Genomic DNA, 72,089 nt, shown 5'->3' on the forward strand with positions numbered 1-72,089 from the left:
CAGATCTGGATTCAACCCTAAATTATCTTCTCCCTAACACAGACTCATGGTCACATTTTACCTCTTGAGCAGTTTGTTTTGTTTCCATAATTTTTTTTCAGAATGCTTTGCCATAATAGTGGTAAAAATGAATTATCAATGTTGCACTTCCATCATCTGATCTTAATACCTGATATATTCATGGAATAAAATGTTTTTCAAAAAGAAAAATCATTAGCTATAAATGGCTATGATAATCACAAAGCTGGAATAATATATGTAGGATAGAAAAGACTGTCAGGGCTTTTTATTTTCAAAAGCTACTGAAACTTAGATCTGTATCTCATGCCTAGGTTTAATCTTTATAGGCAGGCTTTGCATATCGGAGATGAAAGAATTGCCTGTAAATATCCAACTGGGAAAACAGTGGACCCAGACACAGGAATACAAAAGTGAACCATATTTCAAAGCAGCGGTGGGAGGAAGGGATGGGTGAGAGGAAGAACAGGTTAGCGGGGCAGAGACAGGTTGGACCTCCATCCCCTACCTACTAACCTCATCCCACCTCCTTGACCTGTCCGTCTTCCCTGGACTGACCTATCCCCTCCCTCCCTCCCCACCTATACTCTCCTCTCCACCTGTCTTCTTTTCTCTCCATCTTCGGTCCGCCCCCCCCCCCCCTCTCCCTATTTATTCCAGAACCCTCACCCCATCCCCCTCTCTGATGAAGGGTCTAGGCCCGAAATGTCAGCTTTTGTGCTCCTGAGATGCTGCTGGGCCTCCTGTGTTCATCCAGCCTCACATTTTATTACCATATTTCAAAGCAGCTGCTTTGGCAGTCCAGAAGAGAGAAACATGAATTTGTCACTGGAAATGGCACAGGTGCCTTTTTCTCTCTTCCTTTCACTCTCTCTCTTTCTGCTTTCTCTCAGTCCCCCTCAAAATACATAACAGGTAATAAATTTGAGAAACACCTGTTCAATAAGAATTCAGAAATATTTACAGTATATGCTACTGCTGAGGATTTAAACATCAATTTAAAAAAAACGTAGTTTCAGGTTAAAATCTTAATACTTCAGGAGTACCTTAAGGAGTTTTAAATTGCTTATTATTTTACCTTCTATCTTGTACTGGGCACTGTCCCCTTTTTAAATTCTATGCCAATCATTCTGTGTGTTTGATGTTATGTTTTGGGTGTTAGCTGGTAATAAAATTACACCTTTTGTTCAAAAACTGACTCTCATGAACTATTAATTTATATTTTTATTGAGTGAGGTGTAGCTGCATACAAAAATAATGTAAAATCTTTGTTGCAGCCAACCAAAGGGTTTAAAAGAATGGTGCTGATTCATCCTTCCTCACCGGCTTGTAACACAGTGAATCTAACTGTGCATCCCTGTTATCATTGATCATTGAGAAAGTGGAGTATGGAAGGTGACAGCTTAGGTTGGGAGATTCCATGATTAAGTCTCCCATGGGGAACTCCTTATCACTTTCCTGGTTATAGTTTCATTTGTTTTTACATAGCATTTGAATAGAGATGAATGACAGTCAGGGTGTGATGTGCCTCAAGATTGTTGAAGACGTCCGTGATAAAGCAATATATCATACTAACACTTGTAGCAACCCCAAATTGTGTGGCAAAGTGAAAGAAAGAATACCAAACAACATGTACAGCACAGGCATAAGTGGTTTTGTCAGTCTAAATACCTTATTCAATACACAGATAACAAGTATTCTGTTCGTATATCTGTATAATGTCAAATACAGTTTCACAATAACACTTTATAAAGTTTAAGCCAAAGTATTTTTAAAAATCTGTTTTTTTTGAGAGAGAGATAAATGCTGAAGCCAGAAGACGAATTTATGAGATGATCTCACAGTGACCTTGGACAAATATTCGACTATATATCAACTACATTCCTGGGATAGTACGTCGTCTGTCAGGAAAAGGGATCAAGAATTCTGGTGCAGAAGTGACTTGCCTCAACAGATTTCAGGTCAAAATGATCAGAAGTGGCTCAACAATGATGCATTTGGACATATTTGTTTTTATCAGACCATGACTTCATAAAAGAAGTTGAATTTTCCAAACACTTTTTCTTCAATGCTCCTCATCTAAGTGGCCTATCATTTAAATTGAGTCTATATCCCCTGATTTGAGACACAGCAGCCCAGAGTATTATTCTGCCTACATCTGCACTGCCTGGACATGTAAAAATGTTTACTTTCCATAAGATCACCTCACTCTCATCAAAACTCTACTAGCTCTCTTCTTTAATCTCTCCTAATAAGACCATCTTGCTGTCAAAGGGATTGTTCTGATAAGCCTTCATTGCAGTCTCCCAATAACAAGTGTTTATCCTTACTTAGATGAAGAGATAACATTTCTTGAAAAAGCAACATATAAACTATGATTGGGTAAAGACAAGAAGCAGCAAAGGTAAGAGGTCACTTGTGGGAGTAGTTTATTGATCTCAAACAATAGTCACACAGTGGGCAGAGTGTACAGGAATAAGCAAATGGTTCATGTGAGAAAGATTGATTTTCATGATATCAGATTGGCAAAAGTAGTTGAGTAATCAAATTCATTGAGTGTATTGGAACCAATGTCTTAGAGCAGTATGTTCTTGAGTCAACAAGGAGGAGGAGGCTATTCAAGGCCTGATGATGTGCAATGAGACAGGAATTATCAATAAACTCATGGTACAGGAGTCTATAATGATATGATTATAACATGATAGAATTTCAAGTTCAGTTTGAAAGGCAGAAGTGTTTAATACTCATATTTTAAACATAAATGACTGTAACTATAAATTATGAAGTCAGAGCTGACAAACTAAATTGGGAAACATGGTTTAAAGGTTAGACTGTAAAGATGCAGTGGCAGACTTTAAAGGAAATATTTAATAATTCTTAGCAAAGCTTTATCCCAGTGAGAATCAAAAACTTTTTGATAAGGATATAGCATCTGTTGCTAAATAAGAAGGTCGAGGATGGTATCAATTTAAAAAAAAACCTTACAATTGTGCAAAGATTAGTAGGAAGTCAGAAGACTGGACAGATTTTAAGTAAGCAAAGACTGATGAAACAAAGTGAGGAGGAAGAAAGTGAAGTATGAGAGTATGTTAATTTGTACCAGATAAAAAGATTACAAGAATCTCTACAAGGATTTTAAAAGGAAAGAGAGTAGCAGCAGGCGGGGTTAGTTCTTTAGATGGTGAGTCTGGGGAATTGATGATGGAAAATAAGGAAACGGCAGAAGCACTGAGCATATATTTTGTTTCTGTCTTTATTGAAGAAGACCTAGAAAACAGTTATAGTCACTTGAAAATTGAACGGGATAGTTGAACTTAGAAGAATCAGCATGACCCAGGAAAAAGTTCTGGAAAAAACCATTAGAGCTTAAGGCTGACAAACCCAGTGAATAGAATATAATAGAACCCCTACAGTGTGGAAACAGCCTATTCGAACCAACAAGTCCACCACTCCCTCCCTCCAAAGAGTATCCCACCCAGACCCATTCTGCTACCCTATCCCTGTAACCATGCATTTCGCATGGCCAGTCCACCTAACCTGCACATCTTTGGACTTTGGGAGGAAACTGGAGCATCTGGCAGAAGCCCACATAGTTGCAGAGACAATGTGCAAAACCCAAACAGACTCCACGCAGTGAACTTATTAATCTGATTCCTCGGATGTTAAAAGAAATGACTGCAGGCATAGTAAAGCCATTGGTTATAATCTTCAAAAATTTGTTAGATTCTTGTAACATTCCAGTGGATAATGAAGTAGTAAATATAACACCCTTATTAAAGGAAGGAAGGGGGAAACTATAGGCCAGTTAACCTAACATTTCGTCGCAGAAATGGATAAAATATTTTATTAAGAAGATTAAAGCAGGATACTTCAAAGAGCATAGAATGGAAACTCAATGGAGGAGAAGGGTCCACAGCTATTGCCATCCAAGTCAATGTGAAAATCTGATCATCGGTGAAAAGGGCAAGGCTAAAGCAGTTCCAAACATCTTTAACCAGAAATGCCAAGTGAGTGAATAACAGTTGGTCCTTTCCTTGGTACCCCAGTATCCTAGATGCTAGTCTTCAGCCAAGTTAATGCCTTCCACAAAATATCAAGAGAAGCTGAAGGCACTGGATACTGCAAAGGCTAAGGACCTGACAGCATTCTGGCAACAGTACTGAAAATGTATGACCCAGAACTGTCTGCTCCCCTCGTAAGATCTTCCGGTATATTTACAATATTTTTATCTACTTAGCATTGTGAAGTTGCCCTGTATGTCCTCTTCTCAGAAAATAGGAAAACTCCAACTGGCCAATTTCAGTCCCATCAGTGAACTTTCAATCATCAGCAAAGTAATAGAAGGTATCATCTACAGTGTTATCGAGGGGTATTTACACAATAATAACCTGACACTCATTTTGGGTCCGTTTAGATCCATTGAGTTCCTGACCTCATTGCAGCTTTGGTTGAAGTATGGGGGAAAAGCTAAATTCCGGGGTGGAGGTCAGAGTGTCTCAAGGCGCCAATGTCTGGTATGACATCAAGAAGTTCTAACAAAACCAGAGTTAATGGTTATCAGGGAGAAACTCTCGGTTGGTTGGAGTTCTGCAGTTAAGTAATTTACTTCCTATCCACCAACTACAAGGCTCAAATCAGGAGTGTGATTGAATATATTCCATTCTCCTAGATGAGCCCAGCTCCAACAATACTCAAAAAGTTTGACACCATCCTGGAAAAAAACAGCCTGCTTGTTTGGCACCACATCCACAAACATCCATTCCCTCCACTACTTATGATCTGTAGCAACAGTGTGTACCATCTACACGATGTACTGCAGAAATCACCAAGCCCCCTTAATTAGCATTCTCCAAACCCACAACTACTTCCATCTCAAAGACTAGTGCAGCCGATACATGGGAACACCATCTTATGTGAGATCTGCTCCAAGCCACTCATCATCCTGACTTAGAAATATATCACTATTTCTTTAGTGTTGCTGGCTCAAAATCCTAGAATTCTCCACCAATGACATTGTGGGCCTAACGACAGCAACAGACTGCAACAATTGAAGATGGCAGCTCAACACCACCTTCTGAGGACAACTAGGGTCAGGCAATAAAAGCTGGCCCAGCCAGCGCTGCGCATATACCATGATTTTTGTTTTAATGGTAGAGTGTCTGTAAAGGGATTTAGCCAGGTTAAGGTTGAAGTATAATGTGGCCATTCATTAGCCTTTTCACTTACACAAGAAGGTTGAAAAAATGGTATAGTAATTGAATGGCACGAGATTGCTAAACTCAGTAGTGGTGAAGTATCTGGCTCCCCAGTACATGGGTTACAAAAGGTGCATGTAGAGCAAGTGATTATAAGATCAAATGGAATATTGTTGTTTGTTGTAAGGGAAATTAAATACAAGAATAGTGAAGCTTTCCTGAAATAGTACTAGTCCTTGTGTGAGACCATAACTGAATACTGCATATGTTTTGGTCTCTTCATTTGAGGAAGTATGTAACTGTCTTTGAAGTAATTCAAAGGACGTTCCTTTACCTCATTCGTGGGATGTGGGGCTTATTTTATGAAGAAACATTTAACAGGCTGGGTCTCTACATTCACTGTAGTTTCAAACAATGAGAGATGATATTATTGAAACACAAGATCCTTAGGGGAGAAGACAGCCTGGATACAGGTTTACACTCTTGTGGAGACTGGAAGCAAGAAACACATTTTAAGTGTAATAGATTACCCTTTTAAAATAGAGATGAGGATTTTTGTTTAAATAATCATTATATTGTGGAGTTGTGATCTGCATGAAATAATAGAGACTGGCTAATTGAATTTATCTATGGCTGAGATAGATTGATTTACATTAAACAAGGGACTCCAGAGTCCTGGGCAGCAGACAAGAACTTGCAGTTCAGACTAAAACCAGACCAGCCATTACCTTATTGAATGGTCTGACAGCTAAAAGGGTCCAAATGGCCTACTCCTACTCTTAAGTTTGATGTTTCCAAATTACATTTCTGGATAGCTTTGTGGCCCTTGACACGGAAAGGAGCAACATTGTCCATATTATATCTATCATTGTTTTTTGTTTGAGCTCTTCATTGATGTGGATAAATGCAGGAACAAAAACCAAAAACTGGGCTTTTGGGGCATAACGGTAGTGCCTCTAGCTCTGAGCCAGGAGATTTAGGTTCAACTCCCACCTGCTTTGGAAATCTGTAACAACACATCTGAAAATGTTAATTAATCACATCAAAAAGCTATGAAATTGCTATTGTTTAATGCACTTATATGCAATTCCTTGGTTTGCTATTATATTGTCAGCCTTAACCCATTCATTGCATATATTTTTGACCGCTATTAAATTAATGGACAAGGGAACATCATAATATCATTTCTATGTCCAAATGTTTGTGCTCTAATATTACCCACAGTAAAATAGAAACTGAGAACATCAGAGTAGAAGTAGGTCATTCAGTCGTACACGTCTGCTTTCCCATTCAATGTGATCATGGCGTTCCGTCAACTCAACACCCTGCTCCTACTTTCTCCTCATACCCTTTGCTCATTTATCTATAATAACTATATCTAAGTCTTTCTTGATAACATTCAATATTTTGGCTTCAACCACTTTCTACAGCAGAGAATTCTGTAGGCTCACATTCTAGGCTTTCTTCTCCTATATTTCTCCTCATCTCAGTCCAAAATGGTCTACCATGCATCTTTAGCCTGTGATCTCTAGTTCGCAACTGCATGATCATTGGGATCATCCTTCTTGCATTTAACATGTCTAATCCTTTTAGAATGCTTTCATTTTCTATGAAATCCCCCCTCATTCTGCTAAACTCCAGAGGTCACAGTCTTAACTAATTCAGTGTCTCTTCATATGTAAGTCATGCCAACCCAGGAATCAGTCTAGTAAACATTTGTTTTATTCTCCTCATAGCCAGAACATCCTTTCTCTGATAAAGATTTCAAAACTACATACAATATTCCAGGGGTGATCTCCCCAAGGCTCTGTATAATTGCGGCAAGACATCACTGCTCCTACGCTCAAATCCCCTTGCAATGAGGGCCAACATACCATATGCCATCTTGACCACCTCCTGCACCTCTTGCAACTGCTTAACAAGGGCACCCCATACTTTTTGCACCTCTATCTTTCTCAATCTATCCTCATTAAGGTAATAATCCGCCTCTCTGATCTTGTTCCTGAAGACGATAATCACATCTGTCGTTCATTTGCCCATAAGCTCAATTTGTCCAAAATATGCTGAAACATCTTTACATCCTTTTCACAATTCACCCCTCCATCCAGCTTTGTAAAATTATAGAGGTATTACAATTACAGTAAACATTTTATTATCTGGCACCTATGGGACCAGGATTTTGCCAATTGATCAGATATTTCAGATAATCAAGAGATCCACATTATCAAGGGAAAAACACGCACTAAATAATAAAAATGTAATGCAGGGTTATACACATCACCGTTATACTTGATTTACAGCGTGTATCACTTTAATAATAATGCAACTTTTATTTAAATAAAACTTACCTGCAGAGAGCCTTCTCGCTCTCATACTCAGTTGATGGTTCTGACATCGCATTGATCGCGGCATGAGGGGAAATTGGCTTGATATTGAATCAACCATTGATGTTTCATGTGACCATTCAATTAAACAAGTATTTCAATGAGATTAATAAATGTTTTAAAAAATCGAACAACTGAATAGAATATTACAGTAAATTGTGAGGTATTTGAGGCGTATAGATTTTCCAGGTTTGTCAGGAGTGCCAGTTCATAAGATGTCAGTTAAAAAAAGTTTGCTGTAGTTCCCTCAACTAAATCAACAATATCAATTGTGATTAGCTGGGGTCCAAGCATTTATCCTTGTGATAGTCCACCTGTCACTGATTGCTCCTCAGAAAAAAGACCCATTATTCCATTCTCACTGTTCGAGACTTTGTGAACACACTTGCAAGTGAAATACTAATTTAGTTCAAGATAACAAAGTGGGAAGCTGGATGAACACAGCAGGCCAAGCAAAATCTCAGGAGCACAAAAGCTGACGTTTCGGGCCTAGGCTTTTGTGCTCCTGAGATGCTGCTTGGCCTGCTGTGTTCATCCAGCTTTGCACTTTGCTATCTTGGATTCTCCAGCATCTGCAGTTCCCATTATCTCTGATACTAATTTAGTTCTCACAGTTCTGAGGAGGGATCACTTGACCCAAAACGTTAACTCTGTTTTTTTCCTTCACAGATGTTGCCAGACCTGATGAGCTTTTCCAGCAATTTCTCTTTTATTTCCTGATTTGCAACATCCACACTTGTTTCATTTTTCACTAATTTAGTTGTACTTTTTCAACTTAACTACAACATTTGCCACGCTTGCAATGTAGCCTTCTCAACACTGGGCACACCAAATGTAGATTGGCTGATTTTCTTGATGTATACCTCCATCATCATCCCAGTATTTAAGAAAACACAATGACTGACCTCCATATTTATGAAGTGCTTCATGGCCAACATCAACTCTCGTCTCCCAGCCTGCCTCAGTACCCAGCAATTTACCGGAAACAGGTTGACAGCAGACACCATATCCCTAGCCCTACACTTATCCCCAAGGCCCTGTATAATTTCAGCAAGCACACATCCTGTGCAACATAACCTGTATGCCTTTGTCGAAGTTTATTTTTCACCCCATGAACAGAACATCCTTGCTTGCCCTGATCTGCCTGGACTGATTGTGAACTAAGCTTTTCACTGTATGTAGGTGCACATGATAATAAATAAATAAATAAAATCATTCAATGTGAAATCATGACACTGAGATTCTATACATTTGCAATTTTAATTGACAATTCCATTCAGACAACTCTACTCTGTATTCAGTGAAGTGCAATAACAACTTAAGGAATAGCACTTCAATTTTGATAACGCATTTACATTACTCCAGGCTCCACATCAAGTTCAACAATTTCAGATCATAACTGCTGTCTACATTTTTTTTTCAGACAGCATGTGCTTACCACAAGTCAAATATCATCAATTTCAGCTTCAGATGGATCTTTGAATTTACAACAAAAATATTAGAGGTATAGCAAACACTTTCTTTTCATGCAGTCCGAAAATAAGAAGCTGCATGTGGGATATGGAAAGAGATATAACTCTGATTGAAGCATTCCAAAGGCTGCATGATTCTGCTTGAATTATTATGTAAAATATCCAGGTACATCCTTGATCAAAAACTTAGAATGTGTGATAACAAAGAAGAATAGATGGAAACATTTCCATAAAACATGGAATGGACTGGTGGGAATTAATAGAATCATACAGTACAGGAGAGGCTCTTTAGCCCATCTAATCTGTGCCACCAAAAATGTACCACGATCCACACAAGTCCCACTTTCCCATATTAGGCCCACAGCTTTGAATGTTATGACAATTCAAGTGCTCATCCAAGTATTTCTTAAAGTTTTAGACATTTCCCACCTCAAGTACCCTCCCAAACATCACATTGCAGACACCCACAACTCTTTGGGTGAAAATTCTTTTCCTTAAATCCGTTCTAAACCACTTGCCTTACACTTTAAAATTATGACCCTCGTTATTCAACTAAATCTTCAAGTAAAGGGAGCCACTGCTTTCTTTTCACTTTCTCCATACCCTTCAGAATCTTTTACAGCTTTACCAGGTCTCCCCTGACAACCTACTCTGTTCCAAGGAGATCAACCCCACCATGTCCAGTTTCTCTTCATTGGTGAAATGCTCTATTCCAGGCAATATCTTGGTGAATTTCTTTTGCACACCCTTTAGTGCAATTGCGTCCTTCATATGGTGCAATGACCAGAACTGCATAGAGTACTCCTGCTGTGGCTTAACCAAAGTTCTGCATGGTTCCCACATAACCTCCCTACTCTTCTAATCTATATCATGATTGATAAAGGCAAACATCCCGTATTTCTTCCTAACTACATTATTAACCTGTTCTGCAACTTTCAGGAGCTTATGGGCAAGAACTCCAAGATCCCCTGGCTCCTCTGAGATTCCTATGTCTTCCATTCACTGAGTACTCCTTGTGTTGTTATTTTTTCCACGGTGCATTACTTCACATTTATCAGAGTTAAATTCCATCTTCCACTGATCTAACAATTTGGCCAATCTATTTATATCCTCCTGTAATCCAACACCTTCCTCCTCACTGTCCACTGCCTGGCCAATCTTTGTGTTTACCATAAACTTACTTGTCATCCCTCTCACATTCTCATTTACATTGATTATCACAAACAATAAGAGACCCAGCACTGATCTGTTTGGTACGCCACTGCACACCAGGCTGCAGTCACACAAACTGCAATCTCTGTATCCTCTTACTCAATCAATTTTGAATCCAACTTGCCAAGCTCCATGATCTCATGAGCTTTTACCTTCTTTAACAGTATCCCATGTGGGGCTTTGTCGCAGGTCTTGCTGAAATCTGTATAAACCATATCACCTTCCCTAAGCTTATTCCAAACACTTAGCTATCTCCTCAAAGGATTCCACCAGATTTGTTAGGCATGACCTCCTTTGACAAAACCATGTTGACTGTCTCTGATCCACTCATGCCTGTCCAATTCAGATTAATTTTCTCTTTCACCGTGTTTCCCAATAGGTTCCTGACCATTGATGTTAGACTCCCTGGTCTATATTTCCCGAGCCTATCTCTACCATACTTCTTGTAAAGTGGCGCCAAATTAACTGTTCTCCAGTTCTCAGGCAACTTCCTTATGGCCAGAGGTAATTTAAAATTTTTTGTAAGGCCCCGTGTAATTTCCTCCCTCATCCGCTACAGAAGCCTGGACTGCAACTCATCTAGTCCTGGGAATTTATCCACTTTTAAATCAGCCAAAACCTCCAATATCTCCTCATTTTGTGTGTCAATTGGTTTAAGACTTCACACTTCAGCTTCACAAACTCTATAACTGCATCCTCCTCTGTCCAAGTAAAGACAGATATGACATGCTCATTTTACATCTATCATTGCCCTCCCTTTCACACATATTCTTTAATATTAGAATTTTATTTATCAGTATCCAAAATACAGAATAAAGTCAGCAACAGATGAGAATTTTGGACCACCTTCTTGTTTAAATGCACCAATGAGCTTTATGTAGTCTTGAGTAAGCCAACAGTTTTCCTAGTTCAGCTCTCTCTATGGCACAAGAGAGGGAGATGGAGAATGAAGATTGAAGGGAGGTTCAGGGCAGACGAGTGCAAATCAGTGAGGGCGTGAGTGCAATTGGGATTGTGGGCATGGAAGATTTGATGAGGGATGCAAGGAAGGGAAGAGAGTGGGGTAGGGACCATGCATGAGTGGGTGAGGGATCCAAGGAAAGATAAGCATCCACCCGCAAACTGGATAATCTTACCATTTACAGTTGATCACTTGTTCTGTTAATATCTACCTGGTTATTCAGAGCATCCAAAGCTTTTCTGTGCTTTACCTTAACTGTCAATACATTGGCACTTCAGCCAGAGTCTAAAGGCTATCAATAGGGTCAGTGTTGATGTGCTGATGCACTCTTTTGAGCAGACAGGCTACTTGTCATGTTTGCTAATAGAGATTTGTCAGGCTGAGACAATATTGAGTGTGAAATCAGTGTCAGTTTGATGGAGGAAAATGCACGGTTCACTGTGTGCTGGACACGATGACTTTGCAGAGACAAAGCCATGAATTACAGTTCACATCTTGTGACCAGAGTTATGATGAGCAGCAATAGTGCTGCTGAAAATGTGGTGCCACTACTTGGACCAGTATGGTGTGGAGATGCTCGGGGAGGGGACTGGGATAGATGTAATAGATGCCATCAAACTGGGAGAATGGGAGCAATCTCCAAGGAAGGCATGTGGACATTCAGGAGAAAGAAACTCGTTTCTGCAAGTCAGATCAGCAGCATCGGACAGTGCAAGGCAGACAGGACCAGTTTGGCACTTGGTTCCAGAGAAGAGTGCAGCAGGCATTTGTAGAATAATTGTTGATCATGAGACAAACTGCAGGCTCTGTTCAATTTTGTTACAGGCTGCTTACCTGTATTGTATGTGATGTTCCCGACTGGACAACGACAAGCTACAGGTCTTCAGTGCATATTGAGCACAGATTAGCTGCCATTAGAAAAGGTGTTTAACTGGGATACAGATGAGGATAAGTAAATTGTATAGCCTGGTGTGGCTAGAGTGAGTGAATGGGGTTGAACGTGCAAGGGAGTGTCAGCCACGCCTGTTATGTGCCATGAGTTGTATGGCTTAGTGGCTGCTATGTCATTATGTTACTAGTGAAGGGTAATTCTGGATTACCAAGGCTTGTCTGGGCGCACAGCAGCATTTTAAAGATGGTGCAGTTGCAAGGGATGCTGGTCTTTTACAGATATCAATTAAACGGTTAGTTGTTCAGGTTACTCGTGGTGAGGTACAGTTGGAATCGGACAGTGGTGACACTGTAGGGATCAGGTAGATAGTACATGATAAGATTCAGTGAGAGATCTTGCAAACCTTGTGGTGAAAAACCCTCCAAAAAACTTGATGAAATTTGTACCTAGCCGAAAGAATTATAAGATTTAGCCTAGAGTTGTCCAGCTCAGAAAGAGACCTTTTATCCCATTCTGCCTGTGCTACTCTCCAGGCTTATTTTCCAGCACTTGACTTGTAGCCCTGCACATTATGCCATTTCAACTTTTCATTTAATTACTTCTAAATTGTTGTGAGGTGTCCTGCATCTACAACCCTTTTGAGCAGTGAGTTTCACTCTGGGTGAAAACACTTTTCCTTAAAATCCGCACTTAAACCTTCAGTCCCTTACTTTAAATCTATGCCATCTGCTTCTTGGCCCCTCCACTAAAGGGTAACATGTTTTTCTATCGATACCCCACATTAATTTGTATAGCTCTCAGGCTTTCATCTCTAAGGAAACCAACCCACTTTATCTACTCTCTCTTAATATTTGAAATTGTTCCAGCCCAGATGAAATAAAACTAGAAATTTCTGGAAAGATTCAGCAGGTCTGGCAGCATATGTGAAAAAAATATCAGAATTAACATTTCAGAATTGTGGCCCTTCTTCAGAGCATTGTTTTTTTGATTCTGAAGAAGAGTCGCTGGATTTTTACTTCCAAAACATCTTTGTTCTTTTCCATGATTACCTTAAATATTACTGGCTTATAGTCACTGTTAGCAAAATACTTCCCCAACTATCACATCTACAACTTGCCTGGCTTCATTTCTTAAAATTAGGCCCAACACTGCTCCTTTCTTTAGGATATCCTAAATGTTGGCTTAAAATGTTGTCCTAGATACATTTTTAAAATTCTTTCCTCTTTAAGCCTTTCAAGAGCATGTGGCATTGGTTACAACTTATGAGGTCCTGCTTTTCAATCTGCTAGCTAGTTCCCTAAATTCTTGTTATAAGACCTCAGCCCCTTCTACAAATATTGTTAGCATATACATGAACCACGATCTCTGATTATAAACCAAAAGAATTGTGGATGATGTAAATCAGGAACAAAAGCAAAGTTTCTGGAAAAGCTCAGCAGGTCTGATAGTACCTGTGGAGGTGAAAACAGAGTTAACGTTTCAGGTCTGATGACCCTTCCTCAAGAAGTTCTCAGGGTTGACTTTAAAGCATTAGTGATATTCTTCACCTCATTCGTGATCTTTGAGGAAATTAATGCAACACAAGAACTTGGAATACAGGAGAGAGGCACATTACGCTGTGAAATGAAAAGAATGGGGAACAGAATGGCACTCATTTTTTCTGCATTGTGAAGGAGTTTAAACTTCAGATTTCAGTACAGCTCTGTACAAAGAATTCAAATAATTAAATTAGTAGCCTCGGTTTGAGAACTCCATATGTTATGACTGTATTGTCTGTTTTGTTCTGCATGTTTGACATCTTGCACTACTTCTTAAATCGCACTTTGTCACTTCAGCTTATTGATTCTGTCTAAAAAGAGCAAGCCCGTTCATTTGCCTGCCGACAGTTCTATAAGGGCTGGATTCCACTGAAAGTATCACTTAGTGCAGCAAGTGGTCTCTCATCACTCAGCTTCTCCACAACAATCACATTTGTTTTGTCCCTCGACTCTCTTTTGGTTTCACACAGTGACAAGTTCCATGCTGACCCTGCTGCCTCAACACATAGTTTATCAGCCAGTGGGAAATACTATGTCAGGCATTATGTACCATACAAAATGACACATGGTTACACTAACAAGAAATCAAATGGCACAGCCACCAGCAGCTGGACTGTCTTGTTGGGTGCCAGAACATCAGGGGGCCATGTTCAAAACAGATACGTACAGTCTGTATAAAGATGCATAATATAGATAGAAATTTTGACAACATTTTACTTTCAAGATTTTCTACTTTTTTGCAGTAAAGCTGGTTTAGCCAACTTTTTGATAGGGATTTCACTTTATTTAGCATTGGTATCAGTCTCTGTATAATTAACCTAACAACATTGCCCCTCTGCTATTGACTCTCCTTAAATCTGAAATCAAGACAATTTTGATGGCTTGTCCAGCAAGTACATGACACAAATGTTTTAAGCACTAGCCACCTCTGTCAACAGAGCAACATTATTCTACTTAACACACAGTAAACAGAATAGTATGCATTCTAAATTTCCAGACATTCCTTTCAAGCCATTCTTTCTAAGTTTACCTTCATTGTTCAGACCTTTGAGTGTCGGAGTTAGGACATCAAGTTGAGGCAGTACAGGACAATAGTGAGGACTCTTCTGGAGTACCATGTGCCACTTCTGGTTGCCCAGTTATAGGAAAGAAATTAGTAAAATAGAGAGGGTTTGGAAAAGATTTACCAAGATGTTGCCAGGAATCGAGGGTTTGAGTTGCAAAAATAGGCTGGAAAGGCTGGTACTTTTTTCACTGAAGCGTGGGATGTTGAGGGGTAACCTTACTGAGGTTGATAAAATCATGAGGGACAAAAATAAGGTGAATAGCAAAGGTCTATTTACTGGGGTGGGGGAGTTCAAAACTATGGGGTATAATTTGAAAGTGAAAGAAAGAAGATTTAAAAAGGACATGAGGGACAACCTTCTTTCACAGAGAGTGGTTGGTGTATGGAATGAACTGCCAGAGAATCTGGTAGATGCAGGAACAGTTACATTTATGAGACATTCAGATAAGTACATGAAAACCGAAAGGACCATGGACCCTGTAAATCGGGAACAAAAACAGAAGTTGCTGGAAAAGCGTCATTAGAACAGGGTCATTGGACCTGAAAAGTTAACTCTGTTTTGCTCTTCACAGATGCTGCCAGACTGCTGAGCTTTTCCAGCAACTTCTGATTTGGTTCCTGAATAAGTACATGAATTAGAAAGGCTTGAAGGAACACAGGACAAACACAGGCAAGTGGGACTAATTTAATTTGTAATTATGGCTGTCGTGGACTAATTGGACTGAAAGGTCTGTTTCTATGCTGTATGACTCTATGACTCGATAACTTTTCAAATTCTGATTCATAATGTAAAAGAAACTGATGGTGGAGATTTTGGTATCTGAATAAATGACAGTAATTGTGGGGATTCCGGTGATGAGCTGATCCAATGCAGAGTTGGAGTAGTGTAAGTACTTACTGAAACACTTATCAAGCAGTTGAAATGGATGTTTTAGTTGAATAAAAAGAAACAACTCTCCAGGAGACAAAACTTTATCAATTCGAAATTTAGGAAGAAACCATTTTCTAAAAAATCACAATCTGTTGCCACATGTTGAGCTGTCAATAGAAGAGTTGGCAAGAGAGTGTTAAAACTGGCTTCACCAAGCTGTGCACGAGTAAATGACTCATTTATTGGCTTCTCTGCCTGCTGGATAAATAAGAACACCATATGCTTAGCACAGCAAATGGCATGACCATCCTTTCTGAAGAAATAGTATTATTTTCAACAACTATCACTTTCATTCCCACTTCTCAACAATTTTGAAAGATGCTTTGTGCCTGCTGTGGACATTAATTTTATTTTGCTAAAGAATTTGTTAAAAGTATGAATGTATTTAACATTTTTAATCACTGTGCTTTACCTGAGAGATAAGAAATGCTGTGAAATTCTGCTTAGAGGCTTTAAGTCTGAGATAGTTACATTTTTGTTAAACAAAGGTAACAAAGGGCTATGAGCCAAAGGCAGCAATATGCCATTAGGCCACAGATCAGCCATGATCTTATTGAATGACAGAACAGACTCGGAGGCTGAATGGCCTACTCCTGTTCCTATGTTCCTATGTTCCTATTTTATATTGGCAAACATGTGCATGTGTGGCCTTCATATGTGTTTGTGTGTGTGTACAGCTTTAATGTTGCATGCCTGGTCTCCATGCGAACAGGAGATTTTCACTTGTTGGCATTAAGCCAATGTATGACATTCCTAATTTGTATGAGGTTTGTGTGCACACATGTGAGTGGGATCCATGTGTTCATGCAAATGTTTCAGTTTGCATGTAGGTTCCACATATGCATTTATTAGTGGGCCCTATGTGTATTCATGCACTCTGTGTGTTAATATTTCTGAAGTATAAAACTTCTTATATTAGCCTCTAAGTATTGGTATGTATATTGGTAATTCCTCTTTCCCTCAACATATTAAAGAGTGAACAGCACTTTGAGAGGAATGATCGGGACAGGTCAATCTGCATCTGTCTATATGAACATACCATTGTTCAAGTTACCAGCCTCCAGATCTCACTAGTCACTTTGCTAGGGCAGAGATTTTTCTTCACAGTCAACACTTCGTAAGGAAATCAACTCCTAAAATACATTAACTTCTGCAGCCTTTGTCAATGCTCGAGATGGGATTGCTGTGGGTAAGAGAAGCACAAGAGCCTCAGGTATTTATCCAAACTGCTCACTTCAAGGTATCTCAAACAGTACTTGAAATCAAACGGTCAGCAGATACTTGCCACTGCTGGCTTACTTATTAGAGCAACTGATTGTAGAACCTTTCCAAAGCAAAGCTGCTCATAGCAAGAACTGGCCTCTATGCTTCTCAATTTAGGCAGTACTTATTTATAGTTGAGCTACTGTTTGGAGACCACTAGCAAGAATCTGCTGTGAGCTGTAATATTTTTTCACCCTGTCTCTGAACTAATCCATAGGATGAGAAGACAACGTTCCACATTTGTTTCTGAATGCATTTTTAGTCATCCACCACCATCTGATAAATATAAAATAGTTTCAGGGCACCAAAAGCATTTCTACATTCTCAAAATGGATAAAAATATTATGCAGTTGTAAAATACACTTTGGCATTCATGGAATCTCATAACTTTTGGAATCAAGTTTGATATTGACTGAAATTATATTCCATATGGTAATGACACAGCTTTCAAAGATCTCATACTGCTCCACTTTAATGTCAAATCAAGACTCCAGTCCAGCTCTTGTAGCAGAAACTGCTTGTTGATATACAAACTGGCAATGTAATTTTATCCTCAATGACAACATAGAATTGTAGGCATTATATAGTATGGACTTTGGCTATAGGATCTAGGCTGAGACATGGCTGCCTGATAGAAACAGAGACTTCCATTCCATTCATGCGACCTAAATTTGAACTCAGGTTCCTGTGAAAAATGAACTGTGCGCTAAGATACAAGTGAAATATTTTAAAACTAATTTTAATGTTACAGGGAAGAGGGTATTTATTACATACATTGCTCAGTATGTTGATTTGTGCCTTTAGAATGGGTTAGGTTTGAGCCAATCTGTCCCCTGATAACACACACACACAGTGTGCTTGTCAAAATCATCATGGAACAAGTTGCTGTGATGAAAACTTCAAACTGTGCTGGAACAGGCACCTATGATTGACATCTGCACACTTTGGAGACAGGAATTGAAAGCCAGAAGCTGTGGATAACAATATTATTTAATAAGACATTCTGACACTGCCATTTTTATCATAATTCTAACAACGTTGTTTTCCTTTTTATTTATTTTACTTGCATTGCTTTTCTAGATAAAGTGATTTTCTACTCTGCTGTTCATACATTTCTTGTATGTACTTACTTGTGAAATTGTTCCACGACCATTTTCCCATAAGGCTCCACTGTGTGTGAAATCTACAAATTAACTTGAGAAAAGTTTTATAATTTAAACAATTCATCAAAGCTAGGATTTTTGGAATGGTCTGATTTCTCTTCCTGCCAAACAAAGAATTGGTGGCAAATGTAAGGTTTCCAGTATTGGCTCCGCTGCAAGAAGTGTTAATTGGATGGAGATGGAAATTACACATCAGTTGGGAGGAAGTCCTGCGTAAGGGAATGACCAGTTGATAAGATTAGCTGCAGGCTCACTAGTCCCTACAGTGGGTAGGACAAGCCATCCTCAGGTCTGAGTCCCAGGAATCCAGTATAGACATCTCAGGGTGGAAAAGAGAGGAGAGATGTAGAGAGGATGGAATAGGCAGAGGTGGGTACGAGCCCATTGGTGAAGATGTCTCCTGGGGGATTGTGGAGAGATTTACCACAGACTGACGTTGTTGATTGAGAGGGGCGGTGGTGATGGGAAGGAAGTGGTAGGGTTGGACATGTTGAAAAGACTATTGCTGGGGACAACCCAAATTTCATTGAAGGCCTCAGAAGGGCCACTTTCTACACATTCTAACAGCCCCAAATTCCTCCTGCCAGCCTGAACATTGATACTGCTTGTGGGGTGGCACCTTAAGTGGGAATTTATTGACATTCAAGGGCCTCAATTTGGATACAAGCTGGAATACCATCCTGGGCTTCACCTTCCCCACTGCAGAACTGGGGAAAGTTCCCTGCAGAGTAGATCTGGGTGGAAAGGCTATCTAGGGAACATTATTGCTCCCACCGCACACCTGCAAACTTGCGAGAGAACTTCTGTAGCACTTGAATGTTTTTATGTTTGGAACTGTTTTCACAAAAACCTCGGATAGATATTTATTAATATTGACTGAACATGCAAACAATTCCTAATGCAAGTGGAGATATTCAAAGCTGCACACAGCAGGTAAGCTTTCCTACTTAGGTCAGCAAAATTCTAGATTTGCTCCTACTGATCTGTTACTTTGTCGAATTAAAGTCATTTCATTTTATTGATCATAGTTTTAAACAGTTTTGGTTAGGTTTTGATTTCCAGTGGGAAACAGTTATTTAACAAAAAATCTGCTTGCTTCAGGTGCAGGATACATGTCCAGGGCTAAAGGTCCCGTTTCATCAGGAATTTCTAATTTTGCAACATGAGAGGCTGCTGACACCAATTGTTATTAGTCAGTTACAATACAGCCCTTTTACAGATATTTGCTTTAAAACATCCTTGGTAGTTTTCTTTATGGCTGAGCCCAGTTACACTTATAGAACGTGCTGCGTTTTTGTTTACGTTATCGATTACTTCACCACACAATTCTTCTCAGAAAGAAAACACCAATTTGAGCTTTGTGTAGCATCAGTTTATATGATGTTTTTCAGTTAATAGTTCTACACTGTATCACAATAGGCTTTACTTTCACTGCGTGCCTCTTTCACCGCTGGGAATTAAGGCATCAATTAACCACTACTTGATTCATTTAATTTGTTTTCCTGCAATGAGATGTTGCAAAATGAAACCTGTATAGGTGTTACAAGAATGGCGTTTCCACATCTAGAGCTGATTGTGATTTTGCTTGTTAGTTGTATTGACTGTATTTATTCTGCTGCCCTTCTGTTCACTTGCTAGATTGAGTTTAAATGAAGCAAAGAAGATTTCACTTGAGGTGGGATGTTGGGAGGGTTGGCATCAATGGCTCTCAATCAACCCCATCCCACCCGTAGCTGGGTCCCTCAGTTAGACACTTGAACAAAATAGAATCCTCCTCCTGCCCACACTGAACTGGAACCCTCTCCCCATGTGGTGTCCGCTCCTCATCCACTGCTCAGCCAATGCCAGTGGTAAGACAGGGGAGGAAATCTATACAAATTATCATGGGCTTAATTGGCGTGGGTGCCCATCCATCCAAGATCCCATCTGATTAAATGTCCTCTCCTGAGTCACCAAACATCCCTGGGGGGAGCATTAATTTCCATGCACTGTTTTTGATTGTTATCAGGAAACATTTATTGGAGGACAACAACTTTGAGGTATAAAATGGGTGAAGTGGGGATTTTTCACAATTATTCCATTTATGACAGTGTTCCCCACCCTTGCCAGTGGCATGTGTATGGACTGCTGGTGGCTGCTTGAGGAATACTGATTTTTAAAAAAGGTTTTGTCTTTGCAAATCTTTTTAGTGCATCTCTATGGTATTTAAGAAAAAAAACTCTAACCTCCGACTAATATGGTCAGTTTTTCCCTGATATCGAGCTTTTCCCGCCAGGTTAATCCTGTTTTCACTAATTTCTAATTTGGGAGGGAGCTACAGCTGCGTACTACCAATGCCTTACTTTAAAATTGCTCAAGCCTCTGAATGGTTATCAACAGCTAGAGGTTGCCTATTTTAAAGCTGCTGACCACCCAGTGTGCATTTTATATATTGGTCACCCTGGTGGATAGAGTTACCTGGTTACAGATACAGAGACTGGGACACTAAAACTGACCGCTGGGGCAATGAAAAAAAATCCAGGGCTCATTCACACGAATACCATCCAGGGACCTCACTGCAATGTGTGCATGTGTGGAGTTTCAATGTGGAAGATTGAAAACCCAACATTGCTATCTATGTAGCAACATCCAATGGAAGTGAGCTATGTGATCGGCACAGGGAGTGACAAACAGGAAAAAATACAGATGGGAGTCAGTTACGACTTCAAACACAAAGGCCTAGTTGGATTAAAGAGGCCCAAGAAGGTGTCTTTTTGAAAAAAAAACGTTAATTCAGTTATGGCAGCAATAGCACATTTAGGACTTGCACTGTGAGGAAATCATTCAATCCAGAATCAAATAATTCCCAATCTTAGTTGCTGGGCCTATCAGAAGCAATTTAATCAGGGTTTCTGAGAAAACCTGAGAACACTTCTAGAGAATAAAATGTGAGGCTGGATGAACACAGCAGGCCCAGCAGCATCTCAGGAGCACAAAAGCTGACATTTCGGGCCTAAACCCTTCATCAGAGCTCTCTGATGAAGGGTCTAGGCCCGAAACGTCAGCTTTTGTGCTCCTGAGATGCTGCTGGGCCTGCTGTGTTCATCCAGCCTCACATTTTGTTATCTTGGATTCTCCAGCATCTGCAGTTCCCATTATCACTAACACTTCTAGAGATCTGCTTTCAGGATATAATGAAGGCAAAGTCACGGCATTTTACGTAAAGAGAGGCTAAAGAAGCTGTAGCTTTAGTGAATTTTCGTCTGACTCTACTTTCCAAACTTTGTTAACAAACTTCCATCTAATGCATGACTCTAACCAGTGGAGATCTTTTCCCCTTGATTCTCATAAAATCCAGTCTTGGTCAAATGCCTTGATAGTACATTTGGTGAATTGTTGTCCTGGTGGCAAGGGTAATCACTTTCCACCTCTCTTCCTGAATTTCTCTTTTCAGTCTGCTTATTGTTTACCTCATTTGGCCAAACCAATTAGTGTGAAGAACAGAGCACTGTCAGTGGAACAAGGTTTGATCCTTTTTCTGGCTGAGGTAGAATTGGGATCTGAGCCAATAATCAGCCCCTGAGGGCAGAACACCTTAAGCTGTTGTTAAACATTCAGAGGCTTGAGCAATTTTGAAGTAGGACACTGGTTGTATGCAGCTGGAGCTCTCTCCTGAGTTAGAAATTGGTTGGCCCCATAGATAGCTGCCAACAACTCTGGACACAATGAAGCGTCAACAAGCAATGAGTTTAGGCCACATATCAATGAATGTGCAAAAAGACATTTCTAAGCTATGGATATTTTCCATGTAAAAGATCACTGTTAATTAACTCATCAAATGACTCGTGCTTGTGTAACAAAAGAATTATAAACTTATTTCATGACAGCAACAATTTCTAAGAAGTGAGTTTTAAACAATTATATGTCTCATCATAACTTAATTATTTAATTGTCTTCTACTTCTTTGAGAGCCTTCAGCAAAGTCTTTCCTTCAAGACATCAGTTTATCTCAAAAGTCTGAGCTTCAGCTGAGTGTTTTGCACCACAACATTTGGGAGGAATTTTCAATAAGATCTTTGCTGAACATTTGCAATTTGTACAAGTTTCTAGCCTGTCCTTTGTTTATCTGCAGAAGTTAATGGCCTTGCATCCTGTCCAAATTTCAGAGTCTTTTTACTTAAGAAAAAAATCTTTCACTAAAATGAAGGTTATATTCTCAAAGCTTTAATTGAACAAAGTGAAACTTATTTTAGACTGGCAACAATGGTGCTCTTTTTTTCTGTTACAGGTTCTTCTGAACAGGCAGCAATTGTGGTTGTCAGCACCAACAATTGTGGTTTGTCTTTTGGAAATTTGGCCAAGATTTTATTGGGGCTGTGTTGGCAGGCAGAGCGGCATACGATTGGGAAACATGCTATGGGAATCATGCTTGGTGCCTTTTCTCCTGTCCCCACGCTCCACACCACACTTGTACCCTCATCGAAGAATGCATTGGTTATCCTAACCGCTCATGGGCCAACAGGCAGCATTCAGAGACTCAGAGATAGCAAGAACTGCAGATGCTATAGTTACCATCAACACAGTGTGGAGCTGGAGGAACACAACAGGTCAGACAGCATCAGAGGAGCAGGAAAGTCAATGTTTCAGGTTTACACCCTTCATCAAATTCCTGCTCCTTTGATGTTGCCTGACCTGCTCCACACTGCATCGACAACATTCAGGGACTGATTGTTTGAGGTGATGGAGTCGGAAATCAACCTAAATAGTATCTCACCCTATATGGAGCAAATAATATTTTAGGTAGGTTTCCTGCCATAAACACTAAGCAGACTGAAAAGAGAAATTCAGGAAGAGAGGTGGAAAGTGATTACCCTTGCCACTGGGACGACGATTCACCAAATGTACTATCAAGGAAACTGAGCAAAACTGGAGTTTATGGGAATTAAGGGGAAAAGGCCTCCACTGGCTCAATTCATACTCAGCTTGAAAGAAGATGATTGTAGTTTTTGGACATCAGTCATCTCAGCTCCAAAGTATCATTGCAGGAGTTCCTCAGGATAGTAACCTAGTTCTAACAACCTTCAGATAGTTCATCAATGATGTTCTCTCCATCATAAGATCAGAAGGAGAATCCTTGCTGATGATTAGACATTGTCCAGCACCACACATGATTCTTTAGATACAGAAGCAGTCCATGACCATATGTAGCAATGCCTGGTCAACATAAATGGTAAATAACATTCACACTACAGAAAAGGCAGGCAATAGCCAACTCATATAAGAAAGAATCTAGCCATTCTGTCTTGACATTCACTAAATATTGCACTATCAACATCCTGGGAGTTTCTATGAACGAGAAACTGAACTGGACTCAACCACATAGATGTTATGGCTCTAAGAGTAGGTCAGAAGTTTGTAATTGTGCAGGAAGCAAATCACTTCCTGTCTCCCCAAAACCAGTTCACTACCTGCAAGGCATATGTCAAGAATATGTTGAGTACTTCCCACCTGCCTGAATAAATGCAGTTCTTATTACATTCAAGAAGCTCAGCACAATCCAGGAAAAAGCAGGCTGCTTGATGGGTAACCCATTCTCCAATTTAAATATGGACACGTCCTCCCTCTACCAGTTACGCACAATGTATTAGTGTGAAATCTACATGATGTACTGCGGCAATTCAGGTAAGTTTATTCATCACAAGGTTCTATCTTCCAACCATTGCCTATACCAACTCAAAGGACAATGGCAGCAGAACATGTGGAAATAACCATATCTACCTTAGAGGAGGAATTTCTGAAGTGCATATTAAATGGTTTTCTGGATCAAGACGTTGAGGAACAAACTAGAAAACAGGCCATCCCGGATTGGATTTAATGTAGTGAGAAAGGAATAATTGGCAATCCAGTCGTGAAAGGCCCTTTGGGGATGAGCAAGTATAATATGGTAGAATTCCTCAACAAGGTGAAGAGTGATGCAGTTGATTTTGAGACTAGGTTCCTGAATATAAATTGAGGAAATTACAATGATATGAAGTACGAGTTAACTAAGGTAGAATGGGGACATTGCTAAAAAGGATGATGGTGGAAAGGCAAAAGCAAACATTCAAAAAGTGTACGGGTGAACTGGAATAAATGTTCATTCCTGTCTGGTTCAAAAGTAAAACGGGAAAGACGATCAAACCAAAGCTTTCAATGGAAATTTGAAGTTAGTTTTAGATACAAGGAAGAGGCACGCAAATTAGCCAGAAAAGTAACAACAGACCTAAGGGGTGGGAATAGTATAGAATTCAGCAAAATAGTTAATTAAGAAAAGAAAAGTAGTGTACAAATATATGCTTGCAGGGAACATAAAAATTGCCTGTAAAAGTGTCTATGGATATGTGGGGAGAAAATTGGTGAAGTCTCTTACAGTCAGAAACAGGGAAGTTTATCATGGGAGCCGAAGAAATGGCTGACCAACTAAATACATATTTTCGCCCTCAGTTCATAAGGAAAACATAAATAAAATACCAGAAATGTTGAGGAACACAGGGTTTAGTGATTGGGAGGAACTGAGGGAAATCAATATTAATAGGGAAATGGTTCTGGAAAAGTTAATCAGATTGAAGGACAATAAATCCCCAAGTCCTGATCATTTATATCCCAAAGTTCTTCAGTCGCTCTTGGGATAACGGATGCGTTGGTGGTCATCTTCCAATATTCTGTATACTTTAGAATGAATTCAACAAATTGCAGGTTTGCAAATGTAACCCCTCCATTTAAAAAGAGAGTCAGAGGGAAAACTGGAAATTATCGACCAGTCGGCCTGACGTTGAGAATGGGGACAACTCTAGAGTCCTTGATAAAACATTTAGTAGCTGAGAATTTGGAAAAGGGTGGCAGGATTAGACAGAGTCGGCATGGAGTTATGAAGGGGAACTCATTCCTGATAAAGCTACTGGAATTCTTCAAGAATGTAATGAGTGGGAGTCAGTGAATGTGGGTTTTCAGAAGGCTTTTGACAAAGTCCCACATAAGAGATTAACATGTAAAATTAAAGGGCGTGGGATTGGAGATGGTGTATTGAAATGGATAGAAAACTGGTTGACAGGCACGAAACAAAGAATAGGGATAAACGTGATTTTGAGTTATTCACAACCCATTTTAATGATTTAGCTAAAGGAGCGAAATATATTTCCAAATTTACAGATGACAAGCCGGGTGGGAGGGTAAACTGTAAGGAGAATGCAGAGATGCTTCAATGTGATTTGAGCAAGCTGAATGAGTGGGCAAATGCAGTATAATGTGAATAAATGTGAGGTTATCCACCGTGGGAACAAAAACAGGAAGGTGGATTGTTGTTTAAATGGCTATACATTGAAAGAGGGGGAATTGCAACAAAGCTGAGCATTATCATACACCAGTCACTGATGGTAAGGTACAGCAGGCAGTAAAGAAGGTAAATGATATGTCGGTCTTCATTGTGAGAAGGATTCAAGTACAGGAGCAGGGATGTCTTGCTGCAGTTGTACAAGGTCTTGGTGAGAGCACACCTGGAGTCTTGTGTAGTTTTGATCTCCTCACCTGAGGAAGGATGTTCTTGCCATGGAGAGAGTGCAGCAAATGTTTACCACACTGATTCCTGCAGTAGCAGGAGAGATGTATGAGGATCGGTTGAATTTATTAGCATATATTCGCTGCAGCTCAGAAGAGTGAGGGGTCATTTCACAGAAACCAATAAAATTCTGACAAGACTAGACAGGGTAGATGCAATGACGATGTTCTCAACTGCGGGGAGGCCAGAACCAGTCTGAGAGTATGGGGATGACCAATTTAGGATAAATTTCTTCACCCAGACAGTGGTGAGCCTGTAGAATTCACTACCACAGCAAGCAATCAAGGCCAAAACATTGTACGACTTCAAGAAGGGATTGGATGTAGCACTTGGGGTGATAAGGGATCTAAGGATATGTGGGGAAAAGCAGGAACAGGCTTTTAAGTTAGGTAATTAACCATGATCATAATGTAAGAGAGAACAGGTTCAAAGGGCCAACTCCTGCTCTTATCTACTATATTTCTATGTGCCTACCCTCCAAGCCACATTATTCCTGACTTGTCAGGAATGATTTCTTAGAGTGTTCTTTTTTTCCTTCTGCACAGACCTCTGAGATCTGTGCACAGCAGTAACTTCCAAAACCAGACGAGAATTCCTTAAACTGTCAATTGGTTGGCACGGCCCTCACCACGGCTTAGTGGGGACACTCCTTCAAATGGTATCATCGTTTCTGCTTCAGCACTGGGGCAGCATCCCAGAAATTGCTCCCAAACAGGATTGTGAGTGTACCTATACTAAATTCACTGTAGCAGTTCAAGAAGGCAGTTCACTATCACCAACTTTCCAAAGGGCAATTAGAGATGGGCAATAAATTCTATTCTTGCCAGTAATGCCCAAATCCCTTAAAATAATTTAAAACACTCAATTTCATTTCAGAGAACTTGCAGGTCATATTCCGACAAATGATGACATCTTGTCTGCCAGGCTGCCATCCTCTGGGTCCCTTGTTCAGCTGTCTCTGCCAGATGCTTATGTGTGAGACATTCTTGAAAGGTTGTATAGAAGCACTCCTGAGACATGCGATCAACAAAATTGACAGTCAAGTCAATGAATCAAACATTGTACCTTACTTAAAGGCTGCTCTTCTAGCCTGTCACTGCTAACTCTTAGCCAGATCCGAAATGTTAAAGATTGAATTCTAATTTCCATGCATTAGAGCAGATTTTGTCTCATTTTATGTGGGTGCGAGGTCAATCACTAGATGGAATGGAAATGAGTTGACCGAGCATGTTCTGGGGTTGAAAACCTCTCCATCACCAGTATCATCCTTTTTAATTGGTATAGTTGTCAAGCCATTTACTGTGCAGAAATTTGGAACATTAGTTTGTTCAGTAATTATCATTTCAGCACTTTGGCAAACATTGTTGTTGAAAACCTTTGCCCTCATAAAGGACTGGTCTTGGATTTATCAATTTTACCCAGAATGGTGATTCAGCCTGACAAGTGCAAATTCTGTTTGTGTACATATGTGCTCTGTGTAGGTTCCCAATGTGCTTCAAACATTTCAGCCAGACAAAATTAAATAGCTTCAATCTAGATCTACAGACATTCTCTAGTGGGTGTGACTAAGCCCTCCACAGCTTGAAGACTTGGGGGAGGTGGGGATTTTAATTTGCTTTCATCTTGAAGGTGCCATTAACTTTTTCCACTCAAATCTTAAAAGAATCAGAGAACAGATGTGGAATTGGACTGCCTTGAGACTACTACCAGATGGAACCCTTCCCTAACTCAGGTAAATGATTGGAATGCTGTTTGGGGAGTGATACACATGGATAGAGGATTCAGTATACCAATCCTATGGAATATCTATTGAGCATAAGCTTAAGGAGCTTTGACTTGGTTGTGTCAGATCACATAGGACTAAGAGTTGACAGATGGAGCTGCTGGCAAAACCTTGTTCTACCGTGCTTGTGCATATAATGTATCGACAATAAATAATATTGGATTCCTTGAGACTGTGTGTCTAGCACTCTTGTGTCTCAAGCAGCTGGAAAGTTTAAAGTATCCTGCTGAACTCCTGAAAAGCATTTCTACTTCTCCTAGCTCATAAGAAAATCCCCCAAAAATCTCTCAGAGGCAGAATCTTCCAAGCTGCTCAACAATGTGGGCATTGGCCAGGCAGTTGGGAAAAGAAAGTAAAATCAGCAGAAATGAGATTCTGGATGTCGAGAGGAACATGTCTGATTCTGCAATAAAGTTTTGAACAGGGAGGAAGGAATCTTATTTCAATGATATGCTGTTTCACATTCTCCTGTGTGTCAGATAGAAACTAGATGATGAAAATTCCCAACATAAAAGAGCAATTAGCTGGCCACTCCAGGTCATCACTGTCAGTCATATGCTGGAATCTCTATCAGCACTGTCCATAGTTGCAGGTTTCAATATGCTTGCAAAGGTTTACATTTGCGTTGTAACTTGGACTCTTTGAGTGCATTCTAAGACACCACCACAACAGTGTTGGATTTCACTTCAAGAGTAAGCTCTTGGTGTCAGGATCATAAAAGCTGAAAGCATGCACTTAATTTTAAAAAAATAGACAACACCAGAAAAATCTGATCCAAGCAGTTTTCTTAGTTTTAGTATGTACAAAATACAACGCAAAAACTGAGTTAAAATTTTCTGTTTTGTCATGTGATAAAGCTTTATTATATGTGCTTGTTTGGAGCCTTGGATGCCAGTGTAGAGTTAAATGGGAACTTGGTTCCTGATTTTTTTATTTTGTGTAAGTATTCAGACTTTCAGAGTAGGAAGGAAATCTTAAGCTGGTTTATCAATCTAGTTTATAAGTCATTAGTAAATGAGTTTTAAACTGTCTTGTGGTCAGTGAGCAAAATTATTTAATTAAACACTGTCTTGTTCACCTCAAAGAGAGGCAGATTTGCAGCATGTCTCCAAAAAGGAAAAATTGCGACCTCATCAGTTCAGTAAGAAATTTTAAAGTGAAAATAAAAGTGATACTTTGCTATGATTTAGGTCAATGGAGGATATTGCTTGGAAAATAAATAAGTAACTCTTTCTTTTTGTTGTTTATGATCAGATTTTTCAATATTTTAACTTTGTTTTCACCTCTTGTAAATTAAACATATATCACTTTGTTCGAAGTATATTGACTGAACACCAAAGTCATAGAACCACAGAGTTTGGCAGTACAGAAGAAGGCCCTTTGGCAAGTCTGTGCCAGTTAAAAACAATGACTAAATAGTCGGATCCCATTTTCCAGCACTCGACCTACAGCCTTGTATGTCTTGTCATTACAAGCATACATCTGAATATTACTTAAATGAGGATTTCTGCCTCTACCAGTGAGTTCTGGTTTCCTGCTACCTTCTGCATGAAAAAGAATTCTTCACATATCCACTAAACCTCTGTGCCTCACCTTAAATTAATGCCTCCTGGACGTTGATCCCTCCATCAAGGGCAAAGGTTTCTTCCTGTTTCTCCTTTCAGTGCTCCTCATAAATTAATTCATCTCAATTATGTACCTCTCAGACTCATCTGCTCCACATCTATCTAACCTCTCTTCATAGCTAAATTTCTCCAGCTCAGGCAACATCCTTGCAAATCTCTTCTGCACCCTCTCCAATTCATTCACATCCCTCCTGTAATGTGGATTCGAGAACTGCACACAACACTCTAGCTCTGGCCTAACCAATGGTTTGCACAGTTCCAGCATAACCTTGCTGCTCTTAAACTCTATACCTCAGCCAATAAAGGCAAATATCCCATGTACATTCTTAACAGCTTTATCAATCTGTCCTGCACCCTTAAGGGTCTGGTGTGCATGTATTACCAACATTCCCCTGATGCTCAGTGCTTGCCAGGGTCCTACTGCTCAACATGCCTTCTCTTGCCTTGTTTACCCTACCCAAGTGCATCATCCCAGATTTATCTGGATTGAATTTCATTCAATGCTGACCAGCCCATCTAAATCCTCCTGGAATCTAAGGCTATCCTCCTCATTACTTATCACTTGCCAATTTCCATATCATCTACAAACTTGCTGATCCAACCTTCTACATTCAAGTCTAAAGCTAAATAGGTGCCACAAAAAGTGAGGACCCCAACACTGATCCCTGCAGAAATCCACCGAACACAGGCTTGCAGTTGAAAATCACTCCTCAAACATCACCCTCTGCTTCCTGCTGCTCAACCAATTCTGGATCCAATTAGCCACTACCAGTCTCCCAAGCATGATTTGATCAAAAGCCTCACTGACGTCCAAGCAGACTGCATCAAATTCATTTTTCTCTACTGCACGTTTGGTTACCTCCTCAAAAATTCAATCACGTGACCTCCTCTTCACAAAACCATGCTGACTGTTCTTAATTAATCCCTGCCTCTCTAAATGGAGATTTATCCTATTCCTTGGAATTGTTTCCTCTAGTTTCCCCACTAAGGTTAGACTTGCTGGCCTGTAGTTTCTTGGCTTACCCCTTACTTCCTTCTTGAATAACAGAACTGCCACTTTGACTGTTCTGCAGTCCTCTGGCACCTCTTGGGCAGAGAGGAGCTGAAAATTATTGTCAGCACTCCTGTTATTTCCTCCCTTTCCTCATTTAACAGCCTGGGATACATTGTGTATGGTGCTGTTAATGTATCTATGTTTAAGCCAGCCAGACCATTTAGATCTTTCTCTCTCTGCCTATGCTAATATCTTAGCCTATCTCCCTGATTTCTGAACCCACATTGCTCCTCTGCTAAGTGAACTCTGACACCAAGGCAACCAAATTCTTTGAAGAGGTAACAAGTATGTTAGACCAGGGAAACCCAGTGGATGTTATCTATCTCAACGTCGAAAAGGCCTTTGATAAGGTGCCTCACGGGAGGCTGCTGAGTAAGGTGAGGGTCCATGATGTTCGAGGTGAGCTACTGGCTTGGACTGAGGATTGGCTGTCTGACAGAAGGCAGAGAGTTGGGATAAAAGGCTTTTTTTTCGGAATGGCAACCGGTGACAAGTGGTGTCCTGCAGGGTTCAGTGTTGGGGCCACAGCTGTTCACCTTATATATTAATGACCTGGATGAAGGGACTGGGGCATTCTGGCGAAGTTTGCCAATGATACCGAGATAGGTGGACAGGCAGGTAGTACTGAGGAGGTGGGGAAGCTGCAGAAAGATTTAGACAGTTTAGGAGAGTGGTCCAGGAAATGGCTGATGAAATCCAACGTGAGCAAATGTGAGGTTTCGCACTATGGAGAAAGAATGCAGGCATGGACTATTTTCTAAATGGTGAGAAAATTCGTAAAGCAGAAGTACAAAGGGATCTGGGGGTGTTAGTCCAGGATTCTCTAAAGGTTAACTTGCAGGTAGAGTCCGTGATTAAGAAAGCGAATGTAACGTCGTTTATCTCAAGAGGGTTGGAATATAAAAGCAGTGATGTGCTTTTGAGATTTTATAAAGCTGTAGTTAGGCCCCATTTAGAATACTGTGTCCAATTTTGGGCCCCACACCTCAAGAAGAACATACTGGTGCTGGACCATGTCCAGCAGAGATTCACATGGACGATCCCTGGAATGGTAGGTTTAACGTACGATGAACGGCTGAGGATCCTGGGATTGCATTCATTACAGTTTAGAAGGTTGAGGGGAGATTTAATAGAAACTTACAAGATAATGTATGGCTTAGAAAGGGTGGACGCTGGGAAATTGTTTCCGTTAGGCGGGGAGACTAGGACGCGTGGGCACAGCCTTAGAATTTGAGGGGGTAAATTTAAAACAGAAATGAGGAGGCATTTCTTCAGCCAGAGAGTGGTGGGCCTGTGGAATTCATTATCACGGAGTGCAGTGGAGGCCGGGACATTAAATATCTTCAAGGCAGAGATTGATAAATTTTTGATCTCACAATGAATCAAGGGCTATGGGGAGAGTGCAGGGAAGTGGAGTTGAAATGCCCATCAGCCATGATTAAATAGCGGAGTGGACTCGATGGGCCGAATGGCCTTATTTCCACTCGTATGTTTTATGGTCTTATGGTCAAAATTGCAAAAATATATCTTTAGGTCTATTAAGCCAGGTATCACTCTGGAATCTGACTGGCTTGTGAGTATCATCAGCTGAGATCATATCAAGTAGTATTGTTTGTGGGGCTGCAAACCGGCATCTCTTATGGCATGTGCCCATGAACTATATTCACTGCTGTGATGTAGGGAAAAGCAGCAAGCATTTGTGTGTAGCGAGCTACCACAAACAACAGTAGAATAAAGACCAAATAATCTGTTTTTGTAGTGCTGGCTGTGGGATCAATTACAGGTAAAACAGTGAGAGTAGTAAAATGTTTTCTTTGAAAAACCTCACAGAAACCTTTGCATGCACTTGAGAGAGCAGGCTGGTCCTTAGTTTAATATCTCATTGGAAAGTTGATACATCAGGCAATGCAGCACTCAAAGTGCTGGTCCAGTATGTCACACTACATTTTGTGTTCAAGCCTCAAGTGACACTTGAACCCATATGCCTTTGACTCACAAGTAAAAATACTATGATTCAATTTCATATTATAAAAATATTAAGTGATGTTATGAAATGGAAGACTTCCTTTTTATTATTTCGCTCAGTGCCTTTGTAAGAAATTCTATTGCAGATACATATTGATATGTTGGCTGCTTACTCCCCTAGGTGCAATGCTTACTGCTTATGAAGCTGCCATTCAATGTAAAGTAACTGCGTGGGTCACCCTTGCAATCGTTCTTCGAGTAGAGTAGAATTAATGGGAAAAAAGTAGATGCCAGATAGGCATGGCTGTTTGTAATCATGGAGCAACATGCACAGGCTTTTCCACCAAATTTTAAAATGTGCATTTTTCTTTATCAGCTTGACTGACAACTTAGAGGCCCTGGTCAAACCCTGTTGTGCCTGACCTCCCTAGACTTGAAGGATGTTCAGGCAGAGGCTGGGGAGACGAAAAATATTGAAATAATTTACATTACATATTAATAACAAGGGATAGAAGTCATGCATCTGCTTGTATGCATTTGGTGCTGAGGAGCAAAATGGCTTTTGGTTAGTCAAACGATTCCATGGACAAGCTGGTTCCTGTACCTGTGCTGCAGTGGGGGGAAGGAGGGGTCCATACTCAGAACTGAATGTCAGAGCATCAAAAGTGGCAACTACTTTCACACCTCCCCAGTGTCCAAGTCAACACTTTGCAAGAAACTGTCAGCATTTGTCCTTTGAGGAAAGATGCAACTTGGAAAATATTCTTGACCTCTGCTCCTTTCCTTCACTTTGTTTACTTTCAGAATTTGGCACCTCTGAAGAGCTAGCCTTTCAGCTTGTTTTCACAGTGCCTTGTGAGGACACAGCCTCTGGGCTGAAGATGTGAGCCCTATGCGACCCTCAGTGAACCATGTGGGTGATGCCATGCTCCACTTCATGAAGTCTATTGCAGTTACCTCCGTAAACAGGGGCTTCAATCAAACTGTTGTGGTTGATTGATTTCACTTATTCAAATCTGTCAAGAAAATATGTAACAAATAATGAAACTGAAGTAAGTATCCATCATTTAAATATGCCATCTCAGAGCTATTTAACACACTATCAGGAAGGCAAAACAGCTGAATGCAGAAAGCCAAATCATGAAGAAAATGCTCTGAACTCTGTGCCTTAAATGAATGGGAAAAAATGACAACTTTGAAAATACTTTCTCTTGTTTGAAATGACATCTGTTTTTCTGTTTGAATACTTTAAGTGCATCATCCTTTATTATATGGTGCAGCTTTGACTGAAATGTCATTGCAGCCGTTGTGAAAATAATAATTGTTGGACTCTGCTGCTGCACCAAAGGAATCTGTGGATGTTAAGGCAGCTGTAGATGCTTTCAAGAATCTTCAAAGCTTTCTAATGCGAAGGTGACCTCTCACCTCTTCAGCACTGTCACCCCAGCTCAAGTGCCTTTGTTAAGGCTGGAGTTGCTTTGGTATTCTCTAACAACCTGCTATGCTCTTCACTTTCTCTCTTGCTAAATTTACTCACTGGCAATGACCTCATCGCTATGGTTAAAAACGTTCACCAGTCTGCAACAGGATCCAGGTATTACCCTTCTGAGTGCCGTGTCAAAGCTCTTGTTTTCACTTGCTACGAGAAATTCGTAACATGGGGAGCTTAAAATTGTGAATCTTAATATTGTTAACACCACTATTGTGGTAGATGCAATTACATTTACTGGAGTATTTGGTCTCGTGCTCATTTGATGTCGACTACATTCCATTTTTTGTAATTTATTAGTGTACTTTGCAGGGTAATTTGCAACAGGTAGCCATTTTACTGAGAACTTCCTAAAGTAATTTCCTCTAACATCTAGCATAATTGTTAAGAAAAATTAGCAAATCTGGCAACAAGGTTCTGAAGAAGAAGGTTCTGAAGAAACAGTGATTGTGCTTTCTCTCCATACCTGCTGAGTTTTCCCAGCAATTTCTGTTTTTGCTGTGATAAGTTTTCTGTCAGATTTTATTGTGCTTTCGTCTCTAAACCATGTCTCACTCCTATCTCTTCACTGTGGTACAAAGAAGTCCAAATCTAATGACTTGAGCAGATTGTTCAAGCACGAATCCCAGCCCTGTATTGAGGGAGGCTGCACTATTGAGATATAGTAGGAACTGCCGATGCTGGAACCTGAGATAACACAGTGTGGAGCTGGATGAACACAGCAGGCCAGGCAGCATTAGAAGAGCACGAAAGCTGACATTTTGGGCCTCGAACCTTCTTCAGAAATGGGGGAGGTGAAGGGGACTCTAAAATAAATAGAGAGAGGGGGAGGCAATGACAGAAGGTGTATAGAAGAGCAGATAAGTGGAAATGAGAAGGACAGGTCAAGGAGGCAAAAATGGAGCCAGTAAAGGTGAGTGTAGGTGGGGAGTTGGGATGGGGGTTGGTCAGTTGGGGAGAGGTGCGTGGGTAAGTGGGAGGGAAGACGGACAGGTCAAGGAGGTGGGGATGAGGCTAGAAAGTAGGAAGTGGGGGTGGGGTTTGGTTAGTGAGGTAGGAGGAGTTGACAGGTGGGACAAAAGATGGACAGGTTAAGGAGGCAGAGATGAACTGGGCTGGTCTTGGGATGACGTCCAGGGTGAGGAGGTTTTGAAGCTTGTGAAGACCACATTAAGATGATTGGGCTGCAAGGTTTCCAAGCAGAATATGAAGTGCTGTTCCTCCAGTCTTCAGGTGGCCTTGTTGTGGCACTGGAGGAGGCCCAGGATGGACATGTCGTTCAAGGAGTGGGAGGTGGAGTTGAAGTGGTTCACCACTGGGTGGTGCAGTCATTTGTCATGAACCGAGCGTAGATGTTTCACAAAGCGGTCTCCAAGCCTCCGCTTGGTCTCCCCAGTGTAGAGGAGGCCGCATCAGGAACAGCGCATACAGTTTACCATATTAGCAGATGTGCTTGTAAACATCTGTTTAGTGTGGAAGGTTTTCTTGGGGTCTGGGATGGGGGTGAGGAAGAGGTGTGGGGGCAGGTGTAACACTTCCTGCACTTCCAGGGAAAAGTGCCGAGGGTGGGGGGGCTGGAGGGGTGTGTGGAGCGGACGAGGGAGTCACAGAGAGAACGGTCCCTCCAGAAAGCAGACAAGGGTGGTGAGGGAAAAATGTCTTTGGTGGTGTGGTCAGAGTGCAGGTGTCGGAGGATGATGCGTTGAATTCAGAGGTTAGTGGGGTGGTACATGAAGACGAGGGGAATTATGTTTTTGTTGTTATTGCGGGGAGGGTGTGTGAGGGATGAGTTGCGGGAAATGCAAGAGACACAGTCAAGGACATTTTCAACCACCTTCGGCAGGAAGTTGAGGTCCTTGAAAAACGAGGACATCTGAGATCTGCAGGAGTGGAATGCCTCATCCTGGGAGCGGATGTAGCGGAGGTGAAGGAATTGGGAATAGGGGATGGCATTCTTGCAGGAAGGTGGGTGGGAGGAGGTGTATGCTAGATAGTTCTTGGGAGTCAGTGGGCTTGAAATAGATATCAGTTTCCATGTGGATGCCAGAGATGGAGACAGAGAGGTCCAGGAAGGAGGGAGAGGTATCAGAAATGGCCCAGGTGAACTTAAGGTTGTTGTGGAAGGTGTTAGTGAAGTAGATGAACTGTTCAAGCCCCACATGGGAGCACAAGGTGGCGCTGATACAGTCATCAATGTTACGGAGGAAGAGGTGGGGTTTAGGGATAGTGTAGGTACAGAAGAGGGACTGTTCCACGTAACCTACAAAGAGGCAGGCATAGCTTGGGCCCATGTGGGTACCCATGGCCACCCCTTTGTAGGAAGTGAGAGGAGCTGAAGGAGAAGTTGTTGAGGGTGAGGAGGAGTTTGGCTAGACAGATCAGAGTGTCAGTGGAGTGGGACTGGTCGGGTCTGTGAGAGTGGAAGAAGTGGAGGCCCTTTAGGCCATCTGCATGGGGAATGCAGGTGTATAGAGACTGGAAGTCCATGATGAAGATGAGGTGTTGAGGACCAGGAGATTGGAAGTTTTGGAGGAGGTGGAGGGTGTGGGTGGTGTCGCAGAAGTTGCTGGGGCGTTCCTGGACCAAGGCGGAGGGAAATAGAGTTGAGATAAGTGGAGAAAGGTTTGGTGGGGCATGAGCAGGCAGGGATGATGGGTCGACCAGTGCAGTGAGGTTCATGGATTTTGGGAAGGAGATACAAGCGGGCGATGCGGGGTTGGGAATGATGAGGTTGGAGGCTGTGGTGAGAGGTCACCTGATGTGATGAAGTTGTAGATTGTCTGTAAGATGATGTTTGATGGTTGGGGTGGGGTCATGATCAAGGGGCGATAGGTGGAGGTGTCAGAGAGCTGACATCTGGCTTCAGCAACTGCACCACCCTTATCCGTGGGTTTTATAATGAGGTTAAGGTTGGAGCAGGGGGAGCAGAGGGCTACATGTTCTGTCGGGGAGAGGTTGGAGTGAGTGACAGGGGTGGAGAGCTTGATGCAATTGATGTTGCAATGGCAGTCGGAGATGAAGAGGTCGAGGGAGGGTTAGAGGCCTTGGGGTGGTGTCCAGGAGGGTGGCGTGCATTGGAGGTGGGGGAAAGTGTCAGTAGAGGCGGGGGGTTAGGCTCGTGATTAAAGAAGTAAGCACAGAGGCAGAGGTGGCGGGAAAACTGTTCAATGTCTAGGCATGACCAGTATCCATTGAGGTTCAGGTGGAGGGGGATAAACCTGAATCCTTTTCTGAGGTCTGACCTTCGTCCTCAGTGATTGGGAGGTCTGGGGGAATGGTAAAGACCTGGCAGGGCTGTTTGCTATTGAGCTACTGTCTTTCAGATGAAAGTTGAACCAGGACCTCACCAATTCTCACAGGTAAATGTAAAAGATTTCAGGGCTCCATTTCAAAGAACAGCAAGGTGTTTTCATGGTCAATATCCATCAACTAACACCACTAAAACAGATTAGGCTGTGTCAAACTGCAGATTTTAGATTATATTGTGCATAAATTGGCCTTGTTTCCTGTTATGAGTATACTAACAGTTATATATTGAACATAAAGTTTTAATTGAAGTGAAGCTAAACTTAAGGTGGCACAACTGCCTCCGAGGGCCAAGGACCTGGGTTTGATTCCAACCTTAGGTGCCTGTCTGTGTGTAGTTTGCACATTCTCACTGTGTCTGTGTTCATTTTTTCTGGGCACTCTAATTTCCTCCCACAATCCAGAGATATGCAGGGTTGCCATTCTAAATTTTCCACTGTGTCCAGGGATATGCCAGGCTAGGTGGATTATCCATGGGAAATAAAGGGTTACATGGATAGAGTCAGGAGTGGGTCTGGCTGGAGAGCTTTTCAGAGGGTCGGTGTGGACTCAATAACATAGATGGCCTTCTTCCACACTGCAGGGGTTCTATGTCTGTCTATAGCATGAGCGTGCCTCATTTTAGAGGTCATGTGACTACAGCAGACAAGGACATGACTGCCTTTTGATCCAAATGTCCCCATGTTTACACAAAAGACATCACATGTGTCATCGTGTACATTTTGAGTTCCCCAAGTTAACAAATATACACACAAATGTTCTCTCTCATTGGTCGCTCATTGTTTCTGTTAGCCTCTGCGTATAAAGTCGTAGAGTCATACAACATGGAAACAGACCCTTCAGTCCAAATAATCCATGCCAACAGATTTCCCAAACTAAATTAGTCCCATTTGCCTGTACCTGGCTCATATCCCTCTAAACATTTCCTAGTCATGTACTTGTCCAAATGTCTTTTAAATACTTTCGTAGTATCTGCTTCCCAATTCCTCTGGCAGTTTATTCCACATACAAATTCGCTTTTATTGAAAATACTGCCTTTTAGGTCCCTTTAAATCTTACTCATCTCACTTTAAAATATGCCCTCTAACTTTGAAAAGACTTTTGCTGTTTAGCCCCTCTTATGTATTAAACATAGTCTTTAGATTGTGCGAGTCTCTTAAAGATACACATGTGTATTGCTTTGGTTGACTGTTCATCCGTTTGATGTTGTTTTCCCATGTGCTGTTCCTGTCTCATTTCTTGTTGTTATGGTATCTGGTGTAGTTCCATTTCTGTTGTTGAGATGGTGTAGATGTCTGTGCACTGATGGTTGACCTATGATCTATTCAGATGGTAAGTTCATCTCTGTCTGATCAGCTCCCTGAAGTTGAGGAACACCTTCTCCACTTGCAACGGTATATATTGCCTCTTGTTTCCCTCAGTCATGATTAATATGCCAATAGTTCTGTGACAATACCAAGTTGACACTTCGGCTAACTTTTGTTGAGAATACTGCAATTTTGGACCACCACTAGCTCTTCATTACTTAACTCAGGCAATGTTTTGGCTGTTTTGTCAAAATGAAATTGGACTTCTAACTAATTCCCCTCGATTTTGACAGTCTCACTACTACAAATTCTGGATTCAGTAACTCTACAGTCATAGAATTGTAGAACCATAGAATTATAGAATTATGGAGTACAGAAGAGGCCCTTGAGCACACCGAGTCTGTAACACCAAAATTACACAACCATCTACACTCATCCCAGTAGCCTCTAATGTGAATTTCTAAAGGTTTGAGGATACCCAGCTCAACTGTGTTGGGTACAACATGACATTAGTCTTTGGACTGGATTACTTTCCATAGATTCTGTAGGTGATTTTCTCCACACAAGAATTGCTTTGTATATATCGATGCTGGTTTTATTCAGTTTCTTCATGCTTCCTTCGGTGATTTTCACTGTCATCTCAGCCCTTCCATTTGACTGGGAATTGTTTAGAGATGAAGTGTGGTATCAAATTTCCCAATCCTTTGTGAAGCAGTTGAATTCTTCACTTATGAAGTGAGGACCATTGTCATTCACAGTAATAAGATCTTAAGTTATAGGAGCAGAAGTAGGCCATTCAGCCCATTGAGTTCACTCCACTATTCAATAACTTAATTCCTGATCTGATCTGAGAGCCCTCAACTCCACTTTCCCATCTTTATGTAATAACCCTTGATTTCGTTACTGGCTAAAAATGAATATCTCAGCCATCAATAAAGACTTTGCTTAGAATTTCACAAACTCTGTGAGAAGACATTAGTCCCCATTTATGTGCGACCCTTATTCTTAGATTATGTCCTCTGGTCCGAGATTCTCCCACAAGGAGAAAACAACCTTTCCATATCTACATTGTCAAGACCCTTAAGAATTTCATAGGTTTCAATAGGGTTGTCTCTCATTCTTCTAAAAACTAATGACGACAGGCACAACCAACTCAGCTTCTCCTCATAAGATGCAATCTCTCCTTACCTAGTATGAGCCTCTTAGTCCTTCTCTGGCTTGCCTCGATGCCGCATATCTCTCCTTAGCTAAGAGGCCTAAAACTGCTCACAGTGTTTCAATTGTAGTATGAGTAGGACCTTGTATGGTTTTAGCAAAACCTCCTACTTTTATGCTTTACTCCCTTTGATAGAAAGGCCAATATTCTATTTGGCTTCCCCAATACACACTGAACTTAGATGCTGGCTTTTCGTGATTAATGGACAAGGACTCCCAAATTATTCTGTTACATACTTTTCTGCAGTCATTTCTTCATTTAATATTATCCAGCTCCTCTTTTCTTCCTGACAAAGTGCATAAACTCACTTTTTCCCATATTATATTCCAAGAAGAATATCTCACTTCCTGATGGTGATTTTCTGTTGTTTTGCTTTTAAAGCCTCTCACCCTGACATATTAGATATCAGAGTCCCATGTTGAAGTAAAATGCAAATGGTAGATGTGACAAATGTGACCCAAGGCAGCTTAAAACAAGCCTGTTGCATTCAAAAGTAATAAATTACAGGTTAGTAATTTTTACAGCAGGGGAAACCTAGCCTAGTCATGGGCAAGGGTGGAAGAAGATTAGTAAGAAATAGTCAAATTAAGAAACTGTTTCCCCACTGAAGGGCATCTCAGAGGTAATTCTTTAAACATAGCCAAGTAACCCTGGCATAATCTGTTGACAGTCCACTGTATCAGTTTTAATGGATAGCTTACTCACCATGACAGTAACTATAGTAAAAATTTGGGGAAAAAAATGATTTTCAAACCACAGTAAGTTGAAAAATAAACTATTTCATCTCACAAAGACCAATGCACAAAGCTAAAGACCAATACAATTTGTTCGTCACGTGCAACAAAATCTAAAACATTTCACAAAGAAATTATTCTCAAAACAAAGAAATTAGTTTCAGAATGTATTATTCCTTCACTGGGGAAATCTATGCAGAATCCAGAAGAGCCATCTCATTAGTATAATTTTGTAGATCTTGAATGAGTTAATTCAGTGCAATCTTCCCGATATTCTATAATAGTATCTCTCAATCATAAACGAAGGTTGGTCAAGTCCCATAACGATGTATACTTTGAAAAATCTCTGATTTTCCAGGATACATGCACAGGGCATTGAGGCAAAGTCAAAAAAATGCTGGAAACATGAAACAGGATAGGTAGTGTCTGTTGAAAGACAAGTTAACCTTTAATGCGTGAAGCCTTTATCAGAACTGGATTTGAAGCTGGCCCACTCTGAAAACATTAACTTCTCCATAGGGACTTACTGCGTTTCCAGCATTTTCTGTTTTTATTTCAAACATTTTGATTTTTGTTTAGTACATTTAAGTAGAAGATTTATCTGCAGATGAATAGGTTAAAATATTTGACAAATTAACTTGAGAGAAGTCTTCCATTCAAATAGAATAGCCAGAATAAAAGGACACACCCAGTTTAATGAATTTTAAAGTGAGTCCAAAAATGTACAAAAGAATGCTTCACACAAAAGTGAAATACCTTGCTTCAAAGAATCTTTAAAAAATGTCAATTGAGATACATTATACAAGGTGAGATGTTAATTTAGGAAATAAAATGTATTGAGAGAAATGGGAAAAACTGAACAATTGGAATTGAAGAACACTATTTTTTAACAAAATGGTCAAGCAGACACAAGAGTGTATGTGATCTGATCCTGTTTCTGAGTAGGTTATGTACTGACTATATTAATGAGCAGAAATTCTTGGCACTATGGATCCAATTCCTTGACCATTATTAACAAACAAGCTTCCAGCTGACAGTTGTCCTGTCTCTGGTACAGTTGGACTTTGAACAGTAAGTTCACTATAACGTATTGATAGTATTCCTTGGAGATCTTACTGAAACATAAAGATTTTGAGGAGATTTGTCAGGGTAAATATTGAGAAGGTATAGGGAAATCTCAGATTAGTGGACATACTTACAGAATAAGGGGCCACATATTTAAAACTGAGATGCAAAGAATTTCCTCTCTCAGAGAGTAATGAATGTGTGGAGTTCTCTATTGCAGAGAATTCACTCCAAGTGTTTGAACAGGAGCTGGAGAGAGTTTTGAAAAATCAGGGAGTTTGACAGCGATGATGAGCTTGCATGGAAGAGGAGCTGAGGCCTGGGCCTGATCAGCCGTGATCTTAGCAAATGATGGGGCAGGTTTAAAGGAGAATGGTCTACTTCTGCTCCATTTTTTCGGCATTCTTATTGCACTTAAACAACAGATGTTTCATTTTCATACCTGATCTAACCCTCTTCCTCTTGGTTTGGCCTCTGCAATCCAGTATTCACACTAATATTGGGATGACAGATTACTTATCTCTTTCAGTTGTACCAACGAGGAAATGTCTCAGATGCACAACTGTGAGAGCAATTCATTTTCTGTACTTGCTGATTTTGCCAGAACTGGCATAATTCACCTTTTAAGCTAAGGTCACTATAAGGCACATTCCTTTATGTGTTTATCATTTGTTCCACATAAAAAGGTTTTAAAATTGAAAAAGATGCATCGGCAAAGAATGTAGGTAAGAAAGGCAAATTCTGTTAGATGTCACTCAACCAAAACATGTTAGTGGAAGCCTGAAATATTTGTGATGAGAAACCTAGAATGTTGGCAGCGTGATATCCAGAGAAGCAAGAATAATGACATTTATCCAGGAACATCTATTTCAGAAAGCCTCATGTATTAATGGCGTAAAATTCAAAATGTTCTTAGCTGAGGCCTTCTGCACTATGTATTGCAAAAATTTGACATGAAGCTCGTGATGTCTATTGGTAGTTTCTAATATTAATCAGAAGCAGTCAAAATCTTGAATTTAAAGTTGGCTGACAACATCAGGTAGAAATAGCATGGCATATAATTTACAATCAGCCAATAGTTCTAGAAGGAAGATGCTGGTAATGGCAGTCTGAGGCAACAACCCAAAGCAGAGCCATTGGCATTTAGTCATCAGGGAAAGAAATGCTGTAGTTATAGTTCTAAGCAGGGATCCAGTGAGAATATGTGCTGTGGGGAGAATTATAATTGAAGCCTCGAAGATAGGCATTGTCTGGTTCTCTGATTTAGTGCATTAGATTTAATAATCTATTTTCCCATACCAATACTGGAAAACTTTACAAGAGGTTACTGTGTTATTACAATGATGTCATGATTAGACCTGAAAATGCACAGAATTGAAGCACGTAAGTGAGGCTGTGTGATAATGAAGAGTTTAATCCCCATCAGGCAGATATACAAATATACCAGCCAAGTAATAAATTAATATAAAATCACAAGCAGCTTTGCATAAGGGACCACAGTGGAGATGAGGATTAAAATTTTGTTTCTTCCAGCATAGCATTGACTTCCCATCCTACCCACCGGCCTGTTAATCAACCTATCACATGATTCACCTACCATCTACCTACTATTTACCCCACCTGCTAACTTATCTACCCATCATCTCACCCTCTTGCCCCATCACGAATCTGCCCACTGTACTACCTTACCAGTTCATTCATTCATCTACTCATCCATTCATTAACATTCACTCTGGACATGTATTACTACGATATGGCAGCAATGTTCTAAAAAAGGGGAGTGTCCTTTATTCATCTTGACGGTGTTATCCAAGGGTTTGTGCAATTCATATTTCTGAGAAAGCTCCACTCAGAAAACCAAACGAATAATGTGTTCTGGTGTTGAGGCAGGGTAGCTACAAGCAGAGCTGTAATCCAATGATATTGTCACAGTGCTGTGGAATTTATGTAAATCACGATAGTATAACTGATCACATAGCTCTGACATCTGTAAGAGAAAAGACACAAGTCAAGAGAGAACATGTGAAGAGGAAGGTTTCACACACTGCACTAAAGAGATTTATTTGATAATCCATTACGTTCAAAAATAGATAAAACCGGAATAAAATGTTGTAATTAGCAGAGATCCCATTCTTAGAGATAAAAAATGAGAAGTTTTTCATCTGTATATGTGCAGGCATCCATTTATGGAGATACTTCAGACCAGTATCTCAACATGAAATAGAAGGATTAAATTAAAACCAAACATTAAACCTTGGAAAATTTTGGTTGATATTTTGATTTGTAGCCTCAGAATATTTCCTGAATATCCATGGGATGATGTGTGTTAATAAAGAGAGGATTCTTATTAATTTTGAGTCTTGATGCTAATTACAAATTATTTCATAGTATATGGGGTTGAGTACAGAACTACACGTAAAACTTGGCCAGTGTCTTATATCATTCCAGCATTGATTCCCTGTTTTGTAATTAATATCTCCGCCAGTAAAGGAAAGCATCCCATCTTCCTTCTTTGCTACATTATCTAACTGTCCTGCTACTTTCAGGAAGTTGTGGATATGTACTGTAATTGCCCATATTTCTCAGTGCCCTCCATTCAGTATGCTTTGCTTTTCCTTCACAAGTGCGTAGCCTCACTGTTGTCTGAATTGAAATCCATTTGTCACTTGTCCACCCACATACATTGATATCATCCTGCTTCAACTGTCATAATCTTCACAATCGACAACATGCCCAATTTTTATGTCTTTTGCAAATTCCATAATAATGCTTCCCATATGTAAGTCTAAACTATTAATACAAACAACAAACAATAAGGACCCCAACACTGAGCACTGTGGAAAACCACTGGATACCTGTTTCCAATTACAAAAATATCCATTGACAAATACTATTTTTCTTGTCACTGAGCCAATTTTGGATCCAACTTGCGACAATCGCATTTCCTGTAGGCTTTAATTTTCCCGATGAGACTTGTCAAATGTATTACTAAAATCAAACATCCACTGCACTACCCTCATCAATCCCCTTGTTACTTCTTCAATAAAGTCAATTAAGTTAAGAAGGAAAGCTGTTCTTTTCACAAAATTGTATGAACTTTCCCTGAGTATTCCAATAAGATGGCCAATATGGCAATAAATGCACTGGTGTTAATTTCCCAAACTTTGGTGGATTCTGAAAATGTTCCATCAGACTGGAATGTAGCAGACATGACTCTTCTATTCATGAAGGGAGGGGAAGAATAAGAAATAGTAGGCTGGTGAATTTGACCTCTGTCTTAGAAATAATATTGGAATTGGTCATTAAGGAGGTTTTGCTAGGAATCTAGAAAAACTCAATGTAATTGAAAGGACTCAGCATGATTTTTGTGAATGGGAAATCATGGATAAATAATTGATTGCAGCTCTTTAAGGTATAAAATTAGATGGCTCTTGTAGCACAGTGACGGTGTCCCTACCTATTCCAGAAGTGTGTAATAGCATCCTTGAACAGGTTGGTTGGAAAATGTCTGAGGACTAACATCAGAGGATTCTTATGGCGCAGTGGTAGTGTTACTACCTCTGAGCAAAAAGATCCAGTTTCAAGTCTCACCTAATCTGTTTATTAATATTCAAAGGATTAACATGGATGGGCTCTTATGGTGCAGTGGCATTTCCCTACCTCTGTGCCAGGAGGCCTGGGCTCAAGTCCCATCTGTTCCAGAGGCCAGTAATAATATGTCTGAACAGGTTGATTAGAAAAGATCTGAAGGAGTAACAAGTGCTCTGAATGAAGAGAAGCTTGTTGACATATTGCATTTGGATTTTCAGTAGTCATTTCACAAGCTGCCATATCTTTGCACAACGTAGGAGGTAATAGACATAGTATGGCTAGAAGATTGGCCAACATCAGCAGAAATTGGAAAGCCTGCATAAGTGGGTCTGTTCCTAAAACAGGATATAACAAACGGAACACCCGTAGGGGTCTTGGCCTTTTAATAATGGACATCAATAATACAGATGAGTGTAGTGACAGTATGGTTACTAATTTGCAGAAGACACAGAATTGGTGGAAAAGTATGTTGTGAAGAGTGTGTAATAAGGTTTCACAACAATTTAAATAGATTCAGTCAGAGGGCAAAAGTCAAGCAGATGGTGTATAATGTTGAAAAATGTAAAGTTGTTCCCTTTGGCAGGAAGAATCTAAAAAACAGTGTTGCTTAAATGTAAAACAAGCAAATTCTGAGATGGAGAGGAATCTCGATGTTCTAGTGCATGAGTCTCAGAAATTTAGTGCGCAGGTGCAGGAAATAGTTAAAATGGCAAATGGAATTCTGTCCTTTATTATGTAAAGCTCACTGAAAGTATTTAAAGAGAGGATAGGTAGTTTAAAAAAAAAGTCAGGACGTAGACAGCAAGCTGAGGAGATACAAAAGAGGAGTCGAGGCCTAGGGCAGATCATCCATGATCTTGTTAAATGGTTAAAAGGCTGAATGGCCCACTCCTGATCCTATTTCTTATATTCTTGTGCACAGTTTCCATCAGGACCATTGCCAGAAACTGAATAGAGATATAGAGAGATATGCTACATTTGGAAAAGATGCATTGGCTTTTATGTAGGTATGTGAAAAATTTGTGGATTTTCTCAAGGAATTAAGGTTTCAAGTGGAAACATTACGAGGTTCATCGCAGCACATTACTAATATCAAAGGAAATCACAAAAGTATCATTGCAAATGCAGAAATTCAGGCTCAGTTAAATAGAAAAACATCCGTTTCCAGCAAAGCAACAATTTATGGCTTATAAGCAATCTAGTGCAACAGTGTTTGATGCTAATAAAGTCGACTGAATACTCACTAAAGGTGTAATCATATTCTACTGCAGTTTAAACACACTGTCAGCCACTTAGGGAAAAGTCAGAGAAAACGGTGCAGTTCAGAAAGTAGATGAGGAGTGTAAAAAATTCCAGAATCTCTATTAGAAAAGTCTTTCAGATACTGTCTGGCAGATCAGGATTTGAAAAGTTATCATGAACAAAAGCAACATTTAACCAATGAGAAGATTAATTGGCTAATGACCACAGACTGGTTATACTGACGTCTATGAAACATAAATTCATAACATGGCTTTGTGGTGGACGCTTGGGAATCATAAAACGCAGACTGAAAGCTCAACAGTCTGTTTGGTGACCAGGCACTTTGAAGGAAAATGTTATCTGATCATGAAATACAGCACCATTAACAGATGCCGTTGGAGCAATTGATGTCTTCAAAACACCGAGAACGGCCTTGAGAGAGGTTAGCAACACATTCATCTTCAAACATATTTAACCCTACTGGAAAGACAGAGCTGAGGGGTGACCTCATAGAGGTCTACAAATATTGAGAGGGATAGAGAGGGCGGATAGTTGGAGGCTTTTTCCCAGGTGGTGGAAAAGTCAACTACAAGAAGGCACAGGTACAAATTGAGAGATGGAGATTCGAGGGGAGAATTGCGGGGAAAAATTTTCGCATAGAGGGTAGTGGGCACCTGGAACACATTGCCAGTAGAGGCAGTGGAAGCAGGCACGTTAGCAACATTTTAAGGTATATCTTGATAGGCTCATGAACAGGAAGTGAACAGAGGGATAGAAACCACACAAGAGCAATAACTAGATGGGTCTAAATAAGGACGAAGAATTCGTATATGCTTGGTTGGCCAAAGAGCCTGTTCCTGTGCTGTATAATATTATGCATTGTATTGATTTGCACAGAGCACAGTAGAGTACAGTTGAAGATGGATTAATGTTTTGAGACTTAATTATACCATAACGTAGTCAGTGAGTAGTGCACTGAAACAAGTTTATCAGGATTGATTTTCCCAGAGGAAATAATTTCTGAAATTGGACCTCAATTTGTGAATGAGGAAGTTCTGAAGAAGTTTACTATGGGGCTGGCAATCGATCAGATCACAAGCTCTTCACTTCATCCTCAGTAAAATGGAAAAGCAGAGAGGGTGGTAAAAGCCACAGTCACTTATTTTCATGGTTAGAAATGATTATTAACCAACATCAGATCAGCTCCATTAACAATGGATATTTGCCGGAAGAATTTCTCATGGGAAGATTAAGAACAGAAATATTGCTGTTGAAGTGCAATCTCAGGCCAAACATAATATCTCCGGACACTGAAAAAGATCAGGGAAATTTAAGAGAATCACAGAAGAAAATAACAGAGCTAATACAATTTGAGACACAGGAGAGGAAAAATAATACATTGCCTTTGACACCAGGTGAGAAAGTCTGGATAATAGCTAGAAAAGCAGAGTCAACAGTTCCTAGAGGATCAAATCAGCAGCATCTCCTACAGTCTTGAAGCATTCCATGTCAAAATGCAGCAAGGCTTGAACAATGCCCAGGTTTAGGCTTATAAGTAACTTCTGTGCCAAAAAAATGTCAGGCAATGACCATCTCCCCATGAAAGATTCTAATCATTATTCTGTGACTTTTAATGGCGTTACCATCACTGAATCTCCCACGGGGGTTACCAATGATCATAAACTGAACTAGATGTGCCGTACAAATACTGTGGTTACAAGAGTGGGTCAGAGACTTAGAACTCTACAATGAGTTACTCATCTGCTGAATACCTATACGCTATCAACAAGGCATAAATAAAGTGTGAGATGGGAAATTCCCTATATACTGGGATTTATGCATTCCAGCAACACACAAGAAGCTTGGTAACATCCAGGACAAAGCGGCCCACTTGAATAACACCACATCTAAAAACACTCACTCCCTCTACCACCAATGCACAGTAGCTGTATTGCGTACCATCTGCAAAATGCACTGTAGAAATTATCCTTCCAAACTCACAGCTACTGCCATCTAGAAACACAACAACATGGGAACATCACTAACTGCAAGCTCCCCACTTAGCCAATCACATCTCATGAAGGGTCTATGCCCAAAACGTCAGCTGTTGTGCTCCTGAGATGCTGCTGGGCCTGCTGTGTTCAACCAGCCTCACATTTTATTATCTTGGATTCTCCAGCATCTGCAGTCCCCATTATCACTGACCTAGAATTAGATTGCTGCTCCTTCGGTGTCACAATTCTGGAACTATCTTCCTAACAGCACTGTGGATCTCTTTACACCAGATGGACTGCACTGGTTCAGGAAGGTAGCTTACCAGGATCTTCAAGATAAGGAAATAAATGCTGCACCAGCCACTGCACCAGCCAATATCCCATGATTGAACATTAAATAAATACAAAATTCAGGGCATATATTACTTGTGTAGTCAAATAATGTTCAGGAGAAGCAGGAAAGGATTGATCTTACTTGAGCCACGAAGTCAGACAGCGCATGATTACAACAGGATATGGGACAGAGGCAAACATATTGCCTCGAATACTGTGCAGAATGTTACCATTGATCCAGGGATCCACCATCTTCATGTGCTAATCAAGTCTCTCAAAGAGGGATGAATGATCAGAATTCCAAATCACCTGGAAATATGAGGTTTGGACTTAGTGCGGGTGGAGTTATAGTGAAGTAGGGAAGTGTTAAAGGTGATGTCAATAGCAGTGGATTTGTTAAAGATAGCAGAATTTTGGAAACAAAGAAAGAGATACTTGGGGGATTTGTAGTATATTGAAATATACAAATAATAATGATGCAACTGGAAATGTTATTCTGACATCAGCACAGCAGAACAGAGCAGAGAGAATATAAGAACAGAAAGAAGAAAATGAACAGAAGGATTAGATACTCTGACCTGTATGAGGGAACCAAATTGTGTTTGCTGACAACACAAACTGGATGGGATTGTCAGTTTTGAGAAGGGCATAAGGCAGCTTCAACATGATTTTGACGCATTGAGTGAACGGGCGAACACATGGCATACCCGGCACAATGTGTGAAGTTATATGCAATGGTGTGAAAAAATAAAGGAGGAATATTGTTTAAGTTGTGATCTTTTGGGAAGTACAGATGTTCAAAAGGATCTGGGTATTCTTCTACTCCAATGAAAGTATACAGGCAGATGCAGCAAGCAGTTAGGAAGACAAATGTATATTGGCCTTCATGGCAAGAGGGTTTGAGTTCAGAAGTTACGTTGTCTTACTGTAGTTATACAGTGCCTTGGTGAGACTGCTCTTGGAATGTTCTGTACAGTTTTGATCTCCCAATGGAAAAAAGAATATACCTGTACTTGAATGCATCAAAGGCTCACTAGGCTAATATTAGGGATGACAGGACTGTCCTGTAAGGAGAGAATGGTTTGACTGGGCCTGTATTCACCGTGTTTAAAAGGATGAGAGGACATCTGTTCAAAACATGTAAATTCAACACTTTCATATGGTTAAGAGATAACAAGGTGTAGAGCTGGATGAACACAGCAGGCCAAGCAGTATCAGAGGAGCAGGGAAGTTGACTTTTCAGGCCTAGGCCCTCCTTCAAAAAGGAGCAAAAAGAAACATCAGCTTTCCTGTTCCTCTGATGCCGCTTGGCCTGCTGTGTTCATCCAGCTCTACACCTTGTTATCTCAGATTCTCCAGCATCTGCAGTTCTTACTATCTCTGAATCACTTTCAAATGGTTTCTATGTTTCTACGACTGAGTTGTATTCAACAACCTGCAGATATATAAATGTTAATAATGAGCCTCACAGTATTGAAGAGCGTGAGACAGTCTTACTCTAGGGTAAGAATGAACAAGAATTGCTGAAAACCAAGAAGTGTGGTAACCTAGTGAAAAGGCAGCAGCTTCGAAGACTGTGTGTGTAGGCACCTAATGCCCAGAGATGCATTGTAATAGAATGTAATGGTTCTGGAAAGCAACTCACTACCACCTTTTCAAGGGCAACTAAAGATGGGCAATAAATGCCAGCCCAGCCAACAACACCACATGAGTGAATTATTTTAGAAGTCTGCTGTTTACCCAGTGAAGTACTTTTGGACACGCCACCATTGTTCTCATGTAGGAAACACAGCAGATAATTTTCACACAGCAAGCTCCGCCAAACAGCTATGATGTAGTAAAATGGCCAGATAATCTGCTTATGTTGATTGATGGATAAATGCTTTTCAGGAAACTGAGGATAACATTTTCCCTCTTCTATGGGATAGCAACCGTGGGATTTTTTACATCCATCTGCGAGGATAGACAGCGTCTCAGTTTATATCTCACTTAAGCAGAAGCAATTAAATAACACCAGTAATAGTATTGGTTAACAAAAATAGATAGAGGAGATATCTGAAAGAAGTGGATTTTTTTTAGAATCAGCACTCCAAAACAAAATTGATTGGCATTTGCAAAATGATGAAATAATTAATTATAGCTAACAACAATGTTTATAGTGTTTGGCTAAATTAGTCAATGTTTCTGACAGAGTAACCAAAAAGCTTTATAGGAGTTATGTGAATAATGTTATGTCTATGGTATGTCAAAATGCAATTGGCAAAGAATCACAAAGTGGGCTTGTCCGCAAAATGAAAGACTGTGGAATGAAAAGAACAGTAGCAGCAGAGATGAAACATTGTCTTAGGGTCTGAAAGCAAGAGAGTTATGGTGGGTGGTTATTTTTCAAATTTGGGCAGGGTGGCTTGCAGTTCAGCTTGAGTTTGGGGACAAGGGTGGGTCATACAAAGTAGGTTCTTGATCCCCCAGGGCACAACACAAAGACAACTTATATTAATGACCTGGAACTAGATATGCAGGGTTTAATTTTGAAGTTTTGCAGATGAAACAAAATGCTGATATACAGCTAACAATGAAGAGCAGAATAATAGATATCAGGAAATCATTAAAAAAAAAGTACTAGGTTGGTCCATGGCAGCTGTGATTGAATACAAAGAGGTATGAAGTGATACATTACAATTTAAATAATAAAAAGATCGTTTGAACTAAATGGTGCAGCTTTGAAGCAGGTACATAAACTGTGAGAAGAATATGTACTTAAAACACTGAAAGTGAAAGGACATTTTGAGAAAGCTGCTGGAAAGCTTTTTTGATTGTGGGATTAAAGAGGGAAGCAAGGATGTTAGACTAATACTCTATCAAAACATTGCTTAAGCCTCAGCTAGAGCATTTTGTTTAATTCAGGACACCACAACAAGAATCTTATAGAGGCCTGAATGACATGGACCATGACAGAATATGGGGTGGAATCATGATCAAGGAGCACAGATTTAAAGCAAGGGGCAGATGGTTTAGAGGGGATGTGAGGAAAAACATTATTCCCCAGATGATAGTGGGAAGCTGAACTAATCACCTATAAGAGTGGTAGAAGCAGAAACTGTCATAATATTGAGGAAGTATTTGGATGTACATTGATAATATCAAGGCATACACAGTTTGTTTTTGACTGGCACAAACTTGTTGGCTAAATAGCCTTCCATGCCTCTATTTACAAGAGTTTGGAATAGGGAAGGTGTTGGAGGACAACAGGTACTCCTTTTTTTATGTTATGCATTTATCATTCAGTTGGCACAGCGCCTTCAGCAAGTTGGTACTTTGCTGCAATCAGGGCCATAGCAGAGCAAATGACAGGGCTGCTCAAAATATGGTTCCACTACTTACGCTGATCTCAGCCCTCTGGCATAGTCTGGACAGAGTGTGTTGCATCATCCTGGTGTGCTGTGCTCTGTGCAACTGGAACAGGCAAAAACATGATGTGATACATCCTAGCCAACTGGGAGAATAGGAGCAGTCTTGCAAGGAGGAGGATAAAGACTCTGGGGTGAAGGAAGCACTAGTTGCATTGAACAATACAATCCAGAGACCTGATTAACACCCTCTTTCAGCAGATGACAGCTGGGTACAGTGACTCTAATGGAAAGTAATGTAGTTATTGGTCATCACACTCGCAATTGATTTACATTGTGGGGCAGGCTGAAGGCTCTACTCTATTGGTTTGTGTTCACTTTGCTGGATGTAAATAAAAGCTTGTGTTTGAAATTATCCTTTGCTTATTAGTAGATGATGCTCCATCATTGGACAATGACAAGATGGGGGTCTCCAGTGGGCTTTTAGGATAGATCAGTGGTGATTTGGACAGGGTGATCAGATAAGATATAGTTTGGTAAATTGAATGGTTTTTTGGTCAAAACAGAAATTAAGCTGAGAGAATGGAAATGTATGTGTGATGGAGTGTCAGTCATGCCAGCTATGTGTTGTGACAATACACCTTGTGGCATGCCAATGCTCTCTGGGGTGTACAGTGGCCTTTTCAAGATAGAAAAGATGGAAAAGATGTCATTCTTTTGGCAGCTGTTTGGTTACTGTTGTGTTGTTCTGGGAGTGATGGATGGCAAGATTGGGCTAGAATCAGATAAATGGGATGCAATATGTGCGGGCGAGGTAGTTAATGATGCAAGTTTGCTATGACATGGTAAGAAATCTCATCAGACTGCAAAGCAAAGAACTCTCCCAAAAAAATCACACTTTTCAATATAAATAAGGTTCAGTCTCATATATGTGAAAGAGTGTCAAGGCCATTGCAAGAAGGTGCAAAAGAGATTTTTAAACCAATGTAAAAATGGAAAATTTCGGAGAAACTCAACTGCCCTGCTAGCCCCTGTGGAGAGGTGAACAACTAACATTTTGAGTTCAATACAACTCCAGCATCTGCAGTGTTTTACTTTGTTAAATTAGTACCTAGGATGAGGAGAGTCTTTAGAAACTAGGTAGTCCTCTTAAGGTAAGAGATTTGATAAGAGTTGTTCAAAATAATGAGTGACTTCGATACAGTTATCAAGGAGAAATTGTTTCCAATTAGCTTGACAACCAGAGGACATCGTTCGTAGGTAATTGATAAAAGCAGGAGCATTTTCTCACACGATGGGTTGCTGTGATCTGGAATGTACTGCCTAAAAGGGTGGTGAAAGCAAATTCAGCAGAAATATTGGAATAGCATTTGGTAATCACTTTGAGGCCAAAGCATTGAATGCTTTTTTTAATATGTGTTAGATGTATAGTTCTTAGGGCTAAAAGGATAAAATGGTATGGGGAGAAACCACAAATACAGTACTGATTTGGATGAAACATACAGAATTCTGGAGAAACTCAATATATCTTGAAGAAGAGTAATTCCAGACTGAAAACTATAACTCCAATACTCTCTCTACAGGTGCTACCAGACCTGCTGCTTTTCTCCAACACTTTCTGCGTTTGTTTCAGATTTTCAGCACCTACAGTATGTTGCTTTTAGTTACATGGAATTAGACAATCAGGCATAATCATATGAATGGCAGAGCAGGTTTAATTTATTGAGTGGCTGACACCTGCCCATATTTGCTTTGGTTCACTGTGCAACCTTAATTCAATCAGAATTCACTTAACAAAAGTTAGAGTTTGTAGCATTAAATTAATTTGCTACATTTGACCAGCAGATTCATATCTTGTATAATAAATGGTGCAATATGCCAGTCATTTTAAAGGCAGAAGTTATCACTAATCTTTACTCATAAACATTTCAACAAGGATAAAAGATGTCATGGGAAATATGCTAATAGCGCAAGAGGCCATTGCGTTTGAGTGAAATAGAGTTCCAAGCTAATTTTACATTCAAAAAGTACCTCAGTGTGAATCTAATGGTTATTGGAGGCTTTAGTTTTATGCTTGATTATTTGAAGACAAATAAGTTCATCACAACGAGCTGTGTCTTTCTTTGTTATGGTTTGTTGCACAATTTGAGATGATTGACAGTTTGGAGGAAGATTCTGTCATTTTCTGTGAAGTGTACAACAAATTCACAGCAGAACTGGAGACACAATGGGTTCCAGCCTGGAAATAACAGCTTCTTTTCTGTCACTTTTCAGGTTCCAATTTGGCATCAGTTGACAATCTCGATCCAATTATTACTGACTATGATCCACATCAGGAAGAAAAAAACTGTCCATAATTTGGCAACAACTTATAATTTTAATAAGAGTGACTTCGCAAGTATTTGTGTGGGTAACAGAAAAATAAGTAATTCTGTGATTGAGGAGAAGACTCTTTATACATGTTGTCTCTAATTTTTGTAGACTTTTCAAAGTGCCAAGATTACCAGTACTGATATACAAGCTCCAGAATTCTTTTGAATTCCTAGCTCAACCATGGTCATAAAATAGAGGAACACTTTAACAGCAGACTGTGAGTGAGTTATGTGTTCAACAAGCTTATACTTTCATAAGGTTTAGTTTCTTTTTAACAACGTCGTTAATGAGGTGTTCATCCTCAAGCAAAATTAACAATGCTGGAGTCGATGGCCCACTGGCATTAACATTAGCCTATTAATTTAGAAACCCAGGTAATGTTCTGGGGGCCTGGGTTTGAATTGTGCTGTAGCAGATGGTAGAATTTCCAGGGAATAAAAATCTGGAATTAGGGGTTAGAAATGACTGTGAAACCACCGTCAGGAAAAATCCATTTGGTTCACTGGTGTTCTGGTCTGGTCTACATAGAACTACAGACCCAAAACAATGTGACTCTTAACTCCTCTCTGGGCAAGTAAGAATGGGCAATAAGTGCTGACGTAGTCAGTTATGCCCTCATCCCATGAATACTTGTGCCATTAATCAGATGGCATTCTGGTAACTTGATCAAAAGAAATAAAGTTGGAAATCACATGCCAACAGGTGAAGAAGGAGCAAAACTCAAAAAGCTTGTGTTTTCATAGAAACCTGTTGGACCTGAGTCCGGAAAAGGGATAATGCCCGAAACATTGGTTGCTCCTTTCCTCCAGATGCCGCCTGGCTTGCTGTGCTCTTCCAGCCTCCTGTCTGTCTGTTGGACTATAACCTCATCCACCCCAGTCCAACACCAGCACCTTCACATCAAAAGAAAGAAAGGTGGAAACAACTTATTTTGTATATCGCCTTTTAAAATCTGACAATGTCAAATGTTGTGTTACAGCCAATGAAATACTTTTGAAGTATAGTTACATCTGTATAATGCCTCATGAAATATGGCAACAAAGTTATGTATGTCAAGTCTGAAAACTTCAGTTTGATGCATGACCACATAATATATGATAATCACATTTATAATGAAAAAAAAAGTGTGGGACAGAGTTACGGAGCAGATTTTTAATAATTTTCAAATATCTTTTACATTCTATATAAATAGTTTTCCATTTCATACATAAGACCATAAATAACAGTGGGAAGTTGTTTTCCACTTAAGAGAATGAACATCAAACAGTCTGTACTTTTCCTGGTATGTTTCATGCTTGTGATGATTGTGCAATGATTGTCACAGTTCAGAATGATTTGAAAAGCACAAAGTGTTAATAATTAGGATTTGGATGTCCGTCTCAGCCTGCATTATCACAAGAGGAAAATTGCTTTCACACGACAGTTTGAAAATTCAAATATTCTCTTGATGCCTTTCTTTGTATGGGAGTTTCGGCCTGACATACAGCTATTTTGAGAGTAGAAGCAAGGTTTAAGATAAAGAAAGTGTAAATAATAAACATTATATTAGAAAAGTGAGAGTTCTAGGAAAACTTGTTCAAATTATTTAAAATAATGATTAGATGACCTATTTATATCAGAGAGTTGAGGGAAAATTGGAATTTTAAAACAAATTTTCTCATAGCAAGTGTGTGTCTCTGTGTACGCTAGTATTTATTGCCCATCGCTAATTGCTATTGAAAAGGTGGTTGCCTGTTGACTTTAACAAATGTTAATTACATAGATGCATAATTAAAATAGAGGGAAAATTTGAATTGTTCTAGTCAGAGAATAAAGGTCCACAAGTTTAAGACGAGGTCAACATAAGAGTTGATCGGGGCCAGAAAAGGGAAAAAAAGGGTAAGCATAATTTTTCTTTCAATTCTTGATTTGATTATGAGGTAAGACACTGCATGACAAAGCCTGCATTATTATCCATCCCAAAGCGCACTTAAGAAAGTGGTAAGGAGCTGCCTTCTTGAACAGTAGTTCATGTGGTATAGACATATCCCACTGCTGTTTGGAAAGGAATTCCAGGAAATTGACGCAGCATCTGTGAAGGAATGGTGATGCAGTTCCAAGTCTGAATTTGTGTTGCTCAGAAGGAACTTGTTGACAATGGTGATTCCATGTATCTGTTGTCCTTGTCTTTCTAGCTGGTAGAAGCTGTAACTTTAGTAGGCATTGCTGAAGGAACTTTGTGAGTTACTGCAATTTATCTGCAATGTAGATGAGAACCAGAGCAGTAGGTCAGTATGTAGAGTGATTGGGGGGAAGTTAGAGGTTAAGCCACATACGTTTAATAAGAAAAACAGGCATGGCTGGGTTAATGAACACAGTGGGACTGGCTGTCTGAAGTGCATTTATTTCAATGCATGGTGTATAATAGCTAAGTCAGATGAGCTTAAAGGCTGGATTACTAAATGAAACTGCAATATTGTAGCCATTACAGAAATTTAATTGAGAGAAAAGCTGGAATGGCAACTCAATGTTCCAGATTTGAGATGTTTGATGTATGATAGAGAGGGATGTAAAAGGCGTCATTAATTCAGGATGTTATCACATTTTCACTAAGAGAAGGGCTCTTGGAGGGCTCATCCTGCAATGCTATATAGGTAGAACTCAGGAATAAAAAAGTGTAATCTCTTTGATGGTGTTATATTATAGGTCTTCCAGTAGCCAGAAGGAGATAGAGGAATAGCTATGTAAGCAGATCATGGAAAGATATAAAACAACAGTGTTCTTGTAGTGATTTTAAATTTCCTAATATTTACTGGAACTCCTTTAGTGCCAGGTGCTTAGATGGGGCAAAATTTATTAGGTGCATTAGAGGGATTCCTGAAACAATATACAGATAGTCCAATTAGGGGTGGCACTACACCTTGTGCTGAAGAATGAGTCTGACCAGGCATTGAAGTTTCAGTGGAGGAGCATTTTGGGAACAGTGATCATAATTCTGTAAGTTTTAAGATAGTTATGGATAAGGATAAGACTGGTGCTTGGGTGAAAGTGCTAAATTGTAGAAAGCAGATGTGATAACAATGTTTAAGAGGTAGTTAGACAGACACACAAATAGGCAGGGAATAGAGGATTTCAGACCACACACAGGCAGATGGGATTAGTTTAGAATGGCATCATTTGGGCCAACTGGCTTGCTCCTTTGCTGTACTGTTCTATGTTCTATCTTGTAGATGGTACACACTGGTGTCATTCTGCACTCGTGATGAAGTGGATAAATATTTAAGGTAGTCAAATCTGATCAATTGGTCAGCTTTATCTTTGATGGTACCAAGTTTCTTGAATGTTATTGAAACTGCACTCATCTAGGCATGTGGGGAGTATTTCAGAACACTCATTACTTGTGTCTTTCTGTTAAATTGTTCATGGAATATGGGCATCACTGGTTAGGTGAGCATTCATGAACGATCCCTAATTGCCCTTGAGAAGCTAGAGCTTGTTGTATTCTCACCACAGCGCATCTCGGTCAAAGATTTATTGCACCATCCGTTTTCCTAATCAGGATTGAAATAGCTTGGTTGGACTCATGTGTTATTGGAAAATTGCTTTGTCATCTAATGAGGACAGGCTTTTGCTGAGACAAGATGTAGTTCACTACATGACTGTGACCAGGTGCAAGTTACATTTGTTTGATAGATATTGTTACAAGAATATGAAGGAGTCCTCAATGTTAGTTTTTATTCTTTTGAGGTCTGAAGCTGTACTTCCCATCCAAGTCTACAGGGCACCACCATCCTGTTTAGAGCTTAATGCCACCCTCAGCATTCACCTTTTCATACCCTTACACTACTCTGTGGCAGTGGTGACCTGTATTATTGGTGTGTTTCTTGGCACAGATGTGTGCCTACAGTGTTCCAATGAAGTGGCATCACTACAAGAGCCAAACCATCCCTCTCATGATGAAAGATGTTAATTTGTCGTAGCCAAATTTACCAACCAGAGAAAGCAGGAGCTACGGTTAAGTCTAAAGTCTTTAAAACCTGTTGTGCAGCATCTAATGGGATTTGATATTAGGTGCATTTTCCCCTGCATCCTTCAACACTAAGTGTTTTACACACAAAATTGATCATACGGCAAGTTATTCACAGCACAATGAGGAAATAAAGACACAAACGGAGAGTAAGAAAATAACTATATCTATAACTTGCCAACTGTAGAACCTCCAGTAGGAAAACAATTCACAATGTGAAGATATTAGACTCCACATAGGAAACTATTAATTTTTGCTGCAAGGGATGTTGATTAACAATTATTAATAGTTACAAGTTAATAGTATTGTTAAAGGGTTGTGCTTTTAGTTAATTACTTAGACCCAAATACTTGCACCCAGTTTAATTCATATGTCTCACAGAAGTGTAACAATCTTACACCATTTAACAATGACACTGTTGAGATGGACCCGAAGATGCTGCTTTCAAGAAGCAAAAGGTGGAACAATACGACCCAAACAAGGATATTTGCAAATCTCTGTCAGCTTTTACAACTGCCCCTTCACTGAAGTTGCAGTACCATTTACATCTAAACATCATTGAGTGCCATTAATCTCGTCGATATTTTGATTGGGAAGCATAAAAATAGAAAGAAATATGTCAAAATTTTAGGGATAGAGCACTGCAGATATTGTTGGCAGCAACGAAAAACAAAGCACAGGGAAATACAGTGCAAAAACACAAGGCTGGGCCACAAGAGTTGTTGAATAGTTTCTTTCGGTTTCTTCCAATTTCATTTTAGCTGATGGAACAAGATTGTTTGCACACAGATGCTGTCATTCAGTGGTTGAGAATTCATATTTTCAATGTCATTGAAGGTGTTTTATTCCTCCTACAAGTGAGATTTGCAGACAATGGTGAATGAAAGGCAAACAGCTGCTTTTTACTACAGACTTTCTGCCATCTCCTCACAGGAGAGAGACAGATTATTTTTAACACTTTCTTCTTGCAGGCTTGGTCTTTCCTTGCTGCACTGGACCCACACAAACCATGGCCACCCGGTCAAGAGCCATTTAAAACAAAATTGTCAAGTGGTTGTATCTTAGTTCAGAACTCATCAGATCCCTGGTGTTTACTTTTGCTCTCACTGTTCCAGGGAAAATTACAACATTCTTTACAACTCATAATTAGTCTGGTAGACAGAGTTTTTAAAACAGCAGTTACCTCTTTGCACAGTCTCCTTAGTTCAAAACAGGACCTTCCTTTCTTAGTTCACAGTCCAAAAGCAAAGAAAATATAAAAAAGACATGATCTTTACAGGGTTCACATCATAATTTCCTCTATTTTATTCTGTCCCATTTCAAATTTTATCCACAATGTATCCAGCTCAGAAAAAGGATTGACATCTGAAACACTGACCTGGCTTTTCCAATTTAAATCAAGTTCCTTTCTCCAACCTAGGCCAGGCTAAAAGTTGTGCACTTGACCTTTGGAGGGATTTTTCAGGAGCAATTCCAAGCCAAGGCATCAAAGTCAGAGAATCCCTTCAGTGTGGAAACAGGTGATTCAGCCCAACAAGTCACCCTGCCCCTTTGAAGAGCATCCACCCACACCCAACCTCTACCCTTTCCCTCTAACCCTGCATTTCCCCTATCCAATCCACCTAATTTACATCCCCCTGAATACATTGGGCAATTTAGCATGGTCATTCCACCCAACCTGCACATCTTTGGACTGTGGGAGGAAACCGGAGCACCCGATGGAAACACACATAGACACAGGGAAAATGTGCAAACTCCACACAGACAGTCGCCCGAGGGTGGAATAGAACCTGGGTCCCTGGCGCTGTGAGGCAGCAGTGCTGACCACTGAGCCACTGTCCTGCCAAACACAGCCAAATACACTGTGCTAAGTGCAAGAATTCACCAGTTGGCACCAGAATGGATTTGTACTGAAATTGTACCGATCTTTATCAGGGTGTCTGTGGTTTGAAGTCCTTAAGGCACTTTGACAGTTACTGAGGGCAGGTAGGTATGTAAGGTAAGGAAGCAATTAACCACCACATCGGGAAGTGGTAGGGTGCCAGATGCTTGAGGTCTATAGGTTCCAGGTCAGTGAGGAGGTAGGATGGCATGTAAATGGGATTGAGCTTAGGGTGTGATGAGATGGTAAAGGTCAGGTGTTATGGTGGGTTGTGCACTGTCAGGAGGAACGTCACATGGATAGCGAAGGCTCGGGTCAGTGGTGCCAGTTCCTTGTGAGGGGCTTGGGTCAGGGTGTTTTTCGGATGGCAGATCCTTGGGAAACAGTATAGCAGCTGCGATTAGGCTGGGGTTAGATTTTGTGTCAAAGCAGGGTGGTTAGGTGGGGGTCCTGCAGTGAGCCAGGGGATCAGTTTGATAGTCAACCATGAATGAATGCACATTGCACTTTTTCTGATCTTTTTTAGCTCACACTTAAGGTAAATAAGGCAGAACCATCAAAATCTTCAACTTCAAATCAGAATTCGGGATATTTTGCAAGGGTTCCAGATACTGAGTGGTAAAATCCGGAAACATAGAATGGAGGAGTAAGAGAAAAGCCATTGGCCATTCAAACCTAGTCCGCCATTCAATATTATCACCGCTGATAATTCAACTCAGTATCCTGTTCCCACTTTTTCCTGATGTCCGTTGATCCCTTTAGTGATAAGAACTACATCTGTATCTTTCTTGAAAACATTCAATGTTTTAACCTCAAGGGTTTCCTATGACAGATAGTTCTAAAGGCTCTATACATTCTGGGTGAGGAAATTTCTATTCATTTCAGTCCTAACAAACTTGCCGCCTATCCTTAAGCTTTAACCCTGGTTCTGATTTGCCAGGTTATCGAGAACATCCTTCCTATATCTGCCTTGTCTGGCCCTGACAGAATTTTATAGGTTTCTAGAGAAAAGTTTCTAGGTTTCTCCCACATTCCTTTCAGCTCTAGTGACTATAATCCAAACTGATCTAACCTCTTCCTGTACATCAGTCCCACCATCTCAGGAATCACTCCAGTAAATCTTCAATGCACTCCCTCAATTGCCAGAACCTCTTTCCTCAGATGAGGCAGCCAAAATAACACACAATGATTGCTAATTGGAAGATTCACTTTGCAATGGGTCAAAATCCTGGAATACCCTCCCTAATAGCATTATGGGCCAACCACAGCAGGAGGACAGCAGTAATTCTAGAAGGCAGCTCACCACCACCTTCCTGAGGGCAACTAGGGATGGGTAAGAAATGCTGACCAGCCAGCAACGCCACATTCCACAAATGAACAGAAAAAAAAATCCACACTTTCGGCAACATCAGGACTTACGGATGGTCTCACTGTGCAATTCCTGTCTACGCTGCTGCAATGACTATCTCCCGGCTGGAAGAGCTGAGCCACTAATTTGATTGTACCGTGCACAGATTCTCACTGATCTGCAAAGATTCCAGCATTTTCTCTTCTTTTGTGTCAGAATTACAGCATCGATTTCCTTACAGTGAATTTATCAATGGTGGGTAATCTCCCTTCCTCCCAGTAGTTCACTTCAGAGCGCATATCAGTTGTGCTGTCACACAGGCTTTCTTAGCAGCAAATGCAATGGGTGTAGAATAAAATTTTCAGAGAAGGATATTTCTGGGTGTTCTTAGAACTGACCTAAGTGACAACTCCCTGAAAATGCAATGATGCGCTGTATTTAAATGATAATGAATAGTCATCAGGGAACTTCCTAAACTAGAGCTGATTTGATAGTACAAAAGTAAGGTGAAAGTAACTATAGTTACAACGGTGTACAAAGTACTAGTGCGGCCTCATTTGGAATATTGCGTGCAGTCCTGGTTGCCCCATTACAGGAAGGATGTGGAAGCATTAGAAAAGGTGCAGAGGAGATTTACCAGGATGTTGCCTGGTCTGGAGCGCAGGCCCTATGAAGAAAGGCTGAGGGACTTGGGTCTGTTCTCATTGCAGAGAAGGAGTCTAAGAGGGGATTTAATAGAGACATACAAGATGATCAGAGGATTAGATAGGGTGGACAGAGAGTCTTTTTCCGAGGATGATGTCTTCAGCTTGTACAAGGTGGCATAGCTACAAATTGAGGGGTGATAGATTTAAGACAGATGTCAGAGGCAGATTCTTTACTCAGAGCGATAAGGGCGTGGAACGCCCTGCCTGCCAATGTAGTTAACTCAGCCACATTAGGAGCATTTAAACAGTCCTTGGATAAGCATATGGATGATGATGGGATAGTGTAGTGGGAGGGGCTTAGATTAGTTCTCAGGTCGGCGCAACATTGAGGGCCGAAGGGCCTATTCTGCACTGTATTGTTCTATTTTCTATGTTCTGTGTTACAATAAGTAACTTAATTCAAGGTATGAAAACCGAAAGAACTGTGGATGCTGTAAATCAGGAACAAGGATGGAGGTTGCTGGAGACGCTCGGCGGGTCTGGCAGCATCTGTCAGGGGAAGGGGTAGGGTTGATGTGTCGGGTCTGAGGACCCTTCGTCAGAACTCAGACCCTTCTGCGGGGGGGGAGCCACTGGGCCCGAAATGTTGACACTGTTATTTCTTTCGCAGATGCTGCTAGGCCTGCTGGGCTTTTCCAGCAACTTTGTTTTTGTTCTTAATTTAAGATATATGAGGGCAGCTCAGCCTAATGGAATGCCTGTCCGGAGGCATAAGAGTTGCTTTCGGGTCTTCTTATATAACTAGATGAGCCCTAGTGCATGAAATCAGCTGCAAAAGCTTGAGCTGCAAGTTTGAGCTCAAGCAGTGCCTAGAGTCTGAGGGTGTGAGGCAAAGAACTATGTGGATAGCATATTCATAGAGGTGGCCATACCACATGTTAGGCACATGTAGGCAGCTAGGAAATGTGTGGAGAAGTACTGTAGAAATCCCAAATTATCCAGCTTAGTAGCCAGTTTTCTGCACTGGGTATTGTTGGGGTGTGCTGGGCCCTTGCTGGAGTGCGACAAGAGCCAAGCCAGCGGCACCATGAGTAGCCCAGCTGACTGGAGGGGAGGAAACAGAATGAAAATATTAGACTTATGGTGAGTTGGTTAGGGTATAGTAGAAGAGTTTATTAAGCTATGGGCATGACTCCAAGATGGTGTGTTGGCTCCCAGGTACTGGTGTCAAAGATGTCACAGAATGGTTATCTCTTTCATGGTGAGGTGAGGGTGAACAGCCAAAGGTCCTGGTCCACATTGATGTAAGTACATGTATAAGAAGATGCGTGAGGTCCTGCAATTAGAACTTAGCGGGGCCAGCTAGAAAATTAACAAGCAGAGAGTAGTAAGGGAATGGAATGCTTTGCCTGCAGCGTAGTAGATTTGCCAACTTTAGGTACATTTAAATCGTCATTGGATAAGCATATGGACGTACATGGAATGATGTAGGTTAGATGGGCTTCAGATCGGTATGACAGGTCGGCACAACATCGAGGGCCGAAGGGCCTGTACTGTGCTGTAATGTTTTATGTTCTATGTTCTATATTCACTACAATGCTCTGATTGTCAGTGTTGTTAACAAACTCTGGAATCTAGTTCGTCTCAAACTTTCAGCTGGCAAACAGTCCCAGCTGTCAAGACCTCCATTCATTGAACACCTGAAGTCCTGGCTCATTAACAATTGACTTTTAGGTTAAATTATATGGCAGTCCAAATTTTATTTGGCCTTAAAAAAGACTGGGCTGCTTTATAGACAAGCTTTGCATAGAATTCCTACGGTATAGGAACCGGCCCTTTGGCCCAACATGTCCACACCAACCCCCAGAGCATCTCACCCAGACCCATCGTTCTATCACCCAGCTAATCTACGCATCCCTGAACACTATAGGCAATTTAGTACAGGCAAGCCACCCGACCCGCACACTTTTGGATTGCAAGAGGAACCCCACGCAGACACAGGTAGAATATGTAAACTCCACACATGCAAACTCTACTCAAGGGTAGAATCAAACCCAGGTCTCTGGTGCTGGGATGCAGCAATGCTAACCACTGAGCCACAAAGCCTTTTCTTTTGTCTGGAGTATTTTAATACTATTTGGAAAGTGGTTATAATGGAATTCCAAAAGTTCAAAACTAACATCAGCTTTGCCCTAATACTATCGAAAAGAATAACAAGTTCTATTTAAAAATCTAGCTTAAATTGACTATTTAACTGCAAAGAATGTGATAAAACAATCAAATACGATAATGTTTATGGATGGTGAACTGCAAGTAGAGAAACCTTGGCTCAGAGTTTCTTAGGTCTATGCAATCTGTAACTGACACCATAAATAACTCTGGTTTGGATCTTTTCACTGTGAAGTTACTCTTTCATCTCCAGAAAAAGAGACATCTCAAAATGCCAGTGCAGATGCACATGCACATCAGGAGCTCAGAGGCAGATTAGTGAATGATTTGACTCCATCTGCAGCAACTCATTGAATAGATTAATCACAGCATTACCTGAATTATAGGTTTAAGAATTTCAAATATTTCATCATTATGAATTTGATCACTTCCAGATTGAGTATTGTTTGAATTGTGGACATGTTCAGCTGCTGTATTCAGCTTATGGAGTCAAATCCAAGTGAATGATTTATTTTTTGCCATTTATTTTGTCCATGACTTTCGCAGTCTCTACATAGTCGCAGATCAAATGTCATCCGATTCTCAAAAGTGTGGAAAAAACGTCCAAATTCTTCTGCAATGTCACGGGCACCTGAAATACACCTATAGTTGTTTACTTCAGGACTTTTTCACCTTAAATGAAAATTCAATCTTCTGATTTCATTAAAAGTTAACATCTGGTTTAATAATCTCTTTCTCGGTGAAAACTGATCGGAACTTGCCCAGTCTAATTTCGCCAGTTTCTTCAGAGGTCTTAGCTTTCCTCAATTTACTCACACGCTCTGAAACATCAATGATTGTTAGCTGTGACTCAGTTGGTGCCATTGTCACCTTTAAATCAGCACGCCTGTGCTTCTACAACATGGTGACTCAGTGGTTAGCACAGGTGCCGCACAGCACCAAGGGCCTGGGTTTAATTCCAGCCTTTGCTCCTTTGATGAGTTTGCCTGTTCTACCTGCATCTGTGTGAGTTTTCTCCCACAATCCAAAGATGTGCAGGACTGGTCATGCTAAATTGCCTGCAATCCACCAGGGCGTGCCGGCAAGGTGGATTAGCCATGGGGAAATGGAGAGTAAGGGGTGTGGGGCTGTACGGAATGTGGTTTGGAGGGTTGGTGTGGACTTGATGGACTGAAAAGCCTGATTTGACACCGTAGGGATTCTATGAAGTTTCACTCCAGGAAGGGAGCACAAAAATCAAATCTGAGAGTCAAGTGCCTTTCTCATAGACGTTAGCATCTTTAGGCTGAGAAGCTAAATTTAAACTTCCCATGCTCTCTCAGGTGGATATAAAAGATCCCACAACTCTATTTAATTGACAAATAGGGGTGCTATCCTCAGATTTCTGACCAATGTTTATCATTCAATCGATGTCATAAAAACAGATAGCCGTGCCATCAGCACATTGCTTCACAGTTCTGACTTGTGCCTAATCAGTGGTGGATAATCTCTGGGGACTCACGTGGTGAGTTACTGGCTGCAATATTCCTCGCCTTTCAGCTGCTCTGGTCGTCACTGTGTTTACGTGATGAATCCAGTTGAGTTTCTGGTCAACAGTAAAGCCCCCGCAGGTTGTTAATAGTGGGATAGTCAGCAATGGAAACTCTATTAAATGTCAAGGATTGGTGGTTAGCTTGTCTCTTATCTGTGATGGTCATTGCCTGGTGTTTGTGTGGCATCAATGTTACTTGTCAGTTGTAAGCATAAGCCTGGATACTATCAAGAGCTGGTTGCATTTCAATATGGGCTGCTTCAATATTTGAGAAGTTACAAATTGTACTGTGCACTGTACAATTACTGTAAGCATCCCCACTTTAGACCTTATGATGGAGGGAAGGTCATTGATGAAACAACTGAAGGAAGTTGGACTAGTTCACTATCCTGAGGAACTTGTGCAGGGAAGCCCTGGAGCTGAGGTGACTGACCTCAAAAACCGCAACTATCCTCCTATATATCAGAGATAATGGGAACTGCAGATAACAAAGTGTGGAGCGGGATGAACACAGCAGGGCAAGCAGCAATGCCCGAAATGTCAGCTTTTGTGCTCCTCAGATGCCGCTTGGCCTGCTGTGTTCATCCACCTCCACACTTTGTTATCTTCCTATGTGCCTGGTATGACTCCAACCAGTGAAGAGTTTGCCCCCGATGCCCATTGATTCCAGTTTTACAAGGGCTTCTTGATATCATACCTGGCAGAATACAGCCTTGACATTAAGAGCTGTGACTTTCACTTCACTTGTCATAGTTTTAGGATAAGGAGTAGCAGATATAAAACAGGTGAGGAGAAATTACTTCCGTCAAAGGGTTGTAAATCTATAGAATTCACTACCCTGGCTGAGGTGCATACTGAAACATTGAGCAAACCTAAGGAGGAGAAGGCATATTTTTAGTTAGTCATGTGTTAAAAGGTTATGAAGAGTGGGCAGGAATGAGAGTTTAGGCCAAGATGAGATCAGTCATGATTGCAAGAAATGGCAGAGCAGGCCTATCCTGCTCCTAGTTCTTAACGCCTTATGTTCTAAAACAATGAGTAATGGATCAACTTTCATACTAGAGCCTGAAGACGTATCAATTTCACGCTCTGAACTGACCATTCTTTTCGATGACTTCTATTTACTCTTTCTCTCAAAAGTCTTTGTTAATCCGGTTCTTGGAACAAACAGTCAGACATCCCACTTAAATAAAGGATGAGAGAACAGCAGAATCTGGAAATTATAAATAAAAGTAGAAATTACTGGAAAAGCTCAGCAGATCTGGCAGCATCTGTGGAGAGAAACCAGAGTTAAGATTTTGGATGCAGTGACCCTTCCTAAGAACCTCGTTTAAATGTTTATCTATTAGTGTTTATTGTTTAGTCAAGCATTATGAGCGTAGCTAGCTAGGCCAACAACCATAACCCATTTCAAAATGTCCTTGAGAAGGTGGTGGTAAGCTGCATAGGGGATAGGTACACCATATGGGAAGGGAATTCCAAAATTTTGATCCAACACCAGTAAAGGAATGGAAATATAGTTTCAAGTCAGGATGGTGATTGGATTGGAAGGGAACCTGAAGGCCTGATATTCCTATACATCTGCTGGACTTGGACTTCCAGGTGGTAGTGGTCACAAGTCTGAAAGATGCTATCTAAGGAGCCTGACTAACTTGCTGCAGACCATCTTGTAAATGGTACGCAGTGCCCCCACTGTGTGTCTGTGGTGACGAAAGTGAATTCTGTAGGTAGTGGATAGGATGTTAAATGAGAGGTCTGCTTTTTCCATGATGGTTTCAAGCATCTTGAGTGATGTTGGTGTTACTCCCATCAGAAAATGGAGAGTATTCAATCGTAATCTTGACTTGTGCTTTGTAGGTGGTCAAGTGGATTTGGTGAATTGTGGCAGGATTATCCAGCACAGAATTCTAAGCCTCTGACTTGCTTGTTGTCTGTGAAATGCCTTTGTATATGTGAAGTGTCCTGCGATTTTTTTTATTGGTTAATTTTATCAACAACCTAGGTTCGGCAACCATTTGGTGTCATTTTAACTCATTAGATGCATCAGCTACATATTCAGCAGTTGTCACCTCTGCCTTCGGAACAAAACTTGAACATAACCTTGCCTCGCAGATAATGGCATTGTATAGGATTGCCTTAAAAGGGAAGAAATTTCTGTTGATTCGAAAGAGATAGATCACTAGTACAGTCATAATTTTCTGATGTAAATAGAACTCCCCAAAGCCAGCAAATACTTGAAAAATGACTGATTATATGCCCTGGTTGGCAGCATTCTTAAGTATGGATTTTAGCTGTTATCACCAAAATATCTGTATGTTGAAGAACTGTAAGCTTTCTCAATTCTAATATGGCCAGGAATTGTGAAGAGACAAACAAACACAATATGGGTTTTTCCAGAAGATAATGATGAGCACTTTGGGGAAATCAGCAGATGGAACTTGAGCTGCCTTTGTTCCAATAGCTCTGGTGAAAAATGACCTCAATGGCTAATATGTCTTTTGGTTAAAAACTTCCATCACATCACAATTGCAGCTGTTCACAACATAACAACTGATTCATGACCCTCACAATGGAAAGCACATAATTGTAAATAAGAGAAGTGTACTGAGGTGAAATGAATCGCATTGCAAATACATTGCATCACATTGTATGTCAAAGTATTTAGGACTGATAAGAACCATGAGCAATGGAAAATTGATCTGAATGTTTTATGCATCCCATCAGCTTTTCCTTGCTCATGGTCTAATGCGACAGTGAGAAGCCTATATATGGCCCTAGCTGTATGGGAGGTGTGGCTAGTGGATTCTGCAAAATGTCCATCTAGAAACAAGTCAGATTCAGTGAAAGGTTTAGACTGGAGAAAATTAGTTTCACCTTGGCCTCCAAACTGCCAAAAAAACCTGTCTTCTGTTTCCAAAAAGGAACTCATTTTTCAGGATAAATTGCTTAACTGGGCTATTATTGATTTATAATGAGCCTTTTGCTGAAAGTAAATGTTCCTACCTTTATACACAGAGGAAAACGTGGCCCTTCATGAATGTGTTATGTCCAACAGCCATTCAGTTGGTGTGGTAATGGGTGCTTTTTATTTCAGATGCTTTGGAATATTCTTTTTGGATATAACATTCAGTGTGAGTGGAGTCCCTGGAGTGTAATTCCTGCAGAATGCTTGCTCCTATTCAGTGGGTCATTTAGTGTGCAATTACACAACATTTAAGCACAATATATATATCATCTGGGAATAAATTAACTTCAGGAGGGACTACATTAGAAATGCTGCAGATTTTTCTTCAGTACTCGCATATGAATACATGCAAGAAAGTTCTTCTGTGGTGTATATGTAGTTAGGAGAACAATTAAGATATGTAGCTGTTAATCTTGCTTGTCCCTGGCCATTTCTCAAATTGTCCCTCTGGCTCCAAGCAGGAAAGTCCATTTGATATTGCCCGATCAGTGATTACTCCACATACAACCTCTCTGAGCCCAGAAATTGCACTGGGGATGCTGTTTCATTTGATAGAGGTTAAGGTGCTGTCAAAATTGCTTTCTACCTTAAACAAACTTTACTTCAGGATTATTTCAAAAATTAGGGCTCCTAAAATACCATACCCCAAAATTTTAAATCAGTTATGTAAAGACACATAGTACTTTCTCGTCTTGCGCGAACTTTGCTTTGTTTTTAAAAAAACAAAAAGGGTTTCAAACATGTTTTCAGAAAATTAAAATTGGACAGGAGTAAAAAAAATCATTCAATGTTCCTACCACTGATTTCAATACCCCAGAATATTATTCTTGGCTTTTGAGGGAAAACAATCTCAAAGCAAAAAAATGTTATTTTTGGCAATTGGTTACAGCACTGGGATTACAGTATCCTTTATTCAACCGTAGAACAATATGGGTGTGGGAAGAGTTGGCTCAGACCAAGTGAACATAGTTTCTGTAAGGAATGATAGAAAGATTGAGCAGCGGGAATGTGGTAGTCATCATTTGCCTAAGGCAATAAGCTGTTACATGGGTTTGTGTTGTCTTTGTCTTTTCAAAATCACACTGTATTCTTGGTTAGCTCATTTGGCTAGAATGTGGAGTGGAATGACTGCTGTGACCCAGGTGGCAGCCTCAGACCAGACTGGCAGGATCTGGTGTTGTGGAGTCCACTGTCAATTCTGGGGAAGGTGGATGAACTACCTCTGCACCTACCTCTGACTTATATCTCCTAATACCTTACATGTGTGATGAAAAAAGAGATGCAATTATCTTGATGCTGACTCCATTTTTTTTTCATTCATTCATGGAAGAGGGCATTCCTGCCAAGGCCAAAATTTGTTGCTCACCCATAATTACCCAGAGGGCAGTTCAGGGTCAGTCATATTCCTATAAATCACATGTAGGCCAGACCAGGTAATTATGGCAGATTTCCTTCCGTGAAGGACATTGGTGAAACTTTTATTTATATAATAACATCGGCTATGGTTATATGGTCACCATCTACCATGGTGGATTTTGACTCATGAATATTAAGTTGGGGTTCTGGATTGCTAGTCCAGTGACATTGTAACCTATCACAGCCTCCCCATTTAATTGCTTAGTTTCAGTGTTTTCATAGAAAAACTGGTAATTTCAACACAGACACCTTTACATGGATCTCACAAGCTCGGCTCAATCTGTAATCAGGTGACCACCACAGCTATTTTAGCTGCAGTTTGTTCCTTTTCAAAAATCATTTCAGCCCAGAAAAAATATCTCAAATAAAACAATCAGAATATGGATGTTGAAATTTGATAGTTCAATGTTTATCACTATCATAACACAATGTTGAAAAAATTTCCTTTCAATTACAGGGCAATAAAAGTGTCAATCATTCTAGAGTTTGAAAGTTTCAAAATGCTGAAAAAACAAGGCACTTGAAACCACTTAACCTTCTATAAACAAATATTGGAGAAATTGATAGGCATTGGTCAGCAACAACTGTCAATCAAGCAGGGTGCTGTTCTTCTGATAATTAATTAATGGTGGTTTGGCTCTCCACCAAGAATATGTATTAAGACTTGGATGCTCATATATCCTCTCCACTTGGCTTCTGAAAGTCTACCTTCAATGGTCAATATATATATTGGGATTCCTGCTGCTCCTTGTGTAGAAGATTGTCTACATCAGCAATCTTGTAAATAAGGCATAAGCCATTTACTCAAAATGCAATCTTGATGCCATTTTGGGTACATCAAAGTCTTCCTGCAGGATAGTGGTTACCCCGATCAGATTCTTGTTCATGGTGTATCATGTAAATGCACAAATGGGCCTAAGGTCTTAACTTCCTGACTTCAAATATATCCAGTTTTAGTTGAAATTACGTCAGAAAATTCTTTTGAAAGATTAAGCATCTGCTGAAGATAGCTATTTCATGTTAAGATTATGTAGAACATAACACAACTGGCATTTTTCATTAACTAGATGCTGCCATCAAGCTGTAGAGATGGTCCGCCCACCACACAAATGAGTAATGAGATATATGAATTTCGGTACCAGAACAATGCCAAGTTCATGCTACATTCCAATGATAAATGCATCATATCAAACAGCACACCTCTGTAGTTTGCATACAATAGGCTCAGTATTGATCATACACAACGAAATAGATTTGAAAAACACAGCAAATGATGTCTAATGCAGGTTTTGATTCTGTGATTAGACAGCAAGGGACCATTTGTATTGAATTGTGATTTAGCTTGGATGTGGACATTGCTGAGCAGGCCAGAAAGCATTGATGATAATTCCTGATTAAGATATAGTCAGCAAATTGGTAGCTCAAAATGCATTTCTGTAGAAGATAGCTGAATTGAAAGTGAGAAATCGGAGATTATAGCCATTTCCTAAAGACCTACAGCAGCATCTTCAAGGGAAAATGCATCTTTCTTATCATAGCTTTGGAGTCAAACAAATAGGGATAAGGTAGTATGAATTTCATCTGAACCTTAACTTTTTCAATGCAGGGGTAGAGACCAACAGCAGATGAAAATGCCCCTAATGAATAATAGAAATCAGTCCTGGGCCAATGAATGAATAGACATAGCATAAAACTTCATAAAGTTTCACAAATAGCAGAAAACATCAGCTTGTCCCCGATTACAAGACAAGGGTAACTTGAATAATCTCATTGATTGGATTAAGATGTAACAGTATATCACTGCCCATGTAGCGCAGCCTGGTATGACTTGCTTCAAACACACCACTGTCATTTTTCTCTGCTTTATTTACTATGGCTTTTATAAAATCAACCGGGAACATTTCACTGTGCCTTCTTTCTGTTAGCAGTCACATCCTTAAAGCCTGTTGCTGTCTGTGCAAATTCTTAGCCCCTTAGCTGTTTCTTTCTTTCATTGATAATTGTGTGAAGTTATCTCACATGAGTGAAAATAA

Source organism: Stegostoma tigrinum, chromosome 4, assembly GCF_030684315.1.
Source record: "Stegostoma tigrinum isolate sSteTig4 chromosome 4, sSteTig4.hap1, whole genome shotgun sequence".
In the NCBI taxonomy this organism is placed as follows: domain Eukaryota; kingdom Metazoa; phylum Chordata; class Chondrichthyes; order Orectolobiformes; family Stegostomatidae; genus Stegostoma; species Stegostoma tigrinum.